The following is a 65,697-nucleotide window of genomic DNA, read 5'->3' as shown; positions in this document are numbered from 1 at the left end:
GTATAAGGGGGTTCGTGAGTCTTTCATACTAAAAGCTCTCAAGTATTACTGGAAACTCTCAATACTAAATCTTGGGGGGAGGAGTAAGTCCTTTTTGTTATTTATTTTCCGCTGCTTAAACATTTAAAATGTTTTTAAACTCTAATGTAACTTTCCAAAAGTTTTCAAAACTAAGTTTTTCCAAATCACAATCCACCCCCCTTTTGTGTGTGAAGTCTCAAGTCCAATAGTATGTTTTTCTGCTGCACCAAATTCAATGTCATGTCTGAAACACATTTCTTATCTTCTGGCATGAGACGACATGCAATTGGATGACTGAATAACTTTTCACATAAGCCATGGTTATGTAAATCAAATATCACATCAAATCTCCATTTGTTATTTGCCAACATATAACCACACAACTTAAAGATACATTCACATTTTCTTGAACTAGTGTGATCTCGTTTGAAATTCCCAAGAGGAGATTTATATTCCCACTTTTTTCGCATGTCATTGTCACAAATGTAACTCTTCTATCCACACTATTATTGGGCCTTCTGAATACAACATCAAACCTCAGTTTGGATGCCTCCGTAGGAATCCATTGAAGCATGTGAGCACAAAATTCAAACTCTTGTTCCTTTTTAAATTGGTTGCCAAAATTTACCTTCACAACAACACGTTTGGCATCTGAAGACACAATAGGTTTCGGGAAAACATCGGAGCGCCCCTATCTAAATAAAATAATAACATAAAATACTCAAAAACTAAAAACAAAAAACTGGAAAATGAAAACAGACAGGATCCGAAGATGCATTTCCGGAGAAATTCATACTAGATCCGAAAATGTATTTTCGGATTAAACGTAAATTTTGCATCTTCAAAAAAAGATTAATGGGAGCAATAAGGCTTAAAATAAATGAACTTTACCTTAAATTTCAACTTCTTTTATTTATTTTAATGTGATGAAACACAAGAATGAAGTTTTGGAGTGAAAATTTTGATTGAAAATGGAATAATTTTTCGAAAGGGTTTGAAGAAAAATGGGCATGGGGACTGATCATGCAGGTGGCTGTTTTATTAAAATCACGTTTGATAATTCTGAAAATGACACTCGAGTCGTATCGTAAGGACTCTTGAATATTTAACCAACAGATTAAAAGGGGGGTTTAAGGTTCAGAACTTAAATAGAAGGTGATTAAGGTAAAAGCAAAATTGATAAATAAGATAATCTATTGTATCGATTTCTGACTTATCATCGAATCCTATAAATCCAATTCCCTAAGAAGATTCGATCCTATTCGATTACAATACCCACTGACAAGCGCAATTTATATTATATGATGTATGTTCCTAATTTTCAAATTAAGCAAAGGAATTTAAACAGTCGTAAATTAAGCAAACGCGACTTAATCAAACACGATAACAAAAAAGATTCGATAACGCCATTATAGTTAAGGATCATACAAATAATCGAATTTAATCAACTATATCCTATAAGCAACAACTAAATTAAGTAAACGAAAGCAATTGAATTAAGCAAACAAGTTTATAGGAAGAATTGAAAGGAAATCGAAATTAAATTGAAATTCATAAAAACCTCAAAGTAGAATCCAAATACAGCAAATCGACTCTTTTGGGAATTAGCTCTCCATAGAATTTGTAATCCCTCTTTCTTCTATGGTAAATGTTGAATGAATAGCAGTAGCATGGCATTTTAACTTAAATAATACAAGAGAATCGGGTTTAAAGAGCAATCAACCCAAAAATTACAAACACCAACCCCAAAACCAATTATTTTCTTAAGTTTGGAACTAAACTGAATTATTCGACCATTCTGCACTCCGAACTGGACTTTGGATTCAACATCAAACTTGTATCTCTTTCTCTTAGCTTTCCAACACATATCAGAACACGTAAATCTGATTTCGTAACTTAAGTTATGGTCTGTACAATGAGAAGATATCAATGAATTGTTTAAGCTGAAAATAAAGTGCAAAATTAAATTAAAGACATAAATAAACTTAAATATAAAAGACACTAAAATAGTAAAAATAATAAACTAAACTATAGAATTGCCTATGTACAATAGTAGAAGAATGTGCATTAAAATGCATTGATCAAATTCCCCTACACTTGAACTTTTAAACTCCGAGATAAATTATAAATTCAAAATTCAAAACAGAAAAATAAGAACAAAACAAAATATGCGATTCCAATGGTTCTTAGGATACAAAGTGCAAGCAAAATTCTAATTCAAAGCTTCAAGAATATGGTGTTAGTGAGCAACTTTTTTGTGATAGTCAAAGCAAATAAGAGGTCAGTTTATCAAAGAGTACATCATAAGTAGAAACATCCTCACAAGATAAAATATACTCAACTCTCAAGTGTTTAGATTACCTGTTTACACTCAAAGCACATCATACAAGAAAGTACTAACATAAGCATGAAAAGACTCTAACATCCACAGTTGAAATACATGAACACAAAAATCAAAAAGGACTTTATTTGGATTGTAACTTGGTCAAGGTAAGGGTGAGATAACTCCTAAGGGGGTACTAAGCTAAAATCAAATGGTCAAAAGAAAATTAAAAGGACTGCGGGAGTTAAACTACATTCATCCACTTTCAAACAACAACTTTTCCGCTATTTCTCTTCTATTTTCTCTCTTCTTTTTTTTTCTTTTCCGAAAGAATATTTATTGACATCTTTCTCCTTTTTTTCCATTTTGTTTTCTTTTTCTTGCCAACTATTTAAATTAAATAACATAACTATAATTATTCAATCCCACACAACTCCAAACAAGACTCTTTCAACCCTTTAATTAGGGTGATAACATTGTTTTTTACTTTTTAGCGTGTAATAAGTTTTAAACAAAAAATGGGATAAATAGGATCAAGGGATTTTCAAACAAGAAATGATATTATTTAGGGTTGGTTTTTTGGCTAAGTGGCTAAAAATAAAACAAAAAGAAGTTGTCTTTATCATACCAGTGTGCACAAGTAAACAAAAAGATTCAACAAGAGTACATTCAAGTTCCCTAGACTAATAGACATGAGTGAAGTCACACAAGAAAGAAAGAGATGGTTTTTTAATTTTATCTATTATTAGGCTTAAAATCTCACAAAGGATAATGATCTACCACAAATGATGCATAATTTAGAGTTTAGTCATACCTATCATACTAAGAATGCACAATCACATCACACAATAAGTCTTTAATCAATATAACAGATAAATTACTCACACATCACTTGCAATCTAAAAACCAAAGAAAACATGCATTTTTTTATTTTAAAAAATAAGAAAACAAAACAACAAAAGTAAATGTCAATCAAGGTCCGTCCAATGCCCTTCTTATGTTCATGCAATAACTGTAATAATTTTTGTTCCTGTTTAGATTCTAGTTTAGATAAAATTATTATAAACAAATTTTCATTAAATTCAAAAAACAATGGAGTGGATTTAGCTCTAAAGCAGGTGGTTGCTAAATGGACGATAAAATTTTGGCAACAAGAGCTACATTTACATCTACAACATCAATTTTGTCAGTAGAAATCTCAGAAGAAATATCAACCTGTAAAGCAGCTTCAATTTCAGCACAAACTAAACATAAGTGAGCATCAATACAAACATCACAAATATAAGTGTCACCAAAATCAGACAAAGAAGGAAAATCAACAAAAAGTGAATCAGGTGTGACGAGTTCTCTTAAATTTCTATTTTGATCAGCCATGATATGATTATCAAATTCAAAATCATAATCAAATCAACATAGAATCAAATTAAATTACTGTCACTAATGAGAAAGCAGGATCAAATAAAATCATAATCAAATCAATGCATAATCAAATAAAATTACTACAAATTTAAAAAGAATGAAAAATAGAAAAAGAGATTAAAATAAAATCTAAAAAATATAACAATATGACTAAAAACCAATTAAATTAAAATAAAGCTCCTATAATTTTTTGCGGATTTTAAAAAAATATATGAAAACAAAAAATAAATCATAAAAAATTGAAAATGAGGAATTTGCGATTATGAGGGTTGAAATTCTTTAGAAGTTTATTCAAAGGGAGTATTGTTTGTTGAATTTTTCTGATTTTCTAGAAAAAAAATTGGATCAATTTAAAAGAGTAGTTAAAAAGTCACCTGATAAGTTGCGATACTTACCACTATATTGCGAGACTGAAAATCAACAAACAAAAACAAAAAAACTTAAACCAAAAAAATTATTAACAAGACTCTAAACTAGGATTTTAAAATTGGCTAAAGTAAACAGAGAGTCCCCGGAAACGGCGCCAATTTGATCCGCTGTCACACACGGGTCAAAAATGAGTAATTAAAAACGGTTGTTTAGGGAAATGACACTCGAGTCGTATCGCAAAGACTCTTGAATTTTTTAACCAACCTATTAAAAGGGGGTTTAAGGTTCAGAACTTAAATCAAAGGTGATTAAGGTAAAATCAATAAATAAACTAATCTATTGTATCGATTTATGACTTATCACTAACTTTTATAAATCTAATTCCCTAAGCGGATTTGATCATATTCAATTACAATGGCCACTGAAAAGCGCAGTTTATATTATATGATGTATGTTCCTAATTTCTGAATTAAGCAATCGCGAATTAAGCAAACGCGACTTAATCAAACGCGATAACGAAAAAACTACACTAACGTGATTATAGTTAAGGATCATACAAATAATCAAATTTAATTAACTATATCCTATAAGCAACAACTAAATTAAGCAAACAGAAGCAATCAAATTAAGCAAACTAGTTTATAGGAAGAATTGAAAGGAAATCGAAATTAAACTAAAATTTATAAAAACCTCAAAGTGGAATCTGAATACAGCAGATAAACTCTTTTGGGAATTAGCTCTCCATAGAATTTATAATCCCTCTTTCTTATTTGGTGAATGTTGAATTAATAGCAGTAACATAGCATTTTAACTTAAATAATACAAGAGAATTGGGCTTAAAGAGCAACCGACCCGAAAATTGCAAACACCAGCCCAAAAACCAAGTATTTTTTTTAAGTCTGAAACTAAACGAAATTATTTGACCCTTCTTCACTTTGAATTGGAATTTGGCTTCAACATAAAAATTGTAGCTCTTTCTCTTTATCTTTCCAACTCATATTAGAACGCGTCACTCCGATCCTTGTAGCTTAAGCTATGGTATGCACAGTGAGAATGTATCAATTAACTATTTAAGTTGAAAATAAAGTGTGAAATTAAAATAAAGACAAAAATAAACTTAAATATAAAAAAGCACACTAAAATAGAAAAAATAATAAAATAAATTATAGAATTTCCAAAGTACAATAGTAGAAGAATATGCATCAAAATGCATTGATCAGGTTGCATTGGTGCTGCATTCTTATCGTGACAGAACTTGTCACCGTAGTACTCCTACAAAAGCAACAAATACATAAAACTCACGAAGGGCGCTAACTAGGCTAAAAACAATAAAACACACTTAATTTATCATAAATATGCTTGTTAAAACAAAATAAATCAAGTAATAAAGGGATTAAATATTTCATAAATAATATCATGGAATACCCTAGTTTGAGCGAAAAACACTTTGCCCCCAGAAGAGTTGTAGAAATAATATCATTTGGTTTCTTTAGAATAATCCATTATCGAATTTGGACTCAAGTTTAGTATAAAAAAATTATCGTTTCACATACACTTCACATCCCTTAATGTTCATGTATGACATACTGAGTTTCTTGTCAGTCCATACCTACTGCTAATTCCTCTCACCGTGAGTTTTTCTATATTTCCCGTTCGCACTTTCACACACATATACGGTATAAACCGGAAATATATTTCCAGTTTATGATTAAGGATTCAAAACAATGCAGGTTGTGTATGGTTAGTTAAATCAGCAATGTAATGTAATGTGAATTTCTTATAGGTTTTGGACTGGTAAATGTTATAATAGTCTATATCGTGCATAATTATCAAATGTTATGTGATATTCATTTGTATAATTAGTTTCTTTAATTATAATCTAAGATATCTCTTGTAATGGTTGTATATAACCACAATGATCTGAAGTCTAAACGAAAGAGGTGCAGAATTTAATGTAATGTAAATATATTCTTTCATGCAGAATTGTATTTGTTTGATCTTCTTTTACTTCTCACTCTCTCGTCAGCTATCATATCTGACTCTACCAAATTCCATCCAGCTCTTGTTGTCTCAAATATCAAAAAACCCCTTCACTTTCGAGATAGAAAACGTCCAATATGCGACGTGGGTGAAACAATTCAAGATTCACGCCCATTAAGGATTCAACCATACCGAATGCATTTCCGATTTTATGTAGGTGCAATTTAAAAAAAAAGGTGTACATCAAAAATATATTTTTCGATTTTTTAGAAATATTTTTAGAAATGCGTAGGAAATTTCTTTACACTATATGGTGGAATAAAAAATGCCCATGACTTATTATGGTGATAGAAATGATTTTTTGTAGGCCATTTGTAATATTAAAAATGCTAAATTTACATGTTCGACGTAAAAAAGTGTTCTTTTGGGAAATTTGAAGGCCTACCGTTTTTATTTAGTATTGCATTACTTAAAAAATGTAACAGATTTTTTTATGACAAAATTAAATATCAATTAACCGAACAAAAATTGTCCATTTTAACCAATTTAACTGAACACAGTCAAAAGGATTAAATATTTATTCAAAATTGAGCTAACAAATCCATCCATGGTTCGGTCAGTTTGACATATTGGACAAGAACCAACTCAAACCGACCAGATGTCCATCCTAATTTAACACATACTCCCTCCGTCTCATATTATAAGAGAAATTCCCTTTTTATATTCATTAAATAACGAATGTATCTAGTTTATATATAGACCACATACATTAATTATTCAACAAATCTAAATAGTAAATTTCTTTTATAATATAGGAATTATAAGAGAGGGAGTACCTCAAAGATGAATGCTAAATCCATAGGTTATAGGTCTAGTAAATAAATTTGCAAAAGGCACCAACACAAACATTTTGATGAGTGACCTTCATATTTTCATCTTGAGACAACTAAAATGAGCATAAAACACTTACAAGGGCAAAATTGAACAACTTGGTATCTATCAGAAGTATGAAACTTTGTTTATAGAAATTAAAAACATTTACAAGGCCAAAATAGAACAGCTTGGCATCTATCATCAAGTATGAAATTTTATTTATATAAATTCATAAAGTAATCGATGCTATAATAAATTCAAATCAATAATGTCATTTAACATAATATACTAAAAGTAAAAATCCTTTGAAAGTGCCATTGTAAAAACAATTTAGTTCATCCACTTATGAGCGGGTCACATACCCACACCCACACCATCTTGTATGCTGGAAATATTTGAAGCTACAGCTTCCATGTCGTCGAATCCTCCTCTCCTCACAATAAATTCTGGAGAAATTATTTGTCCAACAACTTTAACATGGGAGATGCTGTACCACAGTAAGCCAATTTATTACAGCAGAAAAACATATAAGCAAATAAGAAAGATTTTTTACTTAAAGAGTGATACCATAATGTGAGTGTGATCGATATACACAAAAGTGATGAACAAAGAACCTAAATCCGTATGCGTGTGCGTGACAGAATATCTTAATTAGTTAGGTGTACGTTGATTCAATGTCATTCAATTGTGTGTTAGGAGAGAGGGTATTCAGGACTATTGCTATTGAGTTGGTTAGGAGAGATATGTCTCTGGTTAGAAATCTCTAACTCTGGACATGTGATCCTATGCTCATTTCTATTGAATAATATACATATTTCATCAATCTGGATTTGTGAAATCCATCAATGAACAACTTACCAATTCCATTTAAATTGGCAATCACGCTCTTTAGTCAATATTTGACCCAAATGATAATATGCGAGAGGAAGATATGAGATTTGAGAAACATACCATGTGTAGAATAAATTATCCTTTCCATTTTTTTGAACACTTCCTAACAGCCTCACTAGCAGAAAACCTCCAATGCACAAAACAGGTTCAGGCAGCTTGAAATGCTGTAACTTGTTTTCCTGTACAATATGCCACCAATGCATTTCAAAATTCATAAATGTTGGAATAAAAGGGTTTTTAAAAAAGATCAGAGAAGAAAAAGAAAGATAAAAACTGTAAACTGAATTTGTGAAGCTATATTGCTAAAGATGTTATTCGTAAAACTATACAAGGTCATGCTTATTTATGGGCGATGAAGGCTCAAGCCCAAAACATACAATCCAAGCCCAAAATATTCAATCCAAACACAAAATAATCAAAATAATATTTTGTCTTCGGCACAACAGCTATATACTGTATTCGACTCTCTCGAATACAACTGACTTCTACTACTTCGACTATGTCGAACACACCAATGTTGAATACAAACTTTCTACAAAACAATGAATTACAATTTCTAACACACCACCTAATTCATGTTTTCGAGATTTCTCACTCCAATGCTTTTCTTCAACTCATCAAACCTGACTTTCTTCAGGGGTTTGGTGAGTATATCAGCTAGTTATCATTCTGTCTTGCAATGCTCAAGTTCAAGCTTCCCTTTATTTACTTGATCCCTAAGAACGTGATATCTTCTCTCTGTGTTTACTTCGGCCATGACACACAAGATGACTGGCTAAGTCGATGGCTGACTTGTTATCTACCAAGTACAAACAACTTCATTTTCTTAGGTTCCATGACTTTATCTCTTCTATCAACATCTCTATTCATACTAGATGACATGTTGCATACAATGAAGTCACGTACTCAAGTTCACATGATGACAATGCCACACAATACTTTGCTTCCTTGAGCACCAAGAGATTGGAGCGCCTTCGATCATGAATATGTAGCCTGCAGTACTCTTCATCTCATCTTGATCTCCATTTAAATCTGAATTAGTGTAGCCATAAACCTCTGCATTTGTGATGATCTTCTTTTGTTTTGGCATCAACACACCATGATCAATCGTACCCTTTATGTATCTCAGCACCCTCTTAACTGCATTGAAATGAAAATTCTTGCGGTTTCTCCATGAATCTGCTCAACAATCCGCACGTTGATAGATATTTGGCCTTGTATTGCAAAGACACCTCAAGGATCCAATGATTTGTTTGAACATTGTTGCACTTACAAACTCATCATTTGTATATGTTAAGAAATGTGGTTGGGCGTAACTCAACCCTACAAAACCGGCTTATAGGTGAGTATTGCCCTCACTTATAAAGATATGTTCAGGTCGTATATTGTCCAATGTGGGACTCTTAACACACCCTCTCACGTGCAGGACTAGACAGCTGGAGCGTTAAAATAAATGATGGGTGGTCCGATACCGAAAACCTGATAGCAGGTGGTCCACCGGATCATAAACGAGACTCTAATACTATGTTAAGAAATGTGATTGAGCCTAATCAATCCTACAAAACTGGCTTGTAGAGTGAGGATGCCCCCACTTATAAGCACATGTTTAGGTCATATATTGTACGATGTGAGACTCTTAACAGTATTCTTCAACTTTGCTCTAGTTTCTAATGGTGTGACACTTGCATTACAGTTGATCATCTTGAACCTTTTAAAGATATTTGGGTATACTTCTTCTAGTGCAAGAACACTCGTTCACTTGTATCTTTGAATTCTATCCCTAAGAAATATGACAATTTCCCTAGGTCGGACATTTCAAACTCTGGCATCAACTTCGACTTGACTCTTCTTATCTCTGCTTCAACAAATCATCTACATACAGGCATAGAATAATTCAATTGGCCCTGTCTGCATCATTGACATACACTCCATGTTCAGAGACACACTTTGTGAAACCTGCTTTGATCAAGAAGCTATCTATTATCTTATTCTAAGCCCTTGGGGTTTGCTTCAAACCATATAAAACCTTCCTCAATCTATATACCTTTGACCCGTGCCCTTTGATTTCGAATTCTGGTGGTTGACTGACATGGACCTCTTCTTCCAAAGGTCCATTCAGAAATACTGATATTACATCCAGCTGATGTATCTTCCACCCTCTATATGTTGCAATCGACACAATAATTTTAATTGTCTCCATCCTTGCAACTGATGCATAAACTTCGTCGAAATCAATGCCAGATTTTTGCAGAAAACCTTTTGCCAATAGTCTTGCCTCTTATGCTTGGCAATTTCACCATTTGACCTTCGTTTCAGCTTGTAAACCCACTTCCCATCAATTGGCTTCTTGATTGGTTTTTTGACAAGTTCCCAAGGTTTTGTTCTTCTCGATTGCCCTTAGTTCTTCTTTCATGGCTGCAAACCAATTCGAATCATTCATGGCTCGATCCAAATTGATTGATTCTGCTTCAGCCATCATCATTGCTTTTTCTATTAAGTCACCATCTGCATCGAATGCTTGATCTGAGAATCTCACATATCAGCTAGCCTTGTTGACTCAGCTCTTGCTCTAATCGATCTTCTGACATTTTGCTCAGATGGTTTTTCATTTCGATTGGTTGTGAGTTCAGTTTGTTGGTCCTCTTCAAACACAGTTGTGACGGTATCTGACTCCTGTCAAACTGACTTATGACTCCAATCCCACTCTTTGCTCTCATCCACTAGAAAATCTCTATTGATCACTAGTTTATCATCATTTGGTAAATACAACTTATATGCACCTGTCGGATGATAACCTATGAGCACAATGGTCTGTCTTCGATCATCTATTTTCTTCCTCTATTGCTCAAGTACATGCCTGAAACATATTGATCCAAAAAATCTAAGATGACTAACATTTGGCTTCTGTCATGTCCAAGCCTCATTAGGAGTTTTCTCGACTATCTTCTTGGTTGGACATATGTTAAGTATGTACACAGCCGTCGAAACTACTTCGCCTCAAAATCTTTTTGGCATTTCTTTAGCTTTCAACATACTTCTCGCCATGTTTAGTATACTTTGATTCTTCCTCTCAATTATACCATTATGCTGAGGAGTATAGAATGCCATGACCTCTTGCACTATACCTTTCTCATTTGCAAAACTTGGCAAATTCTCTAGAGGTGTATTCACCACTAGGGGTGATCAAAACCAAACCAACCCAATAAAAAACCGCAAATCGAACCAAACCAGACCGAAAACCGCAAAAATCGCATTTTTTTCGGATGAGTTTGGGTCATTTTGTGGCAGAACCGTGCGGTTCGGTTCGGTTTGCGGTTTACATGTTGAAACCGGCCCAAACCAAACCAAACCGCTGAACTTATATAATACCCCATATTTTTAACTTTTTTTACCTTTAATTATATATTTACCTAGAAAATAACTACAGCCCATTGCTTACAAAGTTACACTTCAAGGCCCAATTTCCAAAACCGGCCCATTGTGCAACTTACAATCTTACCCTAGGTTTCCATCGTTCCACTTCTACAACAAACAGCAAACACGAAGCAACACAAAACAACCTTCAGCTTCAGTCCAAATCGCAATTCGCAGCAACAATCGTTCGTGACCTCAGCTTCAGTCCAAATCGCAACAACAAACAACAAACACGAAGCAAGCACAACAATCGTTCCAAAAGTTTAGCGTTTCAAAACCAAAAGTTCGTGACCTCGGTTTCTATTATCTTCAGTTCCAAATCGAAACACTGAAGGTTATTTACAATTTCTATTATCTTTCGGTTTCGATTAACTTTTGGTTTCGGTTATCTTTCAACTTCGATTATCTTTCTATTATCTTTCGTTTTCGATTATTTTTCTGTTTCTGATTATGTATTTTTTATTATCTTTTAGACTTTGAAAATTCTGCACCATTTTTGTTTGAAAAACACTAACAGTGCTTGTGTTGTTTGAAATGGTTGAAGCATATTTCAAAGAGTAATGGTTGAAATGGTTGAAGCATTTTTGTTTGAAAAACACTAACGTTTATGACATGTTGATAAAATGTAATCATATTTCAAAGATAAGCCTAGTCATAAGTTTTTTATGGTAGTTTAGCAACCATGTGTGGACTAAGATAATCATATAACACGTATATGACTTTGTTCCATGAAAATGCTAGCTTTTTTATGGTTTAAAATCTGCCAGTTTTGTTTTATTCACTAATTGTGTGACAATTATGTTGGCTGTTAGTAAGAATAAATAGAAACTAGGCATATTGGGCTATCTTGGAAATATGTTGGCTGTTAGTGTTTTTTGTGTAACATGTATTAATTTACAGTTTTGTCTACATGTTGAAACTTTAACAAAATTGCTTGGTTTTGTGACTTTGTAAGACTTTATAAGACTTTATTATGTAATTTTTGGTTTGTTGTAAGATTTTATTGTGTTGTTTAAGAACATATTGAATGCCCGCCTACTGTTGTTGTTGTGGCTTAGTAAGATTTTATTGTGTAAGCTTTGATTATGAAGAGGTATAAAAATTACAACTTACTAGATTATATAAAATAAAAGTTTGTATTTTTTAAAAAACCGAACCAACCGAACCAATCCAAACCGCATTGGTTTGGTTTGGTTTGGTTTGGTTTTTTTTTAAAAGCCAACCGAACCAAACCGAACCGCATGCTTTTTTCTCTTGCGGTTCGGATGATTTTTTAAGCTAAAACCGCCCAAACCGCACCGCGAGCACCCCTATTCACCACCACCATCAATTCTCAGTTTCTTCAACTTGTATCTACTTTGTTTCTCGACATGCAATTTAAACTTCTTGAACTGTGTGAATACCTCACTTTTCCTTTTAATAAGGTAAATCCACAATATATGGTGAATTCATCTATGAATGTTAGGAAATAGCAGTTACCTCCATTCGACCTTACTTCAAAATGTCCACACACATCAGAGGGAACTAGCTCCAGCTTTTCCTTCGACCTCATGGGCAAATCATGCTTGAATGCTTTTCTAGCCTGCTATGCTTAACAACATTCCTCACACACCTGACTTGGTTCCTTCGCCAAAGGTAAGTCATACACCATCTTCTTTTGGTTGAGTATAACTAACCTTCTGAAGTTTAGATGTCCATATCTGTGATGTCATAATCAATTTTTGTCTTATTTTGCAGTCGAAGCAAGATACTTGTGATTAACTATGTTGATAAGTACTTTGAAGGTCTTGTTGTCTGCCAATGGTGCTTTCATAATCAATCTTCCATCACCATCATACACCTTCATCTGATTCTTTTCAAACTTCATGTTGTACCCTTTCGCAAGTAATTGACCTATGCTTATCAAGTTACTTGTCATCAAAGGTACATACAACAAATCAGTGATGTTAGGTTTTCGACCATCCTTTCTAACCACAAATATGGTTCCTTTTTCACCTGATGTGACGTGTCTATCGTCTGCAAACTTGATCACTTTCTTGACTGATTCATCTAACTTGGTGAACCAAATTTTATTTCCAGTCATGTGGTTGCAGCATCCTAAATCTAGGTACCACATGTTGATTTGCTCATTGCTCGAATGAGTATTTGCCATTAGTAGCACATCATCAGAATCACTATCTCGAGCATGTGCATATTGCGCTTACTAATTATCTTTTTCTCTTGCTTCTTTCTTTCTTCGCCAGTCTTGAGTATAATGAACAAATCCTTGATAGTTGTAACACCGCACCTCCTTCATTCAACTTGCTTCCCAGAATACTTGTTGCCCATGTCTTTCTTGGTTGAATTAGAGTGATTCTTTGAATTCTTGCTTGACTTCCATCATTAGCAAGATTCTTTCTCTATTTCGACTTCTCTTTTCCAAACTTCTATAGATGAAACTTGCTTGCAATGTTTGTTCAACCACTTTTTCCCTTTTTGAGTTTCTCTGCTTCATCCTCATTTGATGAGCCTCTAATGAAGCTTGAAGTTCTTCTAACTTCATCTCAGCTAGGTTCTTGGACTCTTCAATAGACACTACAATATAATCAAATTTTGCAGTCAGAGATCTCAACACTTTCTCAATCTTTTGCAAATCGTTGAATGATTCACCACACGCCTTCATCTGGTTCGTTAATAGCACAACACATAAAAAAAATTCTGAGACTGATTCATCGTCCTTCATCTGAGTCATCTCAAATTGCTTTTTCAACGTCTGAAACTTCACACTCTTCAGTTTTTCATCTCCACTGTACAAGTTCTTCAACTTGTCCCACGCTCCTTTGGTCGTTTTTTCTTCAATGATCTTCTCTAACACGTTCGGATCCACACACCGGTGAATCAAGAACAAATATTTTCCATTTTTCTTTCTTTGATCTTTGTTCGCAGCTTTCTGAACATCATCTGCATTTGCTTCCAATACCGTCACTCTATCATTCACGATTTCAAGCACATCTTAAAATCTAAAGAAGACCTTTATTTGCGCAACTCACCTCTCATAGTTTTCACCTTTGAAAATCGGTATATTAGCTAGATATTGCGTTGATGTTGTTTCGTTTGCCATTAAAGATTCACTCTGAATCGCAACACGAGCTTGTTGATACGAATTTGTTGGAGCAAAAGGGTTTTCAAGAAAGATGAGAGGAAAAGAAGAAAAGAGAAAAGAGATAAAAACAGTAAACTAAGGGCCTGTTTGAAAGGCTTTTTAAAAACTCTATTTTAGTTTTTGAAAATTTAAAAACTAAAAACTTGTTTGATTATAATATTTTACAAATGTGTTTTTAAAAACTCTTCACAATTTTTCCGTTTTTAAAAGCAAAAAACTGAAATGGCTAAATTGTGTTTTGATTTTTACTTTTCAGTTTTTAAAAACTAAAAACAAAAACTATTTGTGAAGTAGTATTGCTAAAACTGTTTTGCTTTTTGGCTCTTTATCCAAAAACAAACAAACATGAACGATCTCTTTCAACCCTTCTGCAACTAAATGAGATAAGTACCTATTAATAAAAGATTTAACCACCAAAATAGTTTACTATTCCAACCAACTACTTTGCCCTACCAATTCCTTCAAAGTTGAAATTTAGGAACCAAGATCTAATTGTTGCCTTAACCTTCATAAAGTGCTTCTTCCACTTAGAATTCCATCTTAACAATCCCCACTTGTTTATCCTTTGTTTGTCTTTTGTCAACATTGTTATTATAAATATTTTTTTTCTAGGCATCTATGCAATGGAGAAAATGGATGGCACATGTTTCTAAAGAATCTAATTCACTTGTTTGCACTTTTTTGGTTCATACTACTACTGCCACTAGGCATGGCAGAGTGCAGGGTTGATTAACTTCCCCTCTTGGCCCTTCCGGTTATTTGAATTGTAGGATACCTCTTACATAAGCCAAACAATATTCCCTGCAGAAGCTTAGATAATTCAATTTAGCTATGGCTGTACCTACTGAACCCTCTCTTGATATCCAAGGGACAGAACTGACTGGAGTTTGGTGGCATAGAGCCAATCTATGTGTTTGTCGACCTTGTCGTGTGTGGAACTAGTAAACTTTAAGGTCTAGTCTTTGAGTTTAATTTTTAAGTTTCCTGTGTCAATGTAGGTAAGAGAGTACTCATAAATATTAAATTTTATGGGTTAATTAATAGTGTCAAAACCAGTAATTTCCATATCCATCATGGATAAATTTTGCAGTACCCATTGTCATCCTTACTCATCTAGCCATTACCTTCTACTATTTATGATTTTAAGCTAAGTCGATACTCTGATTATCCACCCAATGAATTAACTGTTTTAACTTATACTATATCAGAGCCAATTAGCATTATCCAAAAAAACTGCATGTTAAATTTCATTCAAAAATTGAAAAAGAAAAAAAAAACTAGATAATGATATTTAAAATGGATAGTCAACCACCACCTCAACTAACCTGAGACATTGGAAATATAGGCGAATTATATGTACATATGCCATGCCTACTAAAAGCCATTTTATCACGGAAAATAAACTTTGAATCTATTTCAATGGGGTCACTTGTCCAGCCATATTTGAATTGGATAGCTTTAGCTGAATATATAGGGAAGCCGTCATTAAGATAATCTGACAAGAAATACAAATTCTATGTCAGCATAAGCAAAAGTTTGGAAACCTCAGCATACCTTATTTTTCAGTTCAAATTGATATACACAATACATCAACATATCTATAGGGCTAACCTTGGAATGGTTGGACATGAATCTCTGTGACAAGACATATTTTGGAATACAGCCGATAAAGCAAACTCTCAGTAGCAGAAGGATCGCTTTTCCCTGTACTCGACCAATATGACGGGCCATGTTCAGTAATATCCCTAGGCTCCAATGTATTTGCAAGCCTTTTTCTTATGTGATCATTCGTGCTGGATGCATATATGGCTTGTGCGATGCAGTTGTTCATGGGAATGAGAGAAAAAGCTAGGAGCGCATAGACTCTATGATTTCTATTTAGACGCTCTCGTTTTTCTGTATAGTACCCCACCTTGTTGCCATCAACTACAAACAAGTTGTCAACCTCAATGCTACGAACAACACCAGATATTTCAGGAATCATTTTCAAGCAAAGTTGCTTGCAGAGGCCATTTTCAATAACTGCAAATATTTAGATTTCATATTATTACTATTTAACAGCAAAATAAAGCCAGAGAATATTGAGCTACTCACTGCATTAGAGAAACAAGTGACATAAAATATACAGGACAATTTAGCATTAGAGAAATTCCCTTTCAGAAGCATGCCATTAAAATTCACAAACTTAATATAGCATACATAAAAACATTCCATATTAATAAGCATTTTAAAAAATATGGCCGAAATCCTATTTTGCAAGTGTATTCATGCAACCCCACAACCGTTGTATTCCAAGGATAAAAATGATAAAATCCTAGCACTGCAAGTAATAAAACACAAATAGCTTACCGAAATCATTCCAGGAACTAGAAACAGCAGATGCACAAACAAGATCACGAGGATTATCCAAATAGGAGAAAACGTTAATTGACATGTCATGTCCGAGCCATTGGATTAAATCCAAATTGGTTTTCGCTTTCGACATATTCTCAAGTATAAGATCCTGATTGAAAGCAAAAGTAGTTATTCAATAACTGCAGAACAGCTAAAGCTCAATGCCAGCAATAGTGATATCAAAACACAAACTGGAAATCTTCATAAGCATGGTCATCATACTCATGAGAAATATTCTTCCAAAAACCAGTTCAATGCAAGGCAAATTGCACATTAAGGAGTTGAAATCAATTTCTTTAAAAAATCAGGCCCTTTTAAGATTAAAGCACTGACAAATATATGATAAAATAAAGTTGAAAATTTGCCGACCACCAAAACATGATTAACATATAGTGCCTCGGATGAACATTATACAACTTAAGAAAAGCATGCCATTTGAGAATTCACCAAGCCAAAGCAAGAAAAATGGAATTGATAATTGTTTACACGCGCGCGCATCAAGGATATAAATCCTGGCCATTATTGGTGATAGAACAGAACAGGGAACCCAAATATGGCCGATCCAGACGCAAACCTTGATATCACGGGGACAATCACAGTCAAGCAATAAAAATTATATGGAAATTTTGCACCAATGACCAGATCATGATAAGTAAAAATAAGAATATAAGGAAAAGAGACATTCAAGGAAGGAAATCCATGCTTGTATTGAGAAAATATAAAATCACAATGTTGCATGCGAAAACTTTGAACACACATACTCATAGGCATGGAAAAGGAATTACCTTTCAGCAAAAGAGTACGAATCTGAGATGACAAAAGAAACCCTAGAAAGTGAGAGAAAACAAAAGCGTAGGAATGGATGGCACGGGATTTATAACTGTGGTGTCTTAAGGGTAGAACTCTTCTAGAAGGACAAGTCATCCCTCAAATAAATATTTTGGGCATTTGTTTTCTCTATTTTTTAGGTACTTTTTCGGAGAAAAAAATGTGTGGATTGAGATATTTTTTAGCCAAACTTTTTATTTATCTATTTCTCTGATGTCTAGCGTACAATGTACACGGTGTGTCGATGCTAAATCTTGTAATTGTCGTTGAATCTCAATTTTTTAATTTTTTTTACTTACCAACTGGGCAATATTGTCATCTATTAATCATTGTCATTTCAAAGTTTTGTTCACTTCGCCCCCGCCCCCCCCCCCCCCCCCCCCCCCCCCCCCCACACACACACACACAAATGGCTGGCTGCCTTGGGTTTCAATTGATTTGTGCTTAGCCATGTGTTGAAAGTTCTCAGTGAAGCCATGGACCTCTCAGGTCATCTTTATCATTACCGCCTTAATCATCACCAATGTGATGATCAATATAATAATCTCACTTCTTAGAAAACATTTTTATAATCGGTTCATTCTTTAAACATTTTATATTTTTCAAATAGACAATTTAGAAAGTGATCAAACTAATTTACCTAAAAGAAACAATCATGGTCCACTCTCTTATCAAAGCCTTCCGGAAAATCAATAGACATGGATAATGAAAGTGTCAAAAATACACTTTATTAAAAAAAATTAACAGGAATGGATTATAGAAATCTACTGAAACATAGTCTTTTCGATGGTTTCACTGTTATTTATTTGAATCTCATTTGCAAATAATAAATTTTGTGACAGTAAACTACACTTGAAAAAACCCAAGTTCAGTGAATGTAGAAGAATGTTAAACCTGTTTATACTCATGACTTTAGATCCCAAGCCCTTCCTCTTCTTCTTCTTGCTAGCTCCACACTTTGAGTTCTCGCCATGAGATTCTCGATTTGCTTCAGTGATATCTCCATCACTACTTTGTCCCACAGCATTTTTCGAATTGGGCTCCACCAACTCTCCTTCTTCAACATCATCATATATAACATCGAGAATGTTTTCTCCTTCCTGCATTCAGTGAATCCAAATTGTTAATCATTGGATATTATTAGCAAGCTGATGAACACAATGCATACCATACATCAAAATTGTTAATTATAGGGTTTACGACTTTAATTCATACCGGTGTTTTATTCAGAAAGGAAACAAAAAATTCATGTCAAAACCCTAATAGCAATTGCAATTCTATAGTTTTTTTTACTGAATTTGATATGATTGGTAACTTGAACAATACAACGAATCTGTACATGAATAAACGAAATTCTCAAAACAAAATGGCCAAAAAATGAACCCAAAAGAGAACTAAAAATAGAAAATGAAGAATGATACTTGAGATCAAAGAAATTACATTCCATTCTGCAGTGCTCAATTTTGATTCTCTCGCATCGCTCAATCTTTCTGTTGCGCAATTCCTCTTTCTCCATCTCTCACAGTAAAAATCCTTCTTCCGCTCTCTGAAAGATGGGGGTATTTCTGGCACGAGAAGAATAATTTTATTTTCTAAAATAGAATTAGAAGAAAAAAAAACATCTAAAAACCATGTTGTATCTATATTTTAAAATTTAGAACTTAGATCAAGAGAGAATATTTATAGTCAATCAGTCGTAGGGATGACAACAGGTAGGGCGGATGCGGGTTTCACACTACCCAAATTTACATCTTAAATTCGGATGACAAAATAAATTCATGTTCACATCCGTTGAGTTCGGGTTTTTTTATCATAACTCACAGCAAAATACATAAAATACAACAGCAACATTGAAATTTTCCATCAATTTTCCTACAACTTTTCAACAACAACATTACAATTTTCCATCAATTTTACTACAACTTTCCAACATTAACATTACAATTTTCCATCAACATTGAAATTTAAATTAAAGTATAAAACTTTTCATCAAATTTGTTACACTTATATATATTTAGGGGTACTTATGTAATTTCAGGTCTAGGCGGGGTGAGGTTTCGGATGCGGGTTTCACACTACCCAAATCAGCACCTAAAATATCGGGTGGCACCCGAAATTAGTCAATTCGAATTTTTACCGGTTGACTCGAGTTCGGATGCGGATGAACCCCGCGGATTTGGGTCTTCCTGTCATCCTTTCAGTCGGAGGTTAGATCAAGAAACATATATAATAATGATTTAAGTTGTGTCAAGTATTATTCAGAATAGTACTTTATTTTTGTTAAAATTTTAAATTATTGATGTGTGATTCGAATCATAAAAATGACTCACTCAAATCAAACTAAATATGAAAAATTAAGATTTTGCTTCTATAATTCTGATTTGAATCACATGTTGTCTAACTCAAATCAAGCATGTTTTGAAAATTAGGATTTTGCTTTTGTGAGTTTGGTTTGAATCACACTAAAGCATGACTCGAATAAGAGAGGTTTGATTCAAATCATGAAGATGTTTGACTCGAATCAAAGTCTGGCAGTAAATTTTGAACTTTGGTTCTGTAATCTAGATTTGAATCGAAGATTGATGTCTGGAATCATTAAAAGGATTTATGTAAATCATGGAGCTGATTTTCTTGGTTCTTAGATCTTAATTCAAATAAATCAATCTCTTGATTATACTTATGCTATTTGCTCTTGACTTAAATCAAATGGATATTTTCTCACTTTTTGTGTATTATATTCAGCACATATAGAAATCATTTTTCCAAATTCCTCTTGTAAGATACATAGTTATATGGAAAACATATCTTAGTAGTTCATATTTTTGTTAGGGATATTATTTTCAAATCTACTAATAAACCTATATATAAAGACTTTGTTAGTATGATATAAGGGGAGTTGGAAATATCATTGATGTGAGAGCTTGATTACTTCTTAGGATTGTAGAGCATTTTTTCTCCGATGGCTTCAAATTTCCTAATTGAAAAATATGAACATAATGTGGATAACGAGTTTACCAAATATAGCGGTATCATAGGATCTTTACTTTAGTTGTGGATGAATTACGAAGCCACTACCGAACGTTGGAACATGACGTCCAAAACATCATACAACGCTAACAGGAGGTCAATCTCCCGAAAGAGGTGGAACTATTGGATCCCGAGCCACTCTCGAGCAAATTTGGGGGCCCTGTTCCCGGTGATTTTAAACCTTCGTCTTTGGCCAAGTTTGATGGATGCAATGATCCCTACGAACACGTCACATCCATCAATATGCATATGACCATCATAGGAGCACCAAACTCTCTAAAATGTAAGTTGATGTCAGGTACCCTTAGGGAGGCCGCCCTCATATGGTACACAGAACTTCCACGCACCTCAATTAATAGCTATTAAGAGTTGGTAAGGAAGCTGGTGCACCAGTTCGTCACTAGTTGCCACAATAAGATATTCACCACCAGTCTGTTTAACACCCGCCAAGGTCCATTAGAATAGCCGAGGAACTATCTCGCCCACTTCAATGAATCCACCATCAAGTCCGTCCCTTGAAACCAAGAAATGTTCCTGGGGGAGTCCTAAAATGGACTTAAGGCGGAACACTTTAATGAATCCATCGCCTAAAAGTCGGTACTCACGCTCACCGAAGTAGTTGTTAAGGCGGAGTGCTACATCAAAGGCGAGGAAAGCAATGCTCAAAAAAAGGCCCGCGAAGCCAAGGTGCGGGTCTCCGGTTTCGAGAGCTCTTAGCCCTCAAAGAAAAACAGCTACACCTTTCACGTAAATAACAAATCCCTATTCAAAAGGGTTGGAAAACGATTGAGAGTTTTACGCCTTTGAATACGCGATGAGAACATATTTGACACGAGGTACTCCACTCACATAACATCCCAACATCGCCTGCCACTAGGCCTAGGTAATGGCATATGAGACTGAAAGGTGGTGTAAGTTACATAGGATTAAGGACATCGTAGTGATGATAGCTACTAGTTAAAGAAGGAAATAGAAAAGGTTGATACATGAAGCAACCTCAAGAAGTATGTGAATGGTGACTCCTCCAATCAGCCGTAACGATGTAACCTGCGTGGGCGAAAAGATTCCAAAAGCCGAGGGTGAGCAAAACCTAGAAGCATCCTAAGACAAAGGCGGTAAAACGGTGTGTCATACCCTCAACACCATAGTCGGAGGATTTGTCGGGGGCAACGAGACATGCTACGCTCGCAAAAGATACGTTGGTCAAGTCATGAGTATATAAGACCTCCCTGATATCACAAATACAAAAGCACTCGAATAAGATGTGTTCGACATCCATTCTCACAACGATGATCCTATGGTCATCACCATCGAATGCCAAGAATGAGAGATCAAAAGAGTCTTAGAACTCCTTTGAGAGAATGTGTCTCGACCCTGAAGACTTGAAGCCCTTCAAGGGATCATTGGTTGGATTCTCAAGAGAACATATCACGTGAAAGGCTTCCTCACCTTAAAGATCACATTTGGAGGGCAATAACATGCCAAAGAAATAAAATCTAAGTATTTAGTCATTGATGCCCCCATTCTCATTATGATTATTAGGCAACCGGTCTTTAACCGACTGGAAGCCTCTTTGTCTATCTTGTATCTATGTATGAAATATTTGTTCCCCAACGGGCAAGTGGGAGTCATTTGAGGAACTAGAAAATCGCTAGGAAGTGCTACGTAGAAAGCCTCAAGTTAAAGAAGACACACCTTACAGGCGTAAGGGCGAAAAATGCCATCCATAAGATAACATTTCCCGAAGAAGCTGGCGAAAGCAAGGAAGCTTCCTATCCATCCTCACAGTCCGGTGAAGCTTGAAAGCAAGAAGGAATCCCTTCTCCTTTGGAACTATCTAGGCAGTCATCCTGTTCCTGTTATTTATTCATGCAATTATTTTATCTTTTGTTATTTACCTAGTTGACATTTTCCCATACACGAATATTAAAACTCAGCCGATTGTAAGGACAAGTTCTTAGTTGAAATGCACTCTTTTTCCCATTGCACCTCCTGGGGAGAAAGAGTTTTTAATGAGTCATCTCATCCTTATTTATCTATGTTTATTCGTTATACCATGCCTATGCAAGAAATCCAGGTCTATAGAGACAAATAATTATATTTGTTAGATCCCTAAAGAGTGAATCCTTGTCGGTCATAGAGACAATTATATTTGCTAGATCCCTTAAGAGTGGATCCTTGTCGCCCATAGATGCAATTATACTTGCTGTATTTCTTACTGTCCATATAGGCAATTAAATTTGCTGGATCCCCAAATGGTGGATCATTGTGGCACATAGAGACAATTATATTTGCAAGACCCCCCCAATGGTGGATCCTTGTCGTCCATAGACACAATTATATTTGCTAGATCTCCATATGGTGGATGCTTACCGCTCATAGAGGAAATTATATTTGGTGGGTCCTCCAAATGTGGATCCTTGCCACCCAAAGAGACAATTATATTTGCTGGATCTCCCAATGATGGATTCATGTCCCCCATATAGGGCAATTATATTTGCTAGATCCCTCAAGGGTGAATCTTTGCCGCCCATAGAGACAATTATATTTGTTGGATCCCCCAAGGATGGATCATTGCCACAACTTAAATCATTATTTTGATTCAAACCTTCGACTAATAAACTAAAAACATATTGTGTTAACCTTAATCAAATAACCCAATTATTCTTGCGTAAAAACACTTAAATACTCAAACCTAGAATGCACAACTATGTGATGAGAGTCAATTACAACAAATAAACCACATACTAAATTGCAAACGACAAAATAAATGAGTAGACCTATGGGGCAAACCAACTTCATGGATGTTTTTTAATGAGATTCTCCTTGAAAATGTGTACATCACACAACATCTTGGCTTTAATGATTCATAGCATACAAAAAAATTATACTAAATTCATTTGAATCCACAACTTTTTTATTTATTTTCGCATTCTAGTTCTCAGGAGAAGGGGTAAATAGACATCCGACTTTTAATTAAACTAAATCATCTAATTCAAATACTATTTAGTTGAAGATAATATCTTATCTCACTCATAGGTTTCTCACACACCATGTGTGTTGTCAAATTTGCCCTTATGTTTCCGGAGGTGTATCTCTGGAAATACTTTTATTTATTTATTTTAAGTTGATTTGTTCCGTAGATACATATACAAAACCTCTTTTTAACTGAATTATTTGAGAGTTTTCCCAAATGTTTTTAAAATATTTTCGTAAATGCATCTCCGTATAAAACCCAAATTTTGGAAAAAAAATATTTCCAAAAGTGTATCTTCAGAAACAAAGACATAAATGTAATTACGTCAGATGTCCAAAAGAATATTTTAGATTTATTAATAAATTTATTAATATACTACTACTTCAGATACATTATTTATTCAATATACATCTCTTCGATGAGACGAGAGGGAGTATCTCTTATCTTTGAAAATAAAAATGGTTGTTACATGTTTTTTTGTAATTTCTTTCTTAGAAAATAAAAATATCTTCTAATGTCACAAACCCCCACCTCTCTAAACGAACAGAGAGCGAAAGAAGGATTTTTGATAGTGAGAGAGACAATGGAGAAAGAGGAATTACGCAGAAGAAAGAATGAGCGATGCGAGAGAATCAAAATTGAGCACTGCATGTACCTACTGCACAGCAGAATGGATTGCGGTTTCTTTGATTTCAGGTATCATTCTTGATTTTCTATTTTTAGTTGAGTTGTGTGTTTTTTTCTTCTCACATTTTGTATATGTTAGCATGAATGGCCATGAAATTTATGAAAATTCTGCTTCTATTTGTTCTTAATTTTTTGGCTATTTATGTTATAAGAATTTGTTGTTTGTATTAGTTAATTGAAGTGTTTATGGTTGTAGTTTTGTATAATAGAAGATGGTTACTTACTTGTTGGTTTTGAAATCTAGGGTTGTTGTGAGTTATTAGTGTTCTTCAGAGTTACTGCCTTGTGCTTTCTATCCTACACATTTTCTTTGAGGGTGTTTGGTTACTCATTAATATTCACTGAGGTTGGGGTTGTCGATTTTTAGGAGGATTTGATGAGGAAGTAAATCATGTTTGCATTATTTAGGTAAGTTAACTTAACCACTTTATAAATTGCTTATTCAAAAATATATAAAATTCTTAAAGAATGAACCAATTCTAAATATATTTTCTAAGAGGAGAGATTGTTATACGGATCATCGCATTGAATTTTTTTTTTGTTAAAATTTGGGTTTGGATTTTGTCCGAGAGAAAAGACAGAGTTCAAAGAAGCATTTTTTAGATTGACGATTTGACGGAGGGTATGGCAGAGAAGATGTGAGGCAGAGAGAGGGGAGGAAGAGAGTGGCTACAGATTGGTGATGGTTAAGGCGGTGAGGATAAAGATGACTTGAGAGGTCCATGGCTTGACTGAGAATTTTCAACACATGGCGAAGCACAAATCAGTGGAGACCAAGGCGGCCAGCCATTTATGAAAGGGGCGAAGCAAAGTTAACAAAACTTTGATCTGACGATGATTAATAGATGACAATATTACCCTGTTGGCAAGTAAAAAAAATATTCAAAAATTAAGATTCAACGATATTTACAAGATTGTGCATCGATACACCGTGTACATTGTATGCTAGAGATCAAAGAAATAGATAAATAAAAAGATTGACCCAAAAAATCTCAATCCACGGTATTTTTTTCCGAAAAAGTACATAAAAAAATAGATAAAACAAATTTCCATAATATTTTATGTGACGGTTACCTCGTCCTTCTAGAAGAGTTCTACTCTTAAGACACCACAAATCTAAATCTTTTGCTATTTCTATGCTTTTGCTTTCTCTCGCTTTCTAGGGTTTCTGCTGTCATTTCAGATTCATACTCTCTTGCTGAAAGGTAATTCCTTTTCCATGCCTATGAGTATGTGTGTTCACAGTTTTTGCACGCAACATCGCGGCTTTATATTTTCTTAGTACAAGCATGGAATTCCTTCTTCCTTCAATGTCTCTTTTCCATATATTCTGATATTTATGTAGCATGATTTGGTCATCAGTGCAAAATTTCTATTTAATTTTTATTGCTCGATGTGATTGTCCTTGCGATATCAAGGTGTGCGGCTTCATCGGCCATATTTGGGTGCCATCTTCTGTTATATCACCATTAATGGCCAGGATTTATACCCTTGATGCGCGCGCGTGTAAACTATTATCAATTTCATTTTTCTTGCATTGGCTTGCCGAATTTTCAAATGGCATGATGTTTCATAAGTTGTATATTGTTCATCCGAAGCGCTATCTGTTAATCATGTTTTGATGGTTGGCAAATTTTCAACGTTTTATTTATCATATATTTTTCAGTGCTTTAATCATAAGACGGTCTGATTTTTATAAGAAATTGATTTCAACTCATTAATGCGCAATTTTCCTTGCATTACCAAACAATTAATCTATATTTGGTGAAGAACTAGTTTTTTTAAAAATGTTTCTTCATGGTGACCATACTTGTGAAGATTTCCAGTTTATGTTTTGATATCACTATTGCTGGCATTGAGCTTTAGCTGTTCTGCCGTTATTGAATGACCACTTTTGCTTGCAATCAGGATCTTATACTTGAGAAAATGTCTAAAGTGAAAACCAATTTGGATTTAATCCAATGGCTCGGATATGACATGTCAATTAAAGTTTTCTCCTATTTGGATAATCCTGGTGATCTTGTTCGTGCATCTGCTGTTTCTAGTTCTTGGAATGATTTTGGTAAGCTATTTGTTTTTTATTGCTTGCAGTGCTAGGATTTTATCATTTGTATCTTTATTAGTTTAAATGTTTATTCATTTGGAAGGTTTTTATGTATGCTATATTAAGTTTGCGAGTTTTAATGGCATGCTTCTGAAAGTGAATTTCTCTAATGCTAAATTGTCCTGTAAATTTTATGTCACTTGTTTCTCCAAACCAGTGAGTAGTTCAATGTTCTCTGGCTTTATTTTGCTGTTCAAGTAGTAATAATATGAAAACGAAATATTTTGCAGTTATTGAAAATGGTCTCTGCAAGCAACTTTGCTTGAAAATGATTCCTGAAATATCTGCTGTTGTTCGAAGCATTGAGGTCGACAACATGATTGAATCTGATGGTGACAAGCTGGGGTATTATTATACAACAAAACAGGAGCGTCTTAATAGAAATCATAGAGTCTATGCACTCCTAGCTTTTGGTCTCATTCCTATCGATGACAGCTGCATCTCACAAGCCATATGTGCATCCAGCACGAATGATCACATAAGAGAAAGCCTTACAAATACATTGGATCCTAGGGATAGTACTGAACATGGCCCATCATATTGGTCAAGTATTGGGCAAAGGGATCCTTCTGTTACCGAGACTTTGCTTTATCGCCTCTTTTCCAAGATATGTCTTGTCACAGAGATTAATGTCCAACCATTCCAAGGTTAGCCCCGTAGATATGTTGATGTATTGTGTATCTCAATTTGAATTGAAAAATAGGTTATGCTGAGGATTCCAAACTTTTGCTTCTGCTGACATAAAATTTGTATTTCTTGTCAGATTATATTAATGATGGCTTTCCTATATATTCAGCTAAAGCTATCCGATTTAGGTTGGGCCGGGAAAGAGACCCCATGGAAATAGATTCAAAGTTTGTTGTTTTACATGATGAAATGACTTTTAGTAGACATATGATATGGACTTATACTTCGCCAGTATTTTCAATGTCTCAGGTTAGTTCTACTATGAACATATGCGGGGTGGTGGTTGACTATCCATTCTAAATACCATTATCTAGTTTTGTTCAATTTTTGAATGAAATTTTACATGCAGTTTTTTTGGATAATGCTAATTGGCTCTGATAAAGTATAAGTTAAAAACAGTTAATTGATTGGGTGGTTAATAAGAGTATGAACTAAGCTTAAAATAGTAAATAGTAGAACTCACACGACACTGTCGACACATACAGAGCGGCTCTATGCCACCAAACTTCCCTCAGTTCTGTGCTATGTCATGACAAGAGAGGGTTCAGTAGGTGCAACCGAGCAGTTAATTGAAATCATCTAAGCTTCTGCAGAGAATACTGTTTGGCTTATTTAAGCGGTATAATACGATTCAAATATCTGGAAGTGTCCAAGAGGGGTACAATACGATTTATTAGATGTTTTACAAACATGTGGCAGCCATTTTCTCCACTGCAGTGATGCTTAGGAAAAAATATTTAGAATAACAATATTAACAAAAGACAAACAATGGATAAAGAAATGGAGATTGTTTAGATGGATTTCTAAATGGAAGAAGCACTTTATGAAGGTTAAGGCAACAATCAGATCTTGGTTCGTTAATTCAATTTTGAAGGTATTGGTAGCCTGGTAGGGCAGAGTAGTTGGTTGGAATAGTAAACTAGTTTGGTGTTTAAAACTGATAGTTATAGGTACTTAGCTCAATTAGTAGCAGAGGGGTAGAAGAGATCATTCAAGTTTGTTTGTTTTTGGATAAAGAGCCAAAAGACAGAACAATTTATTTTGAATTCTTTATCTTTTTTGGTTGAGATTTGATAAGCACATTCTCTTCTTTTCCCTTTAGATATTTTAAGTTCTTTCTCGTGTGGATATCTAATGATATCTTGGTAATTACTTACTCATGATACAAAGTTATTTTTGAGGCGGTGCGGTTTCTCATCTCTCTGTACCTTCTTAAAATAACTAGCATTGTTTTGAAATTTTACCCTTTTGAACTGCATTTTTTAGCTTACAATATTCTATGCTTGTTTATGAAATTTGAAATGCATCGGCGGCATATTGTACAGGAAAACAAGTTGCAACATTTCAAGCTACCTGAACCTGTTCTGTGCAGTGGAGGTTTTCTGCTTGTGGAGCTGTTGGGAAGTGTTCAAAAAAATGAAGATGTTAATTTATTCTACATATGGTATGTTTCTCAAATCTCATCTCTTCCTCTCACATGCATACAAATGAATTAATGTCGTTTGGGTCAAATATTGACTGAAGAAGAGCATTATTGCCAATTTAAATGGAATTGATGATTAGTTGGTCATTGATGGATTTCACAAATCCAGATTGATGAAATGTGTATATTATTCAATAGAAATGATGAGGATAGAAGCTCTACAATGTCCAGAGTCAGAGACTCCTTGTTAGTAGACCAGCTGTTAGTACTTAGTAGGGTGTATGTAGGAAAGGGTAAAAGTAAGAGTTAAGCTTGTAACTAGAACTATTACAGTTACAACTGACGAGTAACTAATTCTGTTAGTAAAACAGAATTAGTTACAGCAATTGGAATTGTAACATGTGAGTAAGAGTAACTAATTCTGTTAGTAAAACAAAATTAGTTTTAGTAAGTGGAACTTTAACAAATTCTGTTAGTAGAACAGAACTATAAACAGTAATTTGAGGGAAGAGTGAGCCAGTTTTTGAAATCTATTGTAATTGGAGAGTGACTTTCTCGAGTCAGCCAGTTTATTGCATACTCTGAGTTCTTTTAGATATCTCTCCTAACCAATTCAATAGCAATAGTCATGAAGGCCTCCTGCTAAAGCTACATCCCTGTCCTCAAGGTTGACATTAGGGAACTGTCTTTGTAGCAACTCTTGATCCTCCCAGGTGGTGTCGTATGTGCCGCTCTTGCCCTTCCATTTGGCTAGTCACTGCCTTACATGCTGTCAAACCTTTTGGATTTCTCTGGAGGCCAGCACCTCTTTAGATTCTTCCATCTCATCTAACAACCTTCAGGGATAGAGGCTTCAACTTCATAATTCCCAATTATTTTAACGGTGATATGTGAAAGATCATTCATATGCATGTCTCTTTTTCACATACCAACATTTTCATCTTCTATGACATTAAGGGTGGTAATTAACGAGGGAGTTAAAGATCTTAAATCTGTTAAGAATTTTTTTTTGTAATATAATTCTTTTCTTAATTTAGATGCATATTTAAATTTTCATTCTTAATTAAAATATTTTGTAACTGATGTTCATATTTCATTTAATTATAATATACTATGCATTAGTGTCGGTGTCCTTTGTTTTTTACATTAACAATGTCGACGTGTCACTGTAGTGTCTGGTTTCCATGTCAAAGTCCATGCTTCTTAGCCTAGAACTACCCTTCATAGTTTCTTCCACTTCACCTTCCTTCAATTCAAACAGGGTTTCATCATCTCCCAACACCACCAATTACAACTGTTTTTTATTTTGCACATTGGTATATTGGGTGATATTGCTCCCCATATCTAAAACATAATTCCCGTGCTCTTCGATCCATCAATTCAGAATATGTAAGATTTTTTATCCCTCTATTCTGTTTGTTGTTGCCTCCTCTCCGTCCTTCTTCCTTGTTTATTTGAAGTGGGTTAAAGCTGGACCCTTGGGCATTCACAAATAGATTGGAATGAAAATTGGGTCCATCGCATTTGGGCTGGTTACCCATACTTGGTCTAGAACCGAAACTTCCTCTACTTGCTCCCGGTTGGTAACCTGACCCATATCGTCATTGAACATTTGGAAATATTGTAATGATACTATTTTCTCTAGTAATATTCTGACTGGAGGAAATGGGAGACATTCCAACTAGGTTTACATCTCAAACTTATCACTTACACTTGTTATTTGCATTCTGTTTGTGTCGAACTTTAGTGTCCATCAAACACATTCACAGTATGATATCACACTTTAAGTAAAAAACTGTCATCTTTGCTTGTATGTTATTCTGATATGATAAATTGGATTACTGTGGTGCAGCATCTCCCATGTTAAAGTCGGTGGACGAATACTTTTTCCAGAATTCGTCACGAGATGAGGAGGATTCGACAGATGGAAGCTGTAGCTTGAAATATTTCCCTCATGAACACCCTAGTTGGTGTGGGTGCGGGTATGTAAACAACTCAGAAGTGGATGATTAAATTAGAGTGTAAGAAATATATGGCTGAACTAAATTGTTTTTACAGTGGCATTTTCAATGATTACTATTTTTAGCACATTGTGTTAAATGACATTAGTGATTTGGATTTATTATAGCATCGATAAGATTCTGAATTTATTTAAATAAATAAAATTTCTTACTTGATGCTAGATACCAAGTTGTTTTATTTTTCCCTTTTAACTGTTTATGCACATATTAGTTTTTACCTCAAGCTAAAAATATGAATGCCACTCATCAAAAAATGTTGGTATCTTTGCAAATTTAGCATTCACCTTCTTTGAGATATGTGATAAATAGCATATACATATTTGTAGTTTTTAAGCACTTATTTTATTTTACTTTTGAAATCTTAGTATGCAGCCTTGCAATTCAAAGAGACTAATTTTACTGTTCATTTACGGAATTTTGTTTAAAGTCAGAGCAAAACTATATATAACTTAACGCATAAATTTGTGCACTTAGCGGGATTTGAAGAGATATTGAGAGGAGCAAACTCTTAGGACTAAGTCCATGGAGAATGTACATTCTTATTGTTGTATAAATTGAGTATATCCTCTGCGCACAACTGTAAAGACTAATCTTCGAGCCGAGAAGGATCATAATAGACGGTAAAGCTCTCTTTCAAGAATTTTAACACTGTTGCATGTCTAGGGTTAAGTTCAGTTCCAGAATCTCTGATTAAGCTGAAAGAGACCCCTATCATCTCAACCAAGTATTTTCAGATAGCGCTAAGTTTTTTTTACCCCTTATAGTTATACAATGTGATTTAATAAAATTATAATATATAATATTTTTTAACAAATAGGATCTTTGGTTGACATTATGTATGATATCTTTTTAAATCTTTGAAATTTAAAGAAACAATTTTTTTTTTGGAACAAAGTCAGATTGAGATCACTTTGTTTCGTATTGTGAAAAAAAATAATTTTGAACAAGGTTAGATTGGGAGCACCCTTTTTTTTTTTGAACAATGCCAGAGATGGAATTACTCGAGACATGACAAAGTGGTTTATACCTTTGTATTTCCATCTGTTTAGTTTATTAACCTAACACTCTTTATTAAATAAATGAATTACATAGCTTTAATAGGAGTCTTTGACTTGCATATCACTTTTCTGAAAATTTATTTCCTAATTACCATCTTTTGAAATTTAATTTTCAATATCTTACTTTTTTTGCTTTTTTTTTTTAAAATTAAAAATCCCTTTCTACAAGACAAATGACCGAAGGTGTCAGTCCCACAAAGGGGTTTGTCATCTACAATGAAGCAATTTGGAATGTTAAGATTAAGAAGGTTTTTTTTAAACAAGGCTTCTTGTCTAAAGGTGGTAGGATGTTGTACTAGCATGATTTTTTAATACTCATTTCGAACTCAATAGTTATTGATGTACGACAAAGTTTTCTTGGACAACTTAAATGTATGGAGAGGACTTCCTGTGTCTCTGTAGCCTATCTTGCCTCAGTCTTTCGGATCTTTGAAGAGATTCACCTCAATACGAGTTTTGAAGCAGTCTTGCCATGATATGATCTTGAGACAACTTGCCCCAATATTCAGATGCTTGGAGCGACTTGCCCCAGATTAATCAACTCTTAGAACGATTTACCGAGCCTTGAAGTGATTTGCTCCAGATTAACTGAGATTTGGAGGGATTTTCCCCTGACCAACAGCGTCTTTAGACGATTTTTCCCTAGCCTATAGAGTTCTAAGGTGGTTTTCTCTAGATTGCATCCTCTACGAATGATCAAATTCCTCATTGTTTGTGCATTCGTTGAAACTTCCTTAATGCTAAGTGTTGAAAATAAAATTGTTATTTTAAGAATGATAGTTCTAATGTAATAATCATGTCAATTTTGAAATAATTATCAAGATGTTATTGTGGGATTCAGTGAATGGATCAACGGTCTGACACAATGTTGGTGAAGACAATGGTGATGAAAGAGAATAATACAAACGAAAATGATAATATATCACAATTATTTTTAACATTTTAAAAAAATGAATTTTTATGGATTAGTCACACTTAATTTTTGAACTAATTTAATTGATAATTTATGTTTAAAAAATACAATTTTTTATTTATTTTGGAAAGATGTAAAAAGATGATAATATAAGACAACGATTTTTAACATTTAAAAAGGGAACCCTTTTCATCATATACACAGGAGCAGATCATCATAACATTTGATGCCAACAAAGACTCAAAACTATTACAACAAATCATTCTCTACAACATTTACACCTTCAACAATTAGCACTATTTTTCACTATTCTAATTCCTTAAAATACACGTTAGGAAAAAGAACACTCACACCTACACAAAAGTAGGGGCAATCATCACACAAGATCCAAGGTTGTTTGACTTTGATCTCAAAATCCAACATTTTTTTCTTCAACAACCCTTTTCCCCAAATGATATTTAATCCGAAAACAGAAAAAAAAATTGCACAAAAATTTACATTTCCTTTTACAAAAATGCTTGATTAAAAAAAAAATACTATTGAGTATGAATAAGCTAAAATTGTTTCAACTTATGTGCTAGCTCCTTAGGACAAATCACTGCCCCATCTATGCAAAGACCACCTTTGGTGTGTGTGCAATCAATTTGGGCCAAAGAAAATTTAATATTAATGGGCCCATTGGGCTTCTCAATGACAAAGTCTCCAGCATGGTAATAGGCCCATTCTCCAGGCCCATTCAAATAACACTGCGAGAGCGAATTCTGACCGTCGGATGTCGATAGTTGAAACCTAATGGGCTTTGTGTTCCAACCATGTACTTGTTCAAGATTGCATACTCTTCGGCCCAATCTCTTTATGGGCTTTCCCAATTGAAGTTTGAAAAATAAACTATAATCCCCTTTTGGAAACTCAAATTCTAGTTCTCCTGATGCTTCCACCCACCACATTTGTTGAAGATATGCCACACTTTTAAACCTGCATGTTCATTAAATACTTTATTATTAATATGTAAATTTTAATTCAATTGACAAAAAATGATATTGTTGTGTTAAACGTCATCATCAGAGTTTGAACTACGATACTCGTAATTATGTATGAGGTTCTACCAATTGTTACCACTTTGTTTATCGACAAAAATAAATTTATTATTTAACTTTTTAAAAAAAGTGATTATTTTTTATTTTTAGTTAATGGTTTAATTAAAATTTAAGAGCACTTTTACCTAAAAATAGGTCATTTTCAATGAGCTACTTGATTGCACTTTTGTTCTTTTATTATCTTGTAGATAGGAATGGCTGACTAGGATAAACTAGTTGGCAATAGACTTTTAATAATATTTAATTGAATACACAGAAGACTTTTTAACTAATGTAACATTTTCTATTTGCAAGTTGCTTGCACTTTTTGTTCCTTTTTTCTTTAATTACATTTAATATATGAATGCTGACTAAGCTAGAGGAAAAAAATAGGTAAAGCAAGTTGTCAAGAATTTTAATATTAAAAAATTAGAGTGCCACATATATTTTTGCTATGTGCCAAGAATATTAATTTTCCTGAAAAGAAAATTACTTAATAGTTTTTCTTTAATTAATATATAATATATTTATCTTGATACAATTGAAGAGAATATTTTTCAAATCAGAAATAGCGAAGATATGCATCAATGAAAATATATATTTTTTTTGAATAATGAAAATATCTCTTATTCTATATTTTAAAAAAAAAAATCTTAATATAAATGGATATTTTTAATTGTAATTTGCTTCATATACAATAATATAAAGAAAAACATAACATATTTTAAAATGTCAAAACAAAATAAAATTAAAAATATAATATGTTTTATTATTTTAATTTTATTTCCATTAAAAAATATTTTTTTTATTAATGTATATTTTTTCTATTTTTCACCATTTAATTTTTCTTTCATATCAAATAAATTAATACAAAAAGTATTTGCACCAACCCTCACCTTGATTCCTCAGTTGGAATATAATTCCAATATCTTCTATCATCAATCCCAGTTATCTTCAAAGATTTTGATGAAATCAACAAACAAACTTGTCCACTACATCTATCCAACCAAACTTCCTAAATAATAACCATAAACAAACAAATTAATACTTTTCAAAACAATATTATAAAAATAATAATTCAACCGCAATTATATCTGCAATATTAATTTTTTTAAATTATAATAAAAAAATAATATAATCCAAATTATCAATATAATTGTAATATCAAAAAACAAAAGCAATAAATAAAATTTGATATCTCAGATCCACTACTAATCAAGAGTTTTGAGTAACTTACTTTTGTGCCCTCATCAAATAAATTGGGTTGAGATAGTTTAGCATAGATCTTTTTCTTGGTCATGGAACAAACTTTTTCTTCCCCAATAATTTTGTTGACAAGAAACTTATAGCTTTGTGGCAACTTAGATTCCCAAACATAATCATCAGAGGAAGCTCTATGAAAAGTTTTATTAACTCTAGCCAATTTACAAATCTCTTGAGGATCCATCTTCATCATAATGGAAGAGATGCAACTTTCTGGAATATCATCAAGACAAGTCTTGGAAGAAGAAAAATATCCATCATGATCTTCATTAATTGTAGAAATACCAGCCCCCATATCAATGAAAAAAATGATAAGAATTTGAAGAATTATGAGATGAAAGTTTAAGGAGAGAAATTGTTAGAGAGAAGGTGGTTCAATAAAAGGTAGTTGTGTTATGGCACAAAACAAAGAACATGTTTTGGCTTTAAAGAAAGACACAAACAAGTGTGGTGGGGATCTTGTGGGAAAAGGTTTTGTGGGAAGTTTCCAATCAAAAAAGAATTAGTAATCGAAGTGGACGTGTACATGAGTGTGCATGGAATATAATATATGGTTTTTGTGAGGTATTAATTATTTTATGGTATTTTATATATTTATTCTAATGGCTCATTTGTGGATATTATGGGCCCTTTAATTTCATTTCCTCCACGTATACATGATGTATTTCTTTCTTTTTTTTCTTCTTCTAAAAAAGAAAGTTCTTGTGGATATATATAAAAGTTGGATTGATGTAGTTTTTTTATTTATTTTATAGAATAATGCTAATTGCAATTAAGAATATTTTTTTACAATATTTTATTAATTTTTAATTTATTCAACAAATAATTTTAAATAAATATGACACATTTATGTCTTATGTTCAAATATTCTAGATTTAAGGTTATATATATATATATATATATATATATATATATATATATATATATATATATAGTTATTTTTATTTTTCCTATATTATCTTTATTTATATATTATATTATTTTATTTATTTTTTTATTTGATAATTTTGTTGGTTTTGATGATGACAACACCTTATGTCAAACTGCATTATGAGAAGTCTTTATCTGTCAACAAATTTCAATGATTATGATATTTTTCGTGAGATCATGATAAAAGTCAATCAGCATTCAGTGAAGTCTTTCGCGATGTTTGTCCAGCAACCTTTGATGATGTCGTATGATCAAAAAAGTTATCTCAAATCTCATCATTAGAAGAGTCAAGTTCCATAAAAAGTGATAAATCCATGTTCAATTAAGAAAGAGAATTTGAAGCTTCAAAGATATGTAAGAGAGAAAGTGTGAAAGTTTGTATGGTTTTATGCTTAATACGTGTCTAAGTGATTAGTTTAATGTAAATGTATAAGAGTAGTTTTTGAGATACTAAGACAACTCACACACACAAACGCATACACATGCACAAATGTTGTGAATCCTTTCTTATTTGATAAAAACACCTAAAAAAACTCCTTATACACATCCTTACTTGATTGCTGACTTGTTTAATCAATTACAAGTGCTTTTTCACACTAGTTAATCTATACAAATTATGGTTAATCAATTAAATCATTTGTAATGCGTCCAAATATATTAAGGAAATCTTTAATCTTTTAATGATGACATAATTCAAAAGCCTCCCATATTTGGCTTGTCTAATCGATTAATACCTAGGGCTAATCGATTAGAACATTAAAAATGTCATGGGTCATTTCCTTTTTGTGCCACTCCTTTTCCTATAAATTGAAGGCTTCTCCTCATTTCATTTTACTCCAAAATTCAAATTTTAAATCATTCTATCTCACTTTCTACTATTTTCTTCACTATTTTTATTATTCACCGAAGTTGTCTTAGTGTCGAGAAAGTGAAAAATATATGTGAGATTTTTTTTTGTACTCTTGTTGTGCTCATCCTATACTTCATTAAAAAAGTGTTGTATCTTGAGTAATATATTTAAGAGATGTTGTTGTTTAATTTTTGAGATTAACTAGTTAAAATCTCTGCCTGATTCTTAAGCTCAACCAGTGAAAAGCTCTGCTTGATTTGGAGATATGTCCATGTAAAATATCTTGTTTGGTTTGGAGATTAACCCGTGTAAAATCTCTTGTTTGGTTTGGAGATTAACCTGTGTAGAATCTCTTATTTGGTTTGGAGATTAACCTATTGAAATCTCTTGTTTGGGTCGTGAAATTAGCTAGTTAAAATCTTTGTTTGGTTGTAAGAAGGTTCATGGGCATAACATGAAGAGCTCACATCTCTAGTGGAACTCTCAAGAGGAAACTCTCGAGAAAATGAGATTCTTTGAAACAAAATATACATTTAATCTGTTTTCTTGATCTTGCGATGAAAAATTGTTGGAGAAGTAAGCAGGAACAGAGATGCTTGCAGAAGTTCTAACTCTCTTTGGTGCCAATAGTGAAGATGATAATAATGTTCATGAAAAACTCATAAAACTCATAAGAATAGAAAGTTAGATAGCAAGTAAAATGAAGAGAAAATATAAGATGGGATAAGAAGAGAGGAGAACAAATTTATGTATTAATAGACTGAATGTAATTGATTAAATGGGCTTTTAAACAATTAGGGCATGATTGCAATCAATTCTGATTAATTGATTGATGGCGGCGATAGTTTTAGGATTGTCTAATCTAGTAGTCCATTAGGGTTAATCAATTATATGACGCAAACTTTTAATTTTAAATGCGCCTAATCGATTAGTCTATTAGATTTAATCATTAAATGCATATTTATTTAGCTTCCTTGGTCAGTTTGGACATTGAATAACAGTTGGACCTTTATATTCTTTCCACATCCTCTTTTCTCCAACTTTGCATCCCTTTGCTTAAGCACATTATTTATTAAAACATATGATTGGTAAAAATAAAATAAATGGACCAAGCAAATAAATAAGCATTTATTAGAGAATTAGTTGGAGTTTCTAAGTTCATTCCCTATCAATAGAGTTTTTTCACAAACGACCCAACATATAAAATCCATCACACATGAAATTATAGGTTTAATACTATAATTTCCACCTTTTACTAGACTCGTCTTGAATTCTAAACTGGGTTGGGTGTTAGAGTGCTAACCTTGCAAGTCTACTCCGCGTCACCGTATCGGAGATCAACACCACCAGTTCATGATCATTCGCCATCAATATACATCAATTTTGGTTCCAGAAGAAAACAATGGCGCCGTCTGTGGCAATTGACTCTTAATTCCCCTGAAATTCCACGAGTAGATCATCTTCAATCCAATGTCAGATCTCTATCGAAACCGAGTAAGAAGACAACAACAAACACAATCTTTATGAGGAAATCTGTGAGATATTCCGATTTTATTACGTCACATTTGATCATCACGGTTGAGGTCCATAACACCACAAAATCTGGTGGTTATCCGTTATCAGAGCGCCTCTTCCAAGAAACCAATGGCAATAAGGCGCGAAATGAGGATCGAGTCGCACTAGGATGTTCTAGAAGCGAGAAGACATGTAGAGCCTAAAGTGCGAAGCTGGGCGTGGTTTTTGCAGTCTCCATCATTGGAAAAACACCTATGAGATACCTTATAGACGGTGGATTTTCTGTAAAAAAAATTGACCTGACATAGCCTGGAAATAAAACCTCAATCAATCTCATCTGAATACCTATCATGGTGGAGATCCATTCACCTTCAATAATTCGATAGCTTGTCCTTGCGGAGTAACATATCTCTTGTACTTAATAAGAAAAATTAGGCAGGAGGAAGGTGCCCCAAGTTTGTGGTAACTTCAAGTGAGAATACCGTCCAACGCATCTTCATTAGCGTGTCTTAGCAGGTTAAACACCCAGACTCTACCCATAGTGATTGTTAAGGGAATAGTGAGAGAAGCTCTTAGGAAATATAACCTCCTACACAACAATGGTTTTAGAGTAGTCCAGATCGAGACTACTCTAGCGAAATCTCTGAGGATAGTCTTCAACATCCCCTTCGAATACACGATTAGCTGAATTTTGGAGGATCGTTGGAGACAAACGTCAACCCTAAAATAAAAAAACTAAAGAAAACAAACTCAATCAACCATCCTTAAGAGACAGTCAAAAGCAGTCATCTAGAAATGACCTAACCTCCTTAGTCATAAATAAATAGGATAACCACAAGAGTGTTGGCCGCCCTATATTTATCAATAAATATACATTCATTCTGATTCAGAAACAAAATAATTGTAATATAATTTTCTTTCTTTGGTTAATATATTTAATTTCCCTTAAAAAATATAAATTGACATATTTATAGTGGAAGTAGACATCACCTTACAATCTATATGGTAGAATCAAATTCAATCTAAGTTTTAAAAACTACTATATCTTACATGGACCAAACAACAATTATCTCCCAAAAAGTCAGTGCTATATACACTCAAGTCGGTCGTATCGATTGTGTTTGTTTTTGTGTAATCATAAACAGAATCTATTATTGGTATTATTGTATAGTGAAACTGTGGCCCAACGTCTCTTTCTCTTTTAATTACTTTTCAGTTTAAATATTACTAGTTGAACTTGAAAGATCAATAATTTTACAAGTATCATAGCTTTTTTAATTTTCTTATTTTATTGTTCTTTTTTTTTATATCCACAAGTTGTGAGAATGTGGAACAATTAATATACGTGGCAGTGAGTCGGCATAAGTGCTGAATAAGCAAATGATATTGAGACTAATATGGATAAGATTAATTTCTCAAACTCAAAGCAAAAAAGCTGAATAGAACAAATCAAATAATGCAACATTCATTTCAACACTTGTTCTGTCTTTCAACACGTTCTTATCAACATGTGTCAAATGTTGCACAAAAGCACATCAACCAAATGTTATGTCGATTGTCAAAACTGTGTGCGACATAGATTATGTATTTTAAAAATCTCAGAAACAGTTTTAGAGGGTTTCTTTAAATACTTTTTTGGCAATACTCGGTAACGTTTGCTTAGACATTTTTGAATTTGGCTTAAGTTAAAGAAAATTGTGTATTATCCAAATGTTGTATTATAATACTAGCAAATTATCCGTGTTCTCGTAGTTAAACTTATTTAATATGGTATATATTATATATAAATTTAAAATAGATTAATTGATTGTAAGATGATCAATAATAATATAAATTTAATTATATTAAATAATTATACAAAAATAAAAAATGGTTCGTGAAATAAAAAGAATTTATATCTTAAATAAAGATAATTATTACTTATAATAAAATAGATATTTTAGTGATAATAAATCGTGAGAAAAAGAAAAATTTTACCATCTGAAAATAAAAATTTTGTGTCTCATAATTATTTATTAAATTAAAATATATATTTTGTGGATAATGACCCGTGAAAAAAAATAATATTTTAACATTTAAAAATAAAAATGTTGTGTGTCAAATAAAGATAATTGTTAATTAAAAAAATATATATTTTGTTAATAATGATCCGTAAGATAAAAATTTAGTTAGGTGCATATTGAGTATTATCAAATTTGATAAAATAAAGTCATAATTTTATTAAAATTTTAAAATAAATCAACTAGTATTTTTAATAATAATAAATAAATATTATTGATTAAATATGTCGTAAAAACAAAAGTAAAGATCAAGAGTTAGTATAATATTTATATACTATAGTTATACATATTCATATATTATAAATAATTTTAATATGCATAAAAAGTATAAAAAATAATTTATGTTATTAATAAATTAATATATATATATATATATATATATATATATATATATATATATATATATATATATATTTATATTTATTTATTTATTTGATTGTATATTATTATATTTATTTTTGAAAAATAAAAATAAAATATGTCTTTCTTTTACAAATATAATAAAAACAATAACATATTTGAAAAAAAGAGTTAGATATATCTATATTTTAATTTTGAGATTTTTTAAAAAATAATTATTTCTTTTGTTTGTACTCATATGAGTTTTTTTTGTTTTGTTTTTTTAATTTATTTATATGCTTTTTTATTTTTTTATTTAAGTTGTTGATAGATCTGAAAAAATAAATAAATTAATAGTTATAAAAAGTGAAAAATATTTGTTTGTATTCATTGTATTCTTTTATTTATTTTTCTACTTTTTCACGTGTTTTATACTTTTTCATTTTCATTATTGATACATTTGAAAAACAAAAATAAATTAGTAATTTATAGTAGAAAAAATAAAATAATGAAATAAAAAGAAAAAAATAAAATAAAAATAAATTTAATTTAAAAGAAGAATGAGATAGTGAGTGAAAGAGTAGAAAGTAGAGAAAAAATAAAAATTGGAAAGTGTTAAATAAAAACTTGACATCCATCAGCATTTCATTGAATTTTTTAACCTTTTAAAATAAAAGAAATTAGTGGTAATTTACATGTGTGTTATATAATATGCCAAATTATTATAATTGTAAACAATAATATGCCAAATTATTAAAAAAAATGAAACTAGTTTTATTTTTTATTTTTAAATTATAATCACATATTACATTATAATTATTACACGCAGAAGAAAATGTATACATTGTAATAAAGAAGAAAAAAACATAACTTTAAAAAAGTTGAAGAAAAGTACAACTTAAGTTCATTCTCCAAATTTCACTTTTCTTTTCTTAATATTAAATTTATATAGTTACAAAGTTAGTAGTGGAATTAAAGAATTCTTAGAGTGATTTGAATAATTCAATCAATAATATAATTTTGATAACAAAATTGTATGAATAAATCAAATTAAATTATATTACTATATCTCTAAAAAGTAAAAAAAATCATAAGACTTAAAAATATAAAAAATATTATATTAAATCGATTTTTTGTGTCTATTAAATATTTTTTATATTAAAAACAAAGGTCAAACAAATAATTTTTTTATTTCCTTCTACTTTTAAATTTTTATTTATAAATTTATTTTTTACTTTAAACTTTTATTGTTTAAAAAATAATAATTATAAGACAACTTCTTTTAAAAAGAAGAAAAAAACAATAAGCTTTAATTTCTTCTATTTGTAATATTTCTTTTTTATTGATTTTCACAATTTCACGTGAGTTTTCACTGATCATTTTCTCACTTCTAGATCCTTCGCATTCTCACTTCATCTTTTATTGCATGAAAAATACTTTTGTGGGTTCAAAATGAAACAATATCTTCCAATCTCTAATTAAAATCGATGACTAATTGGACCATTTTTTTAAAGCAAAAGAGGAAGATATCATAAATCAAAAACGAGTACAAGCCTAAATCCCTTAATGACATATTCTAATTCTAGGGGTACCCAACTTGTCTAATAAGTAGTCTTTAGTGATATCTTTATGAACAAACGTAAATATTCTAAATGACTTGCACTTTAAGCCAACATTAGCCAAGGAATCAGTACAAAAATTGGCTTCTCTATATATGTGTTAGTCAATGTTGATCGAGTAATTCCAACACACTAGCCAACAAGAACGAAGCTTCCAAGGCACCAAGTCACAATTCTTAAAAGCATTTACCACATACATACAATCCATTTCTAACCAAAGTTTGAGAATGTTTCTCCGTTTAGCTTCCTCAATAGCCAAGATAGCCGCAAAAAGCTCCGCAAATTCGGGAGACTCATTACCTAAGAAATCACAAAAACTAAAAACATGATTTGCATTATGGTCACGAAACAGTCCTCCACACGCAGCCAATCTTGGATTACCCAACACCACTCCATCTATATTGCATTTCATCCATCCAAAAAGAGGAGGAGACCAAAGAACCTCCAAGGTAGTAGTAGTCTTCTTAGGATTGATCTGAATTCCAAACCTCTTGAGCAAGGTAAAATTAGACATGGAAGAGTTTGAAACCCGGCTAGAATTGTTTTCAACCAGCTTAGCTTGAGCAGTAACAATGGACACAGATGATTTCCAGCAAGCAACCTTGTTTTCAAACCTGTACTTGTTCCTAACAGACCAAATTTGATGGATAATGCAAGCTATGCCAGCTTGAACCACAACCCTAGATTGAGGAGACCATTTCTATTCTAAAATTTTCCAGCAGTCTGTTAGCTGGAGATTTCGATTGTTGTATATGCTTTTCGAAGACTTAAGTTTCGAAGAGAAAATGGTTTTGATAGCTATTTCTGAGAATGTTATTTGTGATGAAGATTCCTAAAATTGAAGCTGAATCGAGATAGGTGGTCTTCGGGACATAAATGGTTTTCCGAAATACAAGGTTGCTGAAACTTAAAGTATTTCGATGCATTCTCACGAAGAATACGTTGCCACGTATTGAATAAGATTCGGGCGGGAGGTTTTGAATTTCGAAATGTTCTGTTTAAACCAACGAGGACAGATGGCGCCCCAGAGATTTGAAACACATGCATGCGGGCAACGTGACATTTCGTTAGCGTAGGACCGTTAGGGTCGAATTAGTATAAATAAGGGTCTTAGTATTAGGATCCAGGGTGTTCATTTTGTACAAATCACTCACAAATCACTCAAGTATCAAGTGTTAAGAGAAAGAGTTTTCGCTGAGAAATGTACGTATGACACCGACACTTTACATATGTTTGTATTTCTATTACAGAATTGAAGTGTCTTTTAATTTCCTATACTTTTTCGCCCAGTCTTTCTTTTAATTTAAGTCCTTTTACTTTTTCGTTAAGTCTTTCCATTCCTGCAATTTACATTTCTTTTTACATTCTTGTCGAAGTTTTACTTACGTTTATTGTCTAACCGATTTACTTTTCGTTATACATTCATTTAGTTTATTTCACGAAGTTATTTATACATTCACAACATAACCTTATAAAACCAATAAAAAACCAAGAGAACATGAATCAAATCATTCTGAAAGACAACTTTTCGACACATGTCCTAGGATCAATCTAGTCGATCCTGCGAGTAACCAAAGTATACTTATAATTTGGAAGACTAGCGGTTGTTTACCAGAAATCACCGTAAACACAGTCATCAATGCTATTTATCACCAAATTTATTTGAAGATAATTGACAAACCACCTCCAAATATTGCCAGCAAAGGTGCATTCAAAAAACAGATGAAGAGTGGATTCACTACAAGAGTTGCAAAGGCTGCATATAGAAGGGAAGGAGAAACCTCTAGCTCTAAGATTTTCATTAGTTGACAACTTGTTATGAATCAATCTCCACACAATCATAGAATGAGCAGGAGGAGTATCTATATCGCAGACACAAGATTTCCAGAAAGCAATGGGCCTAGGCTTAGCAATGGTGACATAGGCTTCTCTTAAAGTAAGGTGACCATCCTTCGTATTCTTCCAAATGTAGAAGTCTTCCATGTCTTCATCAGGGATTGACATTCCTTCAATGAGATGCATTAAACTAGAAAAGGCTAGTTGAATGTTGCTCTTTATAGACCAGACATTGTTGATCCACCATTCACTAACCTTGGTTGTTAAACAAAATGGTACTTATCAAGTATTTTATGCTTTCAAAGATGCAATCGCTTTGTCGATCTCAATAGTATCTTGCATTTATGGCTCGTATTATGTGTTAAATTTTAAGAAATAAGGTATATTTATTAGTTTCATATTTATCACATTTTGATATTATTTATTACACCATAATGAAAAATTCTTAGGTTGGTTTCATATTTATCACGTTTTGATATTATTTATTACACCATAATGAAAAATTCTTAGGTGGACACAATTCTAAGAAATAGTTTTACACACAACCAATCATAAAATTTTAATTAATTAAAAAATAAAAATTTAATCTTCTCTCTCCTTCATAATCACAACCACTCATGAATCCAATTAAAAAATAAATTAAAATTTAAATACATTTTAAATTTTCTCTCTCCTTCATAATTATTGTGAAAAACGATGTTAAGAACAAAATATAATAGGGAATTAGGGAAGATAAGAAGAACACAAAGAATTAGTTATAACTGCTATTCTTTTACTTTCTCTTAAAACAAGATTACAAGTTTACAAGAATAACAAATAACCTCTCTCATCCTAAATTAGGATTTGCAGCTTAGCAATGATGAGAGACTAGTATGCTATTTATAATAAAATCTAACATACTAACTAATGGGTTTTTTCCACAAGGCCCATTACACAAGCCAACTTAATAAACAAGCTAACTTAACAAATTAGGGTTTAAACACTAAAATCTAATTTAACATACTAACAACCCTAGCATCTTCGACACAGACATGTGAACAACCTTCGACCTCATGCTTAATCCTGTCGAACCAAGAAGCTACCATTCGACCATACTATAGTTCGATCCGATATCTCACAAATCTCCACCTTGGACCTAACTCTACAACGTCAAGGGAACAACTAGCTTTCTTCATGCAGCTTTATCAACTGCATATAGTGGAAAAACTTGCAACTCGGCAATGACTTCTCCGCTGTCGTTAATGCAACATTCATGACTGCCTCTCCCTTCAACGCTTCCAAACAACCCTGCTAAACCAGTAGGGCTTTCATCTTCAAGCGCCACAGGCCGAAATCATTCACTCCGATGAACTTTTCAATCTCATACTTTGTTGACGACATCTTCTCCACGCTCACCGCACCAATTTGTTGTGAAAACGATGTCAAGAACAAAATATTATAGGAAATTAGGGAAGATAAGAAGAACACAAGGAATTGGTTATAACTGCTATTCTTTTACTTTCTCTTAAAACAAGATTACAAGTTTACAAGAATAACAAATAACCTCTCTCATCCTAAATTAGGATTTGCAGCTTAGCAATGATGAGAGACTAGTATGCTATTTATAATAAAATCTAACATACTAACTAATTGGCTTTTTCCACAAGGCCCATTATACAAGCCAACTTAATAAACAAGCTAACTTAACAAATTAGGGTTTAAACACTAAAACTTAATTTAACATGCTAACAACCCTAGCATCTTCGACACAGGCATGTGAACAACCTTCGACTTCATGCTTAATCCTGTCGAACCAAGAAGCTACCATTCGACCATACTAGAGTTCGATTCAATATCTCACAATAATGAATTGTCTTATTTCTATTGGTTGTGACTAAGAAAAAAGTTTTATGTCTGTGTCTATGCAAGAATTCCTCGTTAAACATATGAAGGAATAACAATGCCACGTAGCATTCATCGTCTATTAAATATATATTTTTTATTTTTTATTTATGATCATTTTTAGGCTAAATACACTTATTAGTCGTGCATCATTAGGGGTGCTCGCGGTGCGGTTTGGGCGGTTTTGACGAAAAAAATCATCCGAACCGCAAGAGAAAAAACAGTGCGGTTTGGTTTGGTTCGGTTGACTTTTAAAAAAAATCCAAACCAAACCAAACCAAACTAATACGGTTTGGTTCGGTTCGGTTGGTTCGATTTTTACAAATAATATTTTATTGAGCCATACATACACACACACACACACATATATATATATATATATATATATATATATATATATATATATATATATATATATATATATATATATATATATATATATATATATGACAACTTAATTTTATATTTAGACATTCATACACTAACAAATAACAACAAAACTCGTCATATTTTGACAACAATTTTCCATGTAATATATAAAAATTAAATTAGACAAAAGTGGAATATTAAACATAAAATAATAGCATAAAACAATATAAAATTATTATAATGAAACAAAAAAATAGAAGAGACGAAAGATTAGTGAAGGTGAAAAAGAAAAAGAAAAAGTGTTGAGAGATTAGAGAAGATGTGCGATAAAAATGAAACTGAAATACAGAACATTTACATAAAAATGAGAAGGTGAAAAAGAAAGAATATAGGAGAGTAAAGATTATAGAAGAAGAGGGAAGATGTATGTAGCAAAGAAGGTGAAATAATGTTATTAGAGATTTGAGAAGATCAAGACTGAAATTATATGTGTAAGGATGAGAAAATTGTTCGTATTCATAAGGCTAATGTATAATAGGTTTAATTTTGGGTTGGATGTGAGTTAAGTAAAATTTAGGTTGTAATATAATGCGGTTTGGTTCGGTTTACAAAATACAAACCATAAACCGAACCAAACCGTGCGGTTTTGTTAAAAAATGACCCAAACTAATCTGAACCAAATGCGGTTTTTTACGGTTTCGATTTGTTTTGGTTTGGTTTTGAGCACCCCTATGCATCATATACCTAGGATTTATTTTGGTTTCATAATTTTAAAAATAACCATGATTTCTTAATTATAGATACTTAATTAATTATGTTAGTTATTTTCATTCCTTTTTTTTTCAAAAGGTGTTAACAATGTCTGCGTGACATCCATGTTCGTATTGTGTGGCATCAATATATTTGTGACTGATTAATTGGCAAAACACTGTCACTACTTTTTATATTTTACATGTCATTTTCATCTTCTTCATAGTTTAGACTTTAAAGGCTGGATATGATTCGGGTTCGGTCAGTTTATGCGGTTGAGTGCTGAATTGCAAAATCAAAATCTGGTTATATCAGTTTCAATTTTTTTTACAGAAAAAAAAGACAAAATCAAATCGAGATTTGTTGGTATCATATAGATTAATATTATCAACAAATAAAAATGAAACCTTGAGACAAAAGAACAAATAGAACGGAGGAATAAAAAATAGAAAAATAATAAACTTATAGCAATAAATATTAATTAGAGACCATATTTGTTGTTGTGAGAGTTAAATTTAATAAATATTGGTTGATAGCATGTGTAGTGGTGGTGAATTGAAGCCAATGAGTATTTATTATATCATTAGAAATGATAAGCAGGTGGTTGTTGAAAATGGTAGTGACAATGATGTCAAGGAGCGGTGTGAAAGAAGGTGGGAAGAAAGAGGTGAGAGAGAGAAAGTATGGTGAGAGAAATAAAAGATTTAGATTTTTTCTTTGTTTATTCAATTTAACTAATTTTCAAAGATTTATGACAATTGCATAACTATACTAACAATTTAGATTTTTTTTCCTTCATGCTAGCTTTTGAAGACATCGCCTTGTGTTAAATTTTAGAAAGTTCACGTGTCTTTTTCAATTCTCATGAAGAATGAAAAAGATTCTCAATATGGAAACATATACGATATTGAAACAATCAATCACAAGTGTTCATGAGTTTTCGGATGAGATCATACAACCAAGAACGAAATCCAAAAAGGGTTCCACAAAAGGTGAAGATTTATTATCTCGCTTCATCAAAACAAAGGAAGACTCAGAGGAGTTTCTTCGTGATACCATGATTAGCTTATGAATTTGAAATTGATAGGGTTTAAAACTTTGAAGCTCGGAAAGATCAATATTTTGTTGGATTTTATTGTTTTTTTGTGTTATGCTAAAAAATAACATTTTCTCAAGAATTTATATTTTTCCATGAATTTAATAAATTTTGTCTCGATGGATTTATGATTTTATGGATTTTAAAAAAAAAGTGATTATGTTTTTTTTTCTTTTCAAAGTTTCCATGATGAAGAAATGAAAATAACATTCAAAATTCGTAAGTGGTCAGCTTTTTTCGTTGTTAAATCAAGACACAAAAATTGGTTCAAATCATGTTGCAAACACCATGACAAAAATATATAACATGTATATACCAAATATTCTACGTCAGTACCACATGTCAGTACCACATAGCCTTATTTATTGACTTTATTTACGAAATGAATGAAAAAAAACACTAATATAGTTCAATTTGTTTAAGGACGACTAATGTAATTTAAAATTATGAGACCAATATAAAACTCCAACATAAAATACGTGACTAAAGAGAGTACTTAGTCCAATTTTTAATCTAACAAAAAGTCTATCAAATATATAAAATAAATGAAATAAATGTTTTATTAGTGCAAGTGTGGGAGTCTGAACAAGTTAATAGATAAACTCAAATACAAGTGAAGTAATTTTTAAAAAAAATATCTAAATTAGATCCAAGTTTGAAAAATAAAATATTACCTCAAAATATTTAAATGGCTAACTAACTTGAAATAAATGAGTTAATTATAAATATTTAATTTAAAAGACTAAAAAATAAAGTGAGAAGGAAGGAATTTAAAAACAATGAAAGACATATTTAATATTTTGAAAACCTTGAGTTTATTTAATATCTCTAGCATACTCAAGGCATTAAATAAAGTGACAAGGAAGGAATTTCATTAAATAAAGTGCCAAGGAAGGAATTTGAAAACAATGAATAGCAGCTTGTATTTGTGGAGTCAGCAAGGCGGACAAAGTTAAAGGCCCCAGTAATTAGAACGAAATGGGTATGAAAGGTGTGAGTATCTTCTCTGTTGTCATTAGAAAATGGAGTGTCAAAAGAAAAATTTCTAGAGGAATCTCCTTCATCCGGAGATCCCAGAGAGAGAGCCTTTTCGAATCAAATTCATCAGTTATATATATGATCTCATGGACTAATTGATTAGGAATTAAAGGGGAAGAGTTTGAATCAAAAGATACTCATGCCCTAACTACGGGAGACTCATCACTCTCAGAATGGCTAGTCAAGCTAATGAGACTATCACTCATCATTCCGAGAGTTGCAGCAATTCCGCTGGGACATTGGAAAATTTTGATTTAATAACGAAATGTATAGTATTTAATATACTATTATTTTATTTATAAAACCAATTTACAACAATTTTGAGGCCCCAATTTATTTGAGGCCCTGGGCTATGGGCCTGCTTGCCCTGGCCCAGGGCCGACCCTGCCTTGAGGTAAGAAGGATACCTGATAAAGCAGAAGCTGGCGAGAAAATAAATTATTACGCGGAAGAGTAGAAGCTTTGTTCAAGGAACTACAATCACTCTGGTACTCTTGAGAAAGAAAAGAGAAATGCACTCACAAATAAAAATTGACTCTAAAAAATTACGAAAAGTTCCTCAACACTAAAAAACCCATATATATTACTATTGAGAAAGAAAAGAGAAAATACACTCACAAATAAAAATTGACTCTAAAAAATTATGGAAAGTTTCTCAACACTCGAAAACCCATATATATATATATATATATATATATATATATATATATATATATATATATATATATATATATATATATATATATATATATATATATATATATATATATATATATATATATATATATATATATATATATATATATTTGTGTGTGTATGTGTGCGCGCGTGTTGAAAGAGTATTGTGGTACTTTTTGTTTATCGTTTCCACAGGGATTGAAGCGATATTACCGCCGTTCTATAGTTTATTTTGTCGTGAGTTAAAGTTAACATAGGGTTTGGTTTTGATTTTGGTAACGTAGCTCTTCGATCTCATGCAAAAAGTTTTAAACTTAGTATGTGGTTTTAAAAGATGGTAAAAGAATGTCAAGATTAGATTTTTGATAATTTACTTCTAAGGTATTTTCTTGATCAAATATGTGAACTCATGAATGATACATATAATCACAATCCTCTCAATATGTTTCATGTCTAAACCATATTGTGAGATTTGCCATTTTGATCCTTAAATGATCTTTCAACCTAACTATCAAAATGACAACATTCAAAGCTTAATATAGGTGAATATCAACTCACAAAACTATTTCTAAACTTTACTTGTTGATAGATAAAAAACCTAGGTCAAGACTTGAAAACATTTTCTCAAATAGAATACAAATTTCATAAATAAATAAACACAAGGTTTATCACCATATATATATCATCACTTGTTCACATACAAAAGATCAAAAGAAATACAAACTAAAAGCAAATCATCTACCTCTAATCTTGACACCAAGAAGGTTTAGCCACCCATTTCCATGGTGACTTGAGCAACAAGCAAACTATCAAGCTTTATGAACATCAAAATGGAAGCCTCCAAGATTGATGGGTAAAAACTTGATTTTAGTTAACAATGGAAGTTTTAGGGTTTTCTCACTCAAAATTATAGGTTTTGATTTAAGAGAGAGAAATTAAAGATGGAATAGTTCTCAAAATATCTAACAAGCACTATATAGCATGGCACATCTGCACACATTCGCCCGGCGGAAGAACAGCTTCGCCGGGCGAAACCCACTAAACAGGCCACGTGACCTAGATAGTACAACTAAGGAAACCAAAATAATATCTTCTTCCGCCCGGCGAGCCAGATACTCCGCCGGGCGCTCCAGAACAGAAAGATGGCCAAAAAATGAGCTTCTTCGCCCCTGGCTCGCCTACCACTCGCCGGCGGAGCTTCGCCTCCAAGCCTTGCGCCGGGCGAAAACAAGCTAACACTGACACCTTCAGAGTTGCCAAAATCCTCGATTCTTCGACTTTTTCCCCGATTTTTCTGAACTTTTGCTATCACCAATAACTGAAACACTAGAAAATAGATCAAAATACTGAATATTTACATATGACAAAAATCACTTATTTACATAAGCTATTCTTCTAAAAACATAGAAAAAGGGGTAAAAAGTGTCTTAAAAAACATATGAATAGAAACCACAAAAGACACTCAACAGCGCGCGAAGGTAAGTGTTAGAATAATAATGTAAGTGTGAGTAAGTGGGGAATAGTCTCACATTGGATAGAAATGTGGTGACTTGAACATTTATAAGTGGAAGAACCTACTCACCTATCACCTTAAGGTTTTAGGTGGATAAGTGATGTGCCTCTCACAAATATGTCTAGTCCTACACTATGTATCAATGCTCATAGTAAAAACTTCCCCAACAAATGGTATCATGATGATCCTTTGGTTAGAGAAAGGGACCGACTCACTTGTGTATCGAAATGTCCAAGAAGTGGTGTCCCGTTGCAAGGAGTCAACGACGGTACAAGTGTGAGGGGGAGCATTGTGGGCTCACACTTGAGGGGGAGTGTTAGAATAATAATGCAAGTGTGAGTAAGTAGGAAAATAGTCGCACATTGGATAGGAATGTGGTGACTTAAACATATATAAGTGGGATAACCAACTCACATATCACCTTAAGGTTTTAGGTGGATAAGTGGTGTGTCTCTCACAAAGATGCCTAGTCCTACACTATGTATCAATGCTCCCTAATGAAAAACTCCCCTAACAAATAGTATCACGAGCCTTTGGTTCAAGTAAGGGACCGACTTAGTATCGAAATGCCCAAGAGAAGGTGTCTCGTTGCCCAAGAAAAGGTAACAGCGGTACAAGTGTGAGGGTTGCATTGTGAACTCAAACTCGAGGGGGAGTGTTATAATAATAATTCAAGTATGGGTAAGTGGGAAAATAGTCCCACATTGGATAGGAATATGGTGACTTGAACATTTATAAGTGGGAGAACCCACTCATCTATCGCCTTAAGGTTTTAGGTGGATAAGTGGTATGTCTCTCACAAATATGTCTAGTCCTACACTATGTATTAATGTTCCTCGTAAAAACTCCCCCAATAGTAAGAAATTGACATAATCAATGGGGGAAAGAAAAATCTACGCCGAGATTCCTCCTAAGGAACATAAACGACTTCGAGTGCACTCAAGTGCACTATAAAAAGTGTCATGCCCTAACTTGTCATCTCAAGCCATGTCTTAGGAAAGATGAGGAAAACATTTTAATAATGGGAATACCTTTAATGCGTCTGTTCTCCACTAGTTTTGCAACTGATCCAAGGAATTTCCACTTCTGACTAAGTGAACAACATCCTTAGAGGCAGATCGTGACTATTAAGACTTCCCCGACGAATACCTGCTCAACATGCCTTAGGGACATGTTTTGGACCGACCAAAGGTCCAATCCAATTTCATTCCACTCAATCGACCCAATTTATAAAAGTCATCACACATAAAATTCAATGTACAATATTCTGATCTTCACTTTTTACTACGCTCATTTTGAGTTCTGAACTAACTTGCATGTTTGAGTGCTAACATTGCAGGTCTACTCCGTGTCGTCGTATCAAAGATCAACACCACCGGTTCATGATCATTCACCATCGATATACATTAATTTTGGTTTTGTTGGATCTTTGTGGTTGTTGGTGGATATGTGGCAGCCCTTGAACCAAGAAGATGTTGTTGAAGACTGTAATTGAAAAACTCAAAGTGTGTGAATTTCACACTAACATTTAGGAACAATTCGCCCCCACCAATTATAGTATATTGGATGCAATTGAGAATAATGGTGAATTCCCTTCAGGATACTTTGAATTCCTTAATGTGAATTGCACAAACAAACTAAACGTATCTTTTGATAATAGTTTACAGAAGATTGTTTTCTACACTTTACTCGTGCATTAATAAAGTGAAAGAATGATTTAGAATAATTGAAATGGTGAATAATGGGTGAGTATATTTCTATTTTTGTGTGTTTTTTCTGTTTCTCAATTGTCTCTATTTATAGAGAAAATGATGTCACTTGGTGAAGAGAAACACTCTTTGCATTAAATTTTGCATCTGAAAAATGAACCATTATATTGTTTAACGTTCAGAATATTCAACAATCAACGTGTTGGTTCAGTTGGCTAAGGAGGCGCCCATTCACCCAAAAGTCGCGTGTTCAAACCAAGTGTCTGTAAGTTTCGAACCGCCAACCTTTATATATGTATTATACATAAATTCAACTTTCCAATAATATTTTGGAAATCACTTACAATTCCCCACCATTTTCAAAATATAATTAAATTACTTATAATTCTCCACCATATGTATCTTACAATTTGAACCATTACTTAGTAAATTAAGTTTTCACTCATCCCCAAATAGATTGGTAGACAAACTTTGAACTAATTATTCATTAGAACAAGCGTACATAATTCACACATGAAATCTCGATACTATCAAAATAATTATAAAATTAACACATTTAATACGGCCTTGTGTCACATATTCTTTTCATGAGAATTTAAGAGTAAAGCCCTTTAACTCTATGAAGCGGCCCCACTTCATTCTCGTATAGGTAGACTATATCAGAAATTCACCCATAATTAAACATTCCATCAAACATATGATATATGTCTATTAAGGGGAAATCCTCATCTTACCATATTTATTCTTATGGTCCAAGTACTTTTAACGCTTGGGATGTATCTTTTGTCAAGTACTTCAATCACTCTAATAATGTACTTTAATCATTGAACACAAGACTTGATGTTAGACGAGTGTGAGTTGAGTTTCCATCATTAGTGATTAATAAGATATGGGCTTGTATCACATCCCTACACGATGTCTTCAACATCGTATCCTTGTCAACTATTTCGTCAAATAATTGCAAGATATTTCTATTTTATTAATTTTGAATAATCAAACACATACACAAATATATCTTTTATTTATATATTTTTAATAGTTTAATAAACTATCACACAATCATGACAATGTAGTCATTGAATTACTTTGTATTTCGTACAAACATTTTAAATCATTCAATGTTTGTTATTAATTCCATTTAATAACAAAAAATATGATTTAAAGTTTCACTTTTATTTCAATAAGCACACTACATATTTGAGTTAATACAATGAACATGTAAAACAACCACAATAAACATGATTATCAAATTTTTATATTTAAAACAATAATGATCATATATTTTATCATATATTTAAAACAATAAACACATAATATTCAACATTTTATCATATACTCAATCATGTAAATCATGAACACATATCGAAATTAAATTTAAATATTTAGATTAATTTAATTTTCTTAAATAGACTTTTATCATTTACATGACATACAAAATATGCATGTATATACTTGAAACTTGTTATACAACTGTCAATCATTATACTTTAAATAAGATTAAATTTTAATCCATAACAATTAAATGAATTTAATAAAATAAAGAGAACAATATTTTCCATTTTTTAAAGATAAGTCAAATCACATTAGTTCAAGACATATTAAACCTCATTATATGTATATTTATTTATGTAACCAAATTCATTAAAGGAAAATTAAACACTTTCATGATAAATATTTATAAAAATATCAACAACCAAATTTCATATTCTATTCTTTGTAAATAAAAACAGATCTCATTCTCATATAAATATACCACACAAGAAAGTTATACAAACCAAATAAAAGCACACTTTATTACATACAACACAAACTTTCATTACAACCTTTTACTACATCGAGTACACATTCTTAAAAGTGAGTAATTTCTAGAAGTTACTTCTATGCAACAAGATCATCCTTTCGTGCAATTGAGTTTTTCTCTTGGTTCATCTTTTTCAAGAACCTACATTCACTTTTGAAATGTCCTGGTTTGCCACAATGGAAGCAACTTCCTTTCTTTCTTTTCCTTTGTACATTTCCATTGGTGTCATGAATATCTTCACCATCTATTTCCATATTATCGTGAGATCTTTTAGATTTTCCATCTTCCTCAACATGTATTTTCTCATGAGTAAACTGGTCTTTAGTATCTTCTTCTTTACGATACGCTTCTTCTAATCGAAGGTGATCACCCAATTGCTCAAGAGATATATCCTCCTTTTAATGTTTGAGGGTCCTTTTTATATCTTTCCATGAAGGTGGGAGTTTGTCTATTATGGAAGACACAATGATGGTTTCATCCGTGTGCATTTTGTGTTGTTTGTAATTATTAAGAATACGTTCAATTTCATAAAATTGTTCCATAACTAGTCTATTCTCTACCATTTTATAATTATTGAAATGGGAAACAATAAATTTCTTACTTGTAGCATCTTCTTGCATGTAGCTTGACTCTAGTTTATTCCAAAGATCTTTTGCGGATTGACTGCTTTGATAGTTATCGAACAAGGAATATGACATACCGTTGAGAATATGGCCTATGCAAATGTAATCATCATTGTCCCATTTTTTCCTTTATCTTGTTTCAGCAATTGATTCTTCTTTCCTTTCTATTGGTCTTGTTGTATTCAGAACATATTCGACTTTCAAAGTTTGTAAGAATTTTTTTTCTTTTTTTGTCAACGGATAAAATTGCCTCCATCAAACTTTTCCAATTTTACAAAATTAGATGTCATTTCTTTGAGTGATGCCGCCTTTGATTAAGTAAAGAATTATTCCTAAAGATTGTTGGATCTCTATGGTTGTTGGTGGATATGTGGCAGCCCTTGAACCAAAAAGATGTTGATGAAGACTGTACTTGAAAAACTCAAAGCGTGTGAATTTCACACTAACCTTTAGGAACAATTCGCCCCCACCAATTATAGTATATTGGATGCAATTGAGAATAACGGTGAATTCCCTTCAAGATACTTTGAATTCCTTAATGTGAATTGCACAAACAAACTAAACGTAATTTTTGATAATAGTTTACAGAAAATTGTTTTCTACACTTTACTCGTGCATTAATAAAGTGAAAAAATGATTTAGAATAATTGAAATGGTGAATAATGGGTGAGTATATTTTTATTTTTGTGTGTTTTTTTGTTTCTTAAGTGTCTCTATTTATAGAAAAAATGATGTCACTTGGTGAAGAGAAACACTCTTTGAATTAAATTTTGCATCTGAACAATGAACCATTATATTGTTTAACGTCCATAATATTCAACAATCAACGTGTTGATTTAATTGGCTAAGGAGGTGTCCAATTTCAAACCACCGACCTTTAGGTACCAACCAACATCCTTTACCAAATAATTTAATTGTATGTATGTTCAGTAGCAATATATATGTATTATACATAAATTCCACTTTCTAATAATATTTTTGGAAATCACTTACAGGTTTCAGATTGAAACAATTGTAATATAATTTTTTTTATTAATATATTTAATTTTTCTTTAAAAATAAAGAAAACATTGATATATTTATAATGGTTGTAGATAGAGCTGTCAAAATGGACTACCGGGCCCTAAACGAGCAGACCCTGTGCTTTTTAGGGCTGAGCCAAAAAGGCCCGATTTGATATGGACTCGAGAATTACTATCCGAACTCAGCCCTAAATGGGCTTCGGGTTACCCGGCCCTAAACGGGCTTTTTTAATTAAAAACTCCATAATATTTATTATAACTAAAATTAAAAACATTTTTAATTACTATATTATCTCTTATAAATACTATAATGTGTTTTTAACTACAATATATGTCCAAATTGTATAAAATAATACTTGCATATTAAAAGTAGCGGAAAACTAATACAATACAATCTAAGAATGTTGAGTTATATTAATGTATTATATTTAAAAGTGAAAGATGAAATAGGATAGAGATAAAATTTAGTGAGGAGAGAAAAATCAATATGATATTTTGAAGTAAACAATATAATATATTTTTAAATTTTATAATTATGTAGGCCTAATGGGCTACTCACGGTCCATATAGACTAGCTCTAATAGATCGTGAGATTTCTAGGGCTGAGCTAAAAAGACTCTGAAAAATATTGACTTTAATTTTAAAGCTCAAACCCTATAATTTTTCGGACTTGATGGGCCGACTTATATGAACTAGCCAATTTTAACCGCTCTAATTGTAAACATCACTTTAGAATTTATAAGGGAGAAGCAAATACAATCTAAGTTTTAAAAACTACTGTATCTCACACGGACCAAACCATAATTATGTCCCAAAAATTCAGTGCTATATAGTATATGAGAATTTCTTTGCCAACCTCCCTACCTTCTAGTCCACCTCTGGTGAAAACCCCATACTACCCCTGACTTCGGAAATGCATTTCCGAAATGCAAGAAAAATGTGTTTTCGGAGATGCATCTCCGAAAACGCCTTTTTTTTTGAAGAAATTGTCTTATTTCGGAAGTTCATTTCCGAAAACACCATTTCGGAAATGAACTTCTGAAATACTGCGCGTTCTGCAGATTTATTAAAACACTCCCCCTCCCCCATTCATTTACCCTAACTCAAATCAAAAACAAGCAAAGGCGAAAATTTGTGCAAACACACTTCCAAGGCTGCATCAAGGCTCCAATCACATTGCTATACAACATTCAAAAGCCCACAAATCACTCAATTTGTACGTTTTAAATTTGTTGGATTCATTATTCAAATGCATGTTATTTAGGGTTTCAATTGCATAAATGATATATGGACTGGTTGTTAGTAGTATTTAGGTTGTTAAGAAGCTTTTTAAATTGGTTTTATGTTTGATTTTGGGGTCTGCCATGGAAGTTTCAGAAAACCCCATCGCAGGGATGTTTCAGAAGTTCATTTCCGAAAACACCTCCATCCCAGTTTTCGGAAATGAACTTCCGAATTGTATCAGAAGTTCAAATTTTTTAGTTTTTTATTTTGTCTCGCATATTAATCGATTTCAATTGTTTACAGGAACATGTCAGACAACCAACCAGCACGCATCAGACAGGGTAGGGAGACCCAGACTGCGTCAGCTACACAGGGTAGGGAGTGTCCGTTTTAATTTGCAAGTACTTTATTTTTAACGCCTTTGTTTATTGTGCATGTTTCTTTGAAGTTTGTGTGCATGCGTTCTGCTTCACCTCCTTTGTTCTTTAATGACTTGTCCGTTTCCCAAGCGTTTTTGTCCCCTTTCTTCTTTTATAAAAGGAGGTCTCATGGATCTTTCTTTCTTCATTTTTACGCAGGAATGGGTGGCGCTAAGGGAAAAAAGGAGGTGAAGGAGAAGAAGAAGGTTTCGACCGACTCTACTTCGTGCTCTCGCGGAGTGAAGGAGGTGAAGGAGAAGAAGAAGGTTTCGACCGGCTCTACTTCTCGTTCCCAGGGGGCCCGGGGCCCGGATGCTCAAGCTCAACTATCTGGCGTGAGAGTCGTGGTTGATGCTGATGGTTCTGAGACTGAGTGGGATGAGGATTGGTATCAGTATCTTCATTCGGAGGAGTTCGCTCGTCGGGCAGAATAATGTGTTTTTGTTTTGTTTGATGTGTATTTTGTAACGCTCGTCGGGCAGAATAACGTGTTTTTGTTTTGTTTGACGTGTTTTGTTTTGTTTTCTTTTGATTTCGGATTGTATCTTTCGCACAGTGTTTTTGGATTTTATTTATCATATTAGTATTTTCTGTTTATATGTCGCTTATTTTATTTGCCGTTTGCGTTTAATTAAAATGCGAGACTGTTTAAGAAAAAACATAAAAAAAAACACAGTTTCTGCATAATTCGGAAATGAACATCCGAATTCACCCTCATGAGGTGTTTTCGGAAGTTCATCTCCGAAGACACCCCCCATGAGGTGTTTTCGGAGATGCACTTCCGAATTATGGAAATTTTTTTAAAAAAAAAAGCGCTTCGGAAGTTCATTTTCGAAGCAGGGGTATTTTCGGATTTTCGCTGGAGGTGACCCCATAGAGAGGTGGCTAAAGAAATTTTCTAGTATATACACTCAAGTCGGTCGTATCTATTGTGTTTGTTTTTGTTTATTTGTTTGAAAGTAAAATCATAAACAGAATCTATTATTGTTATATTGAAAAGTAAGAACTGTGGCCCAACATCTCTTTCTCTTTTAAGTACTTTTTAGTTTAATACATACTAGTTCAACTTGAAATAATTTGAGATCAATAATTTTCAAGTGTCAATACTCTTTTCAAACTAAATACGTGGCAGTGAGTCGGCATAAGTGCTGAATAAGCATAGAATATTGAGACTAATATGGATAAGATTAACTTCTCAAACTCAAAGCAAAAAAGTTGAATAGAACAAACTAAATAATGCAACATTCATTTCAACACGTTCTTATCAACATGTGTCAAATGTTGCACAAAAGCACATCAACCAAATGTTATGTTGATTGTCAAAACTGTTTGCGCCATAGTATATCGTTTTTTAAAAATCTCAGAAGCAGTTTTAGAGGGTTTCTATAAATATTTTTTTTGGCAATACTCGGTAGCGTTTGCTTAGACATTTTTTAGAACACTTTTGAATTTGACTTAATTTAAAGAAAATTGTCTATTTTCCAAATATTGTATTAAAATATTTAACAATAATGAACTTTTCTGCGGCACTTTCCCCTCTAATTTTTTTTTTATAATTTATTTTAAATTTAGTTTATAAATTTTTAAATAATAATATGCCAAATTATTAAAAATAATAGAGCTAAATTTATCTTAAAAAGTGAAACTTGTTATATTTTTAAAAATTATAATCACATTATAATTATTACACACAGAAATTTTTTTATACATTATAATAAAGAAGAAAAAAACATAATTTAAAAAAGTTGAAGAAAAATCTAACTTAAGCTCATTCTCCTAATTTCACTTTTCTCTTCTTAATATTAAATTTATATAATTACAAAGTTAGTGGTCGACTTAAAGAATCATTAGAGTGCTTTGAATAACTCATTTGATAATTTAGTTTCGATAACAAAATTTGTGACTAAGTCAAGTTAAATTAGATAAAGATATCTTTTTAAAATTAAAAAAAAAATTATATTGAATTGATTTTCTGTGTATTAGTTAATTTTTTGTGAAAAATAAATGTCAAACAAATAATTTTTTTTATTTCCTTCTACTTTTTATATTATAATTTATAAATTTATTTTTTAATTTAAAGTTTTTTATTTAAAAAAAATTATAAAACAACTTTTAAAAAGAAGAAAAAAAATAAGTTTTAATTTCTTTATGGTTAAATATATTTGTACTCCTTCAAAATATTTGAAATTTCACGTTTAGTTCTAAAAAAAATTTCTTTAAAGAATAATTTTTAAATTTTTAAAGAATAATTTTATATTTTTGGTTCTTCTACTAACATCCTTTTTTTTTTGAAAATTAATAAAATTTTGATTAACTTCAAAAAATATAATAAATACAAGCGATCTAAAAAATCCAGCAACCAGCATATCCAGGAAGACTACGAAAAAAACTAAAGCACAGTCACAAATAAAAAAATCTATAAATCTTCCATCATTAGGATAGCAATATACTTTCTAACCTTCTTGTTATTCCATCCTCTATAAATAAGTGTATTTATAATTTTCTATCCTATTTTCGTGTTATTCACACTTTACCAAAACTCTTGTTATTTCTCATATTCCATATCTCATATATAGTTTCCGCAATCGCCATTTTTAGAACAGTAGCTTTTGCACCCTTTTCTTTTGTGTGTTGGATTATCCAACTCATCTCATTGTGCCACTTTCCAGGAATGTGACTGTTTTGAATCCATCCTAGGACTTCCAACCAAATTTTCCTTGTAAGAGTACAGTCAAAGAATAAATGATTTATAATGATTCCATTTTCGAGCAAAAACAGTAATCCACAATATCAATCATTCTAAATCGGTGTAATCGATCTTTCGTAGCTAATTTTTCATGGCATGCTAGCCACAAAATAAAACAAGCTCGGGGACGTGCATTGTTCCTATACATCATATTTCTCCACTCAACTTTAAGCTTATAGTCTTGCAACATCTTATAAACTTTACCCATATTGAATCTCTCCTATATCAAAATGTCCCCCCATTCTGCTATACTGTTAACGGTTTGGTGTTGCATACGAACAACTTTCATAATCCAAGTATGGTTACTTTTAACTTCCACCTCCATCAGATTTTTGGTTTTCATATAGTATGCTTGTATCCAACGTACCCATAGAGAATCTGACTTACCACCTAAATTCCACAACAGTCTAATCAGGTCGGTTTCATTCCATACCTCTATGTCAATAATGTCTAATACTATGACATTTTGGTTTACACACCTTCTTCCACGCAACGGGTGCCTTCCGACTACCTTCGAACCCACTTGTCCATAAGAAAATACGGCATATAGATTCAATCTTGTGAAAAACACTTTTAGGGAATGGAAAACATTGCAGCCAGTAATTAGTTAGTGCAAAGGTTACACTTTTGATCAGTTGCAATCTTCCTGTGTATGATAACATTCGAGCTGTCTAGTGCTTAATTCTACTAACGTCCTTTAATAAAGCTGATTAGATATTTTCTCCATTTTATATTATTTATATAAATTTAAATTATAGCGACAAAATATTTGTTGCTAAATCCGTCCAACAAGAATATCATACAGAAATCCAGAAACCGTAGCTAATTTGTAGCTAATTCGTTGTTAATCCTCAGCTAATTCAAACACACCAATCTTATGACCTAAATTTCGTTTATTTCCATGATTTTTTGCAGTAAATTTTATCACATAATAAGGATCTCCCTCATAATAATTTAAATGTTTTTGACATTAGATGAATCAAATATGAATTTTTTTATATGAATCAGAAACAAGAAAAATATTAGCATATGATTGAGTTGTAAGTTATTACTTTGCAGAGACTTATCTCATAACATATATATAAAGTATCTGTAAACTTTCATTTTATTTTGAATAAGTCTGGATTTATTTTGATTTTTTGATTGAAAAATATATATGTGTTTCGATCGGATAATCAAAATAAATCAAGACTTATTTGAAATGTCATGAAATTTTGCATATAATTTTATGTGTTATTATGTAATTCCTTGAAAAATATTAGATCAAAATTCAATCATATGACAATGTTGCGTTGTTTCTGTTTCATAAAAAATCGGCGCTTAAAAAAAATTCTAATTTAATTGATTCCATCCCTAAAAAATTTGATTTTTTGTGGAAGAGGTTCTTATAATTTGATACATTAAAGTGAAAAAATATGTGTTTCGATCGGATAATCAAAATAAATCAAGACTTATTTGAAATGTCATGAAATTTTGCATATAATTTTATGTGTTATTATGTAATTCCTTGAAAAATATTAGATCAAAATTCAATCATATGACAATGTTGCGTTGTTTCTGTTTCATAAAAAATCGGCGCTTAAAAAAATTCCAATTTAATTGATTCCATCCCTAAAAAATTTGATTTTTTGTGGAAGAGATTCGTATAATTTGATACATTAAAGTGAAAAAAATAAAGTATGTCAAACTTTTTACAATCAATAGGGTTAAATTTCTCATTTCATCCTTGAAAAAAAATAAATTTATATGTGTTTCAATAAAAAAATAAAAAAAAATAGAGATTTATTCGAAATTCCATGAAAATTTGCCTATCCTTTTATGTTTTGTGATATAAGTTTCTGCAAAAGATTAACTGAAAAACTCAATCATATGCCAACATTTTCCTTAATTTCGTTTCATGGAAAATCAGCTTTTTAAAAATTTATATTTAATTCATCTCAAGTAAAAAAAATTTAAGATTTTTTGTGATAGAATTCTTATAATGTGATAAAATTTATTACAAAAAATCATGAAAAAAAAAAATCAAAATCTAGGTCATAAGAAAGATCTATTTGAATTAGATAGGGATTAGCTATGATTTATGTTCATGTTAGCGACGAATTTAGCAACGAAAGATCCGTTTCTATAAATTAAATTTATATAAATAATATAAAGCGGGGACAATGCCACATGACATCCATGTCAACATCTTTGCCACGCTGGCATTGCCATGTGTAAATAACAAGTTAGCTCTGTTAAAGAACGTTAATAGGAAGAATCAAAAGTGTAGATGTAAATTTTAGGAGTACTGGAGAATTTTTTTTAGGAACTACAAACAAATTTAACTCTTTCTTCTATTTGTAACAATTTCTTATTTACTAGTTTCGGCCGTCTCACATGAGTTTTCACTAATCCTTTTCTCACGTCTTTCACACTTGCTTACTCTTTTGTTGACACTAAATAATATCCTTCAATATTTAATTAAAATTGATGACCAATTGCACCATCTCAAAATGACATCCAAGTATTTTACGCTTTCCAAGATGCAATCACTTTGTCGATCTCAATAGCACAACTAATCTTGATTTGCACAATTCAACATGTGATACAAGTGTTTTTCACAAAAAGAAGTCATTAGTTCATACAAGCATTATTGTTCATTTCAAATTAGCCTCTTGCATTTATGGCTCGTATTCGGGTTAACTTTTAAGAAATAAGGTTTATTTATAGATTTCATCTTTTTCACGTTTTGATATTATTTTTTACAATGATAAACATATGAAGGAATAGCAATGCTACTTAGCATTCATTTTCTATTAAGTATGCATTTTTTATAATATATTTATGGTTATTTTTAGGCTTGTTAGAAGCTAGGAAACCATTGTTTTAGTATGCAAGTTTGTATTCGATAGAGTCGAACTTAGTTGTATTCAACAAAGTTGTTGTTGTCGAAATATGTTAGCGTGTATTTGACAGAATCGAATACATCATGTAATAAGTCAAATATGTTATTTGCCTATAAATAGGCATGTGATGATGTGAATAAAAAAACTCTAAGGCTATGTTTGGATTGATGGAACATAATAGAGCGAGCGGAATGGAACATAACATAGCAGAGTAGAGTGGAGAGGAACAAAATAAAGATTCCACTTCATTGTTTAATTATTTTATTTAAAATTTCTCATTCCATCACATACACCCTAAATTGGATGGAACAAAAAAACGGGAATTGGATGGAATGAGATGGAATGGATTCCACCATGTTCCATTCCATCTATTATTTGTAAATTCAAACAATGGAATCTCATTAATTACCATACCATTTCATCTCATACCACCGATCCAACATAGCCTAACTTCTCAATACACACACACACACACACACACACACACATTTCTCTCTCTCTCTCTCTCTCTCTCTCTCTCTCTCTCTCTCTCTCTCTCTCTCTCTCTCTCTCTCTCTCTCTCTCTCTCTCTCTCTCTCTCTCTCTCTCTCTCTCTCTCTCTCTCTCTCTCTCTCTCTCTCTCTCTCTCTCTCTCTCTCTTCTTCTTCTTTTTCTTCTTCCACTTGTTCTTCTTGTTATTCTTCTTCTTCTTCTTCTTCTTCTTCTTCTTCTTCTTCTTGAATGACCTAATTGTTCTAACAAATTGGTATCAACGAGCCCGAGTTGTGATTTAGTTAATTTACAAAGGAAAACGGTAACACAATATCAACACAATTTCTTGCAAATCTGCGAGTTTTCAAAGGTGAGAACTATGAGAGGTGGGTTGCACAAATGAATGTCATCTTTAGGTTTCAAGATGTGGCTGAAATAATGTGTGATAGAGTACCTACATTGGAAGCGAATGCAACTAATGTTCAGAAGGCTGAGCCCAAGGAACAAAGAAAGATGGAAAAGCTCTCTTATTGATCCATCAATATGTGGATCCTAATGTGTTTGAGAAGATTATTGAAGAAGAGATGTCCAAGGAAGCGTGATACAGGTTAAAGAAGTTGTATGATGGAGATGAAGATTTGAAGAGGGTGAAGTTGCAGATACTGAGAAAGTAGTTTAAGATAATACATATTAAAGAAGATGAATCAGTTGCTGATTTCTTCTCAAGATTAGTATTACTCGCCATTAAGATGAATGCGTCTGGTGAATTGATCAATGATTTGCAAACGATTTAAAAAATGTTGAGATCTTAGATTCCAAAATCTGATTACATAGTAGTGTCCAAAAAATTAACTGAGATGACATTAGACAGACTTCAAGCATCATAAAGAGGCTCATGAGATGAGGGTGAAGTAGAGGAACTCAGAAAGGGAGAAGGTGGTTGAAGAAACATTTTAAGTGAAATTATTTTTAAGTAGGGACAAATGTTGAACCTAATGTCTAGGATGTTGTATACCAGAAAAAACCAGTTTGCAAGACAGATAACAAATAATAATTAAAGCAATAAATAATACCAAGGATTGGTAACCCAGTTCGGTGCAATGTCACCTACGTCTTTAATAGAATTAGTACAAAGTGTCTTAGATGAACAAGTCCATTGTTCAATGCCCCTCTTCTTAATTCTACCCCTAATGTATTTCTATTTAGGACCCTCTAGATGATTATTTCACTCCCAATATATAGTCATAAGGTCAAATGGGCTTACTCTGAACTCTCCCAATTCAAGGTCACTTTCTTCATACTACCCGTGAAGCTTCGTTCTAGACTCCCTTAAATTTGAGAACCCTCTCACTTTCACTCAAACACTCTCCCAATTGTTTAGAAAATAACAATATGATTGATAAAATGAAACAATCTAAAACTCTCACAAATAC

The 65,697-nt window shown here is 32.3% G+C and overlaps 3 protein-coding genes across 8 annotated transcripts; 1 reads left to right on the top strand and 2 right to left on the bottom strand.

Moving 5' to 3' along the window:
• Window positions 1-7,181: 7,181 nt before the first annotated feature.
• On the bottom strand, window positions 7,182-19,312 carry LOC131630332 (F-box protein At4g00755-like). 3 transcript variants are annotated; one of them, XM_058901121.1, is made up of 7 exons: window positions 19,095-19,309; window positions 18,549-18,754; window positions 16,782-16,935; window positions 16,044-16,454; window positions 15,758-15,927; window positions 7,937-8,055; window positions 7,182-7,472 (listed from the first exon to the last, which is right to left on the bottom strand). In XM_058901121.1, the coding sequence occupies exons 3-7, from the start codon at window positions 16,915-16,917 to the stop codon at window positions 7,340-7,342; spliced, it is 969 nt and encodes a 322-aa protein (XP_058757104.1). In that variant the 5' UTR covers window positions 16,918-16,935; window positions 18,549-18,754; window positions 19,095-19,309; the 3' UTR covers window positions 7,182-7,339. The 3 variants fall into 3 exon arrangements, with proteins under 3 accessions (XP_058757104.1, XP_058757106.1, XP_058757105.1); XM_058901123.1 differs by lacking the exon at window positions 16,782-16,935 and having other exon boundaries at window positions 19,095-19,312; XM_058901122.1 differs by lacking the exons at window positions 18,549-18,754; window positions 19,095-19,309 and adding an exon at window positions 17,612-18,006.
• Window positions 19,313-24,126: 4,814 nt separating this feature from the next.
• Window positions 24,127-30,716, top strand: LOC131630330 (F-box protein At4g00755-like). Of its 4 annotated transcripts, none has more exons than XM_058901118.1 (6): window positions 24,132-25,550; window positions 26,254-26,407; window positions 26,680-27,096; window positions 27,213-27,385; window positions 28,462-28,580; window positions 30,412-30,714. In XM_058901118.1, exons 2-6 carry the CDS (start codon window positions 26,272-26,274, stop codon window positions 30,467-30,469), a joined length of 903 nt encoding a protein of 300 aa, XP_058757101.1. In that variant the 5' UTR covers window positions 24,132-25,550; window positions 26,254-26,271; the 3' UTR covers window positions 30,470-30,714. The 4 variants fall into 4 exon arrangements, with proteins under 4 accessions (XP_058757099.1, XP_058757098.1, XP_058757101.1 ...); XM_058901117.1 differs by having other exon boundaries at window positions 24,133-24,354; window positions 30,412-30,713; XM_058901116.1 differs by having other exon boundaries at window positions 24,127-26,407; window positions 27,246-27,385; window positions 30,412-30,716.
• Window positions 30,717-33,069: 2,353 nt separating this feature from the next.
• On the bottom strand, window positions 33,070-35,394 carry LOC131630367 (F-box protein PP2-A13-like). The gene is made up of 3 exons (XM_058901154.1): window positions 34,865-35,394; window positions 34,524-34,642; window positions 33,070-33,526 (listed from the first exon to the last, which is right to left on the bottom strand). Exons 1-3 carry the CDS (start codon window positions 35,183-35,185, stop codon window positions 33,106-33,108), a joined length of 861 nt encoding a protein of 286 aa, XP_058757137.1. The 5' UTR covers window positions 35,186-35,394; the 3' UTR covers window positions 33,070-33,105.
• Window positions 35,395-65,697: the final 30,303 nt, after the last annotated feature.

Source organism: Vicia villosa, unplaced genomic scaffold, assembly GCF_029867415.1.
Source record: "Vicia villosa cultivar HV-30 ecotype Madison, WI unplaced genomic scaffold, Vvil1.0 ctg.000673F_1_1, whole genome shotgun sequence".
NCBI classification, from domain to species: domain Eukaryota; kingdom Viridiplantae; phylum Streptophyta; class Magnoliopsida; order Fabales; family Fabaceae; genus Vicia; species Vicia villosa.
Note: the sequence above shows the minus strand (reverse complement) of the source record. Positions and strands in the feature narration are given on the sequence as shown.

What these genes read in the sequence shown, in the direction of transcription:
- LOC131630332 (XM_058901121.1), bottom strand. Translation starts at nt 16,917, where the DNA reads ATGTCGAAAGCGAAAACCAATTTGGATTTAATCCAATGGCTCGGACAT. An exon ending in TCATGTCCAACCATTCCAAG is followed by an intron (nt 15,928 to 16,043) that starts GTTAGCCCTATA and finishes ATTTCTTGTCAG; the next exon opens with ATTATCTTAATGACGGCTTC. An exon ending in CTATATTTCCAATGTCTCAG is followed by an intron (nt 8,056 to 15,757) that starts GTTAGTTGAGGT and finishes CATATTGTACAG; the next exon opens with GAAAACAAGTTACAGCATTT.
- LOC131630330 (XM_058901115.1), top strand. Translation starts at nt 26,230, where the DNA reads ATGACCACTTTTGCTTGCAATCAGGATCTTATACTTGAGAAAATGTCT. An exon ending in TAGTTCTTGGAATGATTTTG is followed by an intron (nt 26,408 to 26,679) that starts GTAAGCTATTTG and finishes AATATTTTGCAG; the next exon opens with TTATTGAAAATGGTCTCTGC. An exon ending in GTTAATTTATTCTACATATG is followed by an intron (nt 28,581 to 30,411) that starts GTATGTTTCTCA and finishes ACTGTGGTGCAG; the next exon opens with CATCTCCCATGTTAAAGTCG.
- LOC131630367 (XM_058901154.1), bottom strand. Translation starts at nt 35,185, where the DNA reads ATGGGGGCTGGTATTTCTACAATTAATGAAGATCATGATGGATATTTT. An exon ending in TATTTGATGAGGGCACAAAA is followed by an intron (nt 34,643 to 34,864) that starts GTAAGTTACTCA and finishes GTTATTATTTAG; the next exon opens with GAAGTTTGGTTGGATAGATG. An exon ending in ATTCCAACTGAGGAATCAAG is followed by an intron (nt 33,527 to 34,523) that starts GTGAGGGTTGGT and finishes ATGAACATGCAG; the next exon opens with GTTTAAAAGTGTGGCATATC.